Source organism: Pteronotus mesoamericanus, unplaced genomic scaffold, assembly GCF_021234165.1.
Source record: "Pteronotus mesoamericanus isolate MK-2021 breed Mesoamerican mustached bat unplaced genomic scaffold, CSHL_Meso_final contig_68, whole genome shotgun sequence".
Classification (NCBI taxonomy): domain Eukaryota; kingdom Metazoa; phylum Chordata; class Mammalia; order Chiroptera; family Mormoopidae; genus Pteronotus; species Pteronotus mesoamericanus.
This window is the reverse complement of record NW_026555234.1, coordinates 30,712,221-30,784,309: the sequence shown is the minus strand read 5'-3', so window position 1 is coordinate 30,784,309 and position 72,089 is coordinate 30,712,221. Positions and strand designations below refer to the sequence as shown.

At 40.9% G+C, this 72,089-nt stretch overlaps 1 protein-coding gene across 1 annotated transcript; it reads right to left on the bottom strand.

Moving 5' to 3' along the window:
* Nucleotides 1-32,921: 32,921 nt before the first annotated feature.
* On the bottom strand, nt 32,922-66,866 carry SPATA18 (spermatogenesis associated 18). Its single transcript, XM_054582273.1, has 14 exons — nt 66,764-66,866; nt 54,927-55,032; nt 54,711-54,826; nt 53,188-53,300; nt 48,657-48,752; nt 46,813-47,103; nt 45,165-45,229; nt 44,893-45,092; nt 42,532-42,690; nt 41,279-41,454; nt 37,648-37,771; nt 35,809-35,892; nt 33,313-33,358; nt 32,922-33,061 (listed from the first exon to the last, which is right to left on the bottom strand). Exons 1-14 carry the CDS (start codon nt 66,848-66,850, stop codon nt 33,054-33,056), a joined length of 1,671 nt encoding a protein of 556 aa, XP_054438248.1. The 5' UTR covers nt 66,851-66,866; the 3' UTR covers nt 32,922-33,053.
* Between the last annotated feature and the right edge of the window lie 5,223 nt (nt 66,867-72,089).

The following is a 72,089-nucleotide window of genomic DNA, read 5'->3' as shown; positions in this document are numbered from 1 at the left end:
GATTATATTTCCTAGTTTTTCAACAACAGATTTTATTTTTGTAATTAAAATCCAACAAGCATGAAAAAGAAAACAAGGAGAACTGGGGGAAAACAGTTCAAATCCTAAAACTGAGAATTTAAGTTTTATCCTATGTACCAGATTAAGGTTCATGAGTCTCCACTGTTGATAAACTCAGCCAAAATCTTATTAGTGTTATTTGCTAAGAACTTTAGAATTATAACGGACTCAAAGTTGTCCTGGAATCACCCCCTTACTTATGTGTTAGTATTCCTTTCAAAAAGATATTTAATAAGCTTGTCTCTATTTTTGTGTGAATTATGTTGGCTTGAGTGTCTTTCCATTCCATGGAGTTCCACTGAGGATTCCTGGAACCACTGTAAACACACATCAGTACATCTCCCCCTGGAGAAGTCTTCTTGCCATTTCTCACATAAATGTTGGAAGCTGGTGAAATTTGAACCTCACTTGTCTTCCATTCAAACTTTAGGAGCATCTTCACATAGAAAACTTTTCCTTTTCTCTTTTTCCCATCTTAATTCAAAGGCTGTAATCACTGACCAAAACTCATAAGTTTATGATGAAATATATTATATTTATAAATTCTCAACCTAAATTTGCCTCATTGTATGCAGAGACAAAGTCAGGATCCCTAGTAAACTGGTATTCTGTTCAAAAGGAAAATCTGAAATCAGTCTCTAATATTATGCAGCCTATAGAGTTTTCCGTGTGGTGCTCATTAGAGGGAGAGTGAAAAATCTGGAAGAACAAGTATCTGCAGAATGTGGGCATAAGACAAGGCGAGTCTTTTTCATAGTTTCCTTCAAGCAGCAAGAGCTAGCAATGGGAAGAGTCTGGTTAAGAGCTTGCCTTTGGCAATCATATAGCTCTGGGTGCAGACCCTAATCCCACCGTGTATTACTTAGCCTTATGATCTTGAAGAAACTACTTACTCTTTCTGTGTCCTGATTTCCTGATCTATAAAAAAGGAATTCTTTTTCTTTTTTCTTTTTTTTTTCTTCCTTTGGCTTTGTCCATGAGTCCTTGCTATATGTTCCTTAACTTGACCCTTCCCTTCCTTTTCCCTGCCCACCTAAAAAAGGAATTCTTATGGTATCCATTTCATAGTTCTTTCCTGTTTGCTTTTACATTTTTATTTTGTTTGCTTTTACATTTTTATTTTGTTTTATTTTCGAGGATTAACTAAGAAACAGCATGTAGAGTACCAAGCACCATGTCTGGAACATAGTTCTCAGTAAATGTTGGCCTTTCAAAGTCTGTCTGGGGAATACTTCCAGCCAACATGAACTAACAGGAACCAGATTTACCCTCCTGCCTGGACAACTTAAAAAACAGACAAAGTATATAAAGCAAAAATGTTCAAGGCATTGGACATCAGGCAGCGAAGGACAATGATCCCTCATTGATGAGAAACAAATGAACTGAGCCCTTTAATTTCCCTGGCTTAGTACCTGGGAAGAGTTTCCAGACCACAGAGCAGGGACAGAGAACCCAAGTACAACCTGGCAATCTCTCTGCGTTGAAAAGACAGAGTTGAGAGTCTGGGAGGCCAAGGAGTGTAGAGTTTCAAGGCAAAGTACTACGGAGAGGAAACTAGAGAGAGTGAGAATGCTGGAGGTCTGCAGAGGGTCCCCCAGAGTCTCCAGGTGAATATTGATCAGCACATGCATGTGAGGAAGCTGCCCAAAGCCAGGAAAAGAGCCGCCTTGGAAAGACAAGTGCAAACAAACCCCCAAAATCACATCAGGCCAGGAATGGCTCCTGTTCTTACCAGCCGGAGTGGAAAAGCCTCGTAATTCATAGGCATTAGGTAGAGTACGTTGAAGGGTTTTGCCTCAATGTGTGATAAAATTAGCTCCACTCTATATGCTGTTTTGCTGTCACCTAACAAAGCTTAAAAGCAAGCCCCAGAAGGATCAAACTGTTTACCAAGCAAGTTAATTAATGCATTAGTTTCCTATTGCTGCATTGAAAATTACTCCAAAACTTAATGGCTTAAAACAAAACCACTGTTATTCTTTCAGTTTCTGTGAGTCAGGAATCCAGGAGCAGCTGAGCTGGGCTAGCTCAGAAGTCCATAGCCAAGCTCTCAGCTTCAGCTAGGGTGGCGGGATCAGAAGGCCTCAGCGGATGTGGCGGATCTACCTGCAGGATGACTTATTTGCATGCCTCTCGTCCAGAGGCCTCACTGTCTTACTGGTGGTTAGTAAGAGGACTCAGTTCCTCACTATCTGAACCTCTCTAAGGTTCTTAGTGAACCTCACTAAGCTGGCTTGAGTGGCCTCATGATACAATAAACTTACCAGGCAGACTGATCAGGGATATAAAAGGAGGACAGGTGTCCATTATGAACAATGAGAAAGGTGACATCTCTAAAGATTCTGCAGCTATTCAAAGAATAATAAAGGAATATTATGAATAGCACTATGCCAGCAAATTCAACAGGTTAGATGGAATAGGCAAATTCCTTGAAACAAACTATAATGCTCCCCCAAGAAGAAATAAATTCAATGCTCATATCTATTAAAGAAATTGAATTTTTAGTTTAAGAAATCTTCTCATGAAGAAAATTCTAGAGCTAGATGACTTCACTGACGAATTCTACCAAACACTTAAGAAATAAATAATTCTAATTCTACACAAACTCTTCCTGAAAATTGAAGGGGAGAAAATATTTCACAACTCATTTTATAAGGGCAACATTCTATTAGCAAAACTAGAGATAAGATAAGGAAAAAATAAGGAACATAGATGCAAGATTTCAAGTAATCTAAACTAAAAATATGTAAAAAGAATAACATATAATGATCAAGTGGGATTTACTTCAGGAATAAAAATTGTTTTTGACATTCAAAATCAATCACCAATAGTTGTATATAGGTGTATATATGTAATCCACTGTTTTATAAACTGAAAATGAAAATGCATATAACCATTACAATAATGAAGAAAAAACATTTGCGGAAATCCAACACCAATCCTTGATAAAATATCTCAGCACACTATAAATACAAGGGAACCTCCTCAACCTGGAAAATGGCATCTACAGGTAACTACAGCTAACATTACACATAATGGCACAAGACTTACTATTTTCCCTCCAAGATCAGGAAAAAGATAAAGGTGTCCACTCTCACAACTTTCTATGCAGATAGAAAATGAAGAAGGAAAACTGTTTTTATTTACAGATGACATGATTATGATTATCTATGTAAAAAAAAGTTATGAAATATATCCCAAAAAGGTACTAAATTAATAAGTGGATTTTGCATGGTTGTAGGACTCAAAGTAAATATTCAAAAATAAATGTTATTTCTATATAGTAGAAAGAAATAATTGAAAATTGACATTTTAAAAGTAGCATTTATAATAATATCAATGACAATAATATACATAGTGATAATTCTGAAAAAATATATATAAAATCTGTGCACTGAAAACTATGTAACATTGCTGAGAAAAATCAAAGAAGACTAAATACATGGAAAGATATATCATCTTTGTGAATCAGGCACACATTACTAACATGTTAATCCTGCTGGAATTAACCAACAAATTCTAATCAAATCCTAGCTAGTGTTTTTATAAAAATTGACAAGCTGATTCTAAAATTCATATGGAAACAACTTTGAGTAATAAAAATAAATTTGGAAGACTTATACTATCTGACTTCAAAACTCATTAAAAACCTACAATAATTAAAACAGTATGTTATCAGTATCCAAGTAAACAAAGATCAATGGAATAAAACAAACTACAGAGGTAGACCCACACATGTATGATTAACTGATTTTTTGACAAATGTACAAGGGCAAATCAGTCAGGAAAAGATAGTATTTTCAGCAGATATTTTTGGAACAAAAGAATATCCACATGCAACAAAACAAAAACAAAAACAAAAAAACCCTAACTTGAATCCACACCTTATACCAAATACAAAAATTAACCCAAAATAAATCATGGTACTAAATGTAAAACCTAAAACCGTAAAATATCTAGAAAAATATACTGGAGAAAATATTTTTAGATATGGATTATGCAAGGATTTCTTAGATAACATCAAAAGCACGATCCTTAAAAGAATTAAAATTAATAACTTGATCTGCATCAAATTAGGAATCACTGTCCTTTGAAAGACACTGTTAAGAGAATTTTTTAAAAACTCACAGATTGAGAGAAAATATTTTCAAATTATATATGTGATAAAGAGCTTTCATCCACAATTTATTAATAACCCTCAAAACTAAATAGTAAGAAAACAGTTAAACTAAAAGTGAGTAAACATTTTGAACTAAAACTACACTGAAGAGGACATATGAATGAAAGAAAGGAAGGAAGAAGGACAGGCAGGGGAGGTCCTGGTTTTCCAATGTATCCTACTGAATTTTTAGTCTTGCAATATCTTCATAATATATTTTATAACTATTAATAAGTTTATAGTGTGTATTAAAATTATTTTTACTGGTGTATTACTAACAGATTATGATTAAACTATTTTAGGTATTTATCTGTTCTTCTCTTTCTCTGTCTTTCTCCCTATTCCCAGCCCCTGTCCTCTTTTCTTTAGGTCAAATAATAAATAATGAATGTGAAAAGTCACTGGAGGGCAATAAGGAAATAAAATTTGCTATTTTTTCAAAGAACAATTGTTTAGTACCAGAATCTGTATGAAAATGAGTAATTGACTGGGATTGATCTTATTAAGTGAAAAAAGAAAAGATACTGAAATCATCACACACACACACACACACACACACACACACACACAAAAGGAATTATTAAATTTCACTTATAGTATAGTGAAATCTACATAATCCAGCAGAAAAACATTTGCCTATGTGTGGTTACCTCACTGTGAGCAGATGCTACCTTTAAAGAGTTTTAGACCAACAGTGGGTGAAGAGCTACCTAAATATAATTTTTATATATAACATAGCAGATATATAAATATATAACATATGTAGGTACACATATATCTTTTTTTACATGTTATCCAATAGTTCAGTGGCATAAATCCATTTTTCAATCTGGATTCAATTCCCTCCTAATTGACTTGATCTGTCTAATAATATACAAGTAATTGTGACCTTCATTATATCCCTAAACTGAATGAATTTGGCAGGAAATAAATAGAATTTTGATTTTTCTCATCAAGGTTATTATGTTCGATTTGTTTGGTTCTTTGTTCCTCTGGCTCAAAATCTGTTTTACTAAAAAAAAATGTATGATATAGAGAAATTTAAGCCAGGATTATCTCCCAGCAATCGATGACCAAATGTGATTACTAAATGTGTCCGTTGTTGATGTCTTAAAGAGCATTTGAGAGAAGAACTTTTTTTTTTGTCTTACTTCATTTGCAATAGAAAATTGAAAAGTGGACCCTGGAAGAATCACCTCCTATTCACACTTATGTTTTTATTTTCTCTGCAAATCTAGTGAAGGTTACTGCATTTTTGCTGAGAGGACCAATATAAAAGGACAATTCTGATTTTCTTTCTTAAATAGGTTTATTCTTCATAAATAGCTCCCCTTCTTCTTTTAAGAGAACGAATTTCAGCCCTGGCCAGGTGGCTCAGTTGATTGGAGCATTGTCCCATACACCAAAAAAGGTTGCAGGTTCAATTCCCAGCCAGGGCACATACCTAGGTTTGGGGGTTGATCCCCTGTCAGGGCACGTATCTGGGAGGCAACTGATCAATGTTTCTCTCTCTCTCTCTCTCTCTCTCTCTCTCTCTCTCTCTCTCTCTCTCTCTCTCATCAATAAGCATATCCTAGGGTGAGGATTTTTTTTTTAAATGTTTTTAAAAGAAAATAAATTTCATTGGCTTCTTCAGATGAAAAAAAAAAAATGTGTCAACTTATCTTACACATGGATTCTTCCCAAAATCTTCTGGTTTTATAATTCAGTTCCAAGCCGGCTTCATGGGCGTGGGATCCGTGCAGTCTCACCGGCTCCGCCCCTCGGAAGGGCCCCCAATGCTCGGTTTAATGCTCTGCTGTCACTATTTGACATTCTTAGTAATTATTAAACACGGGACCCCACATTTTTATTTTGCCCTGGGCCCCCCAAATTATGTAGCAAGTCCTGCTCAGTTTATGTAATTGACCATCAAAGTTCAAGTGAAAGATTGGGCTTTATGGAGTATAATAATAATAATAGAGAACATTTGTTGAGCCCTATGTGTTGTTCTCAGAACTTTATTAGTATTAATTCATCGGAGCCTAGAGAAAACCACCACAAGGTAAGTGCTATTATTTGCCTCATTTTACAAATGCAGAAATTAAAACGCAGGGATTAATGAAATTAATCACTCACTCAGTTAATTGAGGGGCCAGAATTAGATCCCAGACAGCCTGACTCCAGAGCCTGCTATGTTACAAGTCATGAGAGCAGTTAAAGAAAACTTTGGAATCACGTGGCTTCCACAATACAGTCTCTACCCCCAGAAACTTCTACACCCAATCTTGTTTTGGGCTTCTATTCCCCCTGTTCCCAACCCCACAGTTTCAGACATTATCTGGGTAACTGGTATGCTGTGAACGTTTTATTTAGCAGATTTTATAGAATGCCCCCTTTTCTTTGATCCACAAAGCATCCCATCTGCAGTATATCTATGGACCAAAGGACACATTTTAATTCCTCTGGGAGCGTCCACATTGCCTCAATGCACCTGGGAGTTTTAAGGTTGATTCCCTAATTCATTGATTTGTTAACTCAGGAGACACTCTCACTTTTTACTTCTTATTTAAGGTGGACTCAGTTCTTTGGCTGAACTAAAAATGCATTTTGCCCCATAAAACTTGCTCCAGCAGACTTCTAATTGGTTTGCCTTCTGTCAGCAATGGGGAAACCAGCTCCTGGACGCTAATATTTTTCAGGCAGGGAAAGTAATAAAATCTGGCAGTCAGCATGTATGAATAAAAACAAAGAAAGCAGAAAGGAATTCCCATTTTGTGAGACACGGCAATAACTCAAGACCAAAACGTCTATGTGGTAAGTGATTTATTTAAAAGTATTTTTAAACATAGAAAATAAGGTATAGCATAAATACCTCATTGGAGGAAACATGACCAAAGGTGCTGGGAAGGTTTGCCAACACATGCCCAGCAAAGATGGCGAGAACAGTTTAGCCTGGTGGTTATGAGCTCTGTCAGCCAAAGACCTGGCTTTAAATCTGGACTAGAAAATGAAATCTTAGGCAAAGTTTTCTTATGTGCAAACTGAACACTTGCTCTGTGCCGAGTGTTTTGGCTAAACTCTGGATACAGAAGAGTGTCTGAAAAAAACAAACATGATGCCTACCTCCAAGGCACTTGTGGTCTAGTGAGATCCTAACCGATGCACATACACGGAATGTTGTAGAAGACATGCAGTGAGTTCCAGCACAACTCTAAATTCCTCTTCTCTGAGGAGCCAACTGTAATCCTTAACCGAAGGCTAACAGAAGTGCCTGTACTGGGCTGTGTATGTCTGCCTCCCGAGTTCTTACTCTCAATGACAGAGGCCACTCTTTGCTTAGGCGCTCCTCAGGGAGGAAGTCTTCATTTGTTTCCAATATGCTGTGTGGAGTATTGAGTAAGGATTTATGATGCTGCTGCTCAGTGCGCTTTGAACCTGTGTCATTGTGCCTGGGTTCCCGCTGCAGGGGAGCACCTCCAGCAACCTGTAGAAACAAGAAAGAGCCTTTAAATTCCTTTGCTGATGAGTCTCTGTCCACTGAGAGTCCAAGCTAAAAATGATGCCACTTGTGAAAACATATATCATTTCTAAACACCCCATCTATATGCACTGACCTTTAGCAACTGTATATATGATGCCCAGTAACAGGCAGATGCACACTCCCCGAGAATTTAAGGTACCATGAGCAGTGAAGTCTCAGTAAGACATCTCCCTGAAGCATCAATGTGCTCAAAGATCTGAGAGGAAATATGCATGTAGCACTTATATATCCATATGCATATGAGTCTGGATTATCAAAATCGGGCATCAAGAGAGGAGAAAAACAACCCAGTGCCGACCTAATGTGCAGTGTGGGTTCTCTGCCATTCAACCCAGTTACCCAAATTTGAACTTAATATAACATCTTATCCACCCACCAGCAGAACAAGTAGGAATTGTTCAGAGACTTTTAAGATAAAGCTGGAGCCCTCCAAGTTTCTTGCTTGTAAAAGTACATGGTAAAAGTACAACTTCAGCTACCTTTCCAGACTGAGCAGGCATGATATGGTAGGATCACATGTTAATTCACTCCTGTTACTTGATGATTCCATTGAAAAATATGAGAAGAGCAAGGATCCATGTTATCCTTGTGCACTTCAAGTGTTAATGATTCTCACAACACCAAAGAGGCTAAATATTAGAAACTTTGATCTACAGGAATCCTTAGAAACCACCTCATCCGGGGGTCTTACAGGCCATGGCAGAGGGTAAGAAGAGGCCAAAGGGGAACAGCTTGGTCCCCCCAACATCATCCCCTCTGCCACCACCATTGCCCATTTTCCTCATCAACCACATCAACAGGTTCCACTTTGATCCAGTTTTTCTATTTGCCTAGTGTTTCCAAGTAAGATTTCATTTAAGGAAAAAGTTCTAAAACAAAGTTTGAAGGTAGCTGATCTGATCCAACCCTCTTATTTTGTTTACTATTACCAGAGTGACTACAGGCCCCAACTTAGTCCCGCCCACCCTGACCGGAAGCCAGTAAGCAACTAACAACAGGGACCCAGAGCAAGCCCTGCTTCAGAGGCTGGCCAACAATCCCGTCTCTTTTATGTGACCGCCATGAGGATGCTTTGACTAAGCATCATGGGTTTCAAGTGGTGTGTAACTTCCCAGAATTAGGAAAAAGGAGATGTGATCTTTTCAGAAGAGGATACTCAGAAACTACTGTACAAAACCACCAGCACCTCCAATTTGGCCCTTCTTTCCTGTTGGGAGTAGCCAACACCTCCCTTCCCCTCCTCTGCTCCATCCCCCTTCAGCACCTGGACTCAGAAAGAGTGATAAACTGAGTGTTTCCCAGACTCTAGTCATTCATGTGCCGTTTTTACGATTTTCATTATATCTGCATACCAATCGCTCTTTCATTTACTTAATGTTTTTCTGTATATCAGCTCATGTTTTAACTTTAACCATGCCCTATGCAATAGCCATTAAATCATGAAAAAAATGTCTTTTTACTAAAACACCTTAAATACAAAATTATTAAGTGAAACGTTTTCACCTACAGCAAATCACCTCATGTGTTTTTTTTTTTTGGAAAACACTGATCTAATTCAGTCATTCAGCAAATAGTCACCGAATCCTTGCTCTCTGGCAGACACTGTACTAGGTGTTAGGTATACAGAAATTAGCAACGGGCTAAGGTGTGATTTTTCTGGCTGAGATGATGTCAGTGGAGCTGAGGTCCCAGGTGCCTGATGCAAATCATGTACCCCTGAGAGAATCAGTTGCAGCGATGAGTGAGTGCGAGTGTGAGTGTGTGTGTGCATTTTAACCAAGGCGTGTGACTATCATTCATAGAAAAGAATCATTGCACTGGAGACTCTGAGAAGAGGTGTTTTCCTCTCTGAAAGCACTTTCACAAAAGGACAGAGAATGCGCAAATCTCCATGAGACAGGAACCTAAGAGGTGGTCGAGGACTTAATATGTACCCCCCACAAGTCACATATTGAAATCTTACCGCCAATGTGATGGTATCAGGAGGGAGGCCTTTGGGAGGTGATCGGGTAATGAGGGTGGAAGCTTCATGAATAGAAGTCATGCCCTTAGAGGCCGCAGATCTCTCCCACTCCACCCATGTGAGGACACAGTAAGAAGGAGGTTGTCTGTGAACCAGGAAGCAGGCTTCCAGCAGACACGGAATCTTTCTGTGCCCTCATGTTGGACTTCCCAGCCTACACAGATGTGAGAAATAAATGTGTGTAGCAACCCACTTGATAGCATTTCTGTTGTAGTGGCCTGAATAGATGAAGCAAGTGGCTCAAATTTCCCCGCTAATCCCACTTTGCTGTACAATAGTATTTCCCAAACTCTTCAAATTTTAGGCAAAATAATAATTACAATAACTATTATTATTCTTAAAAAGATCCCCTGAGCAATTGGGAAACACTAGGTTATAATAAAATCTATATGTGTATCTTTACTGGGAAACTTCTCAGGGCTTTTATTTGCTAAAATGCCTTGCACCTTTGCAAGAGCAGAATATGGTTTGCCTTGTTTCTCAAAATTACCTGACCATGGAACACTTTTCTTGAGAATCATTTTATTAAACCTAAGTTCTGTGGAACACACTTCGGGAGATACTATTCTAGAAACATCCTGCAATGTCATATCAGCCAAGATGGAGAGACTTGGGAGGACAGAGGCACAACTTTGGCACTTTTCCCTTTGCCCTGGCCCGTGGCTGACAGAAAACCTTCCTAACATTGGCCCTGTGTGTTGGAGAACTTCCTGAGAGTTCACATCTCCATGACAGAATTGAAGGAGTGGGATAAGATAGGGAGAGAAATGCTGGCGTGTACAGCACACCCAGGTCCCCGAGGAGGTAGAAGGAGCTTCGCCACACTCGGAGGGGTCTCCCACAATCTGGGGGCCAAAGAGAGGACAAGCTGCACATGACATCAGCTACACACAGGGGCGGTGTCCACTTAACACTTGCCTTCAGCTGCTAATGGTGTTCAGGGTTCTTCCGTGGGAACATTTCAAGTACTGAGTCAGTGAAGATGACTCTAAATATTTTCTTAAGGCTAAAACTATAAATTCAACTACAAAACTGGAAAATTTCAACCCTATTTCTCCATAATGTGGGTGTATGGGGTTTTTCAAATACTTTTCCAGTAAATTGCACACTGCTTGTCCACAGAAGTAAACAGCAGCCCAAGGGCAGACGGTGAAAAACAGAGCCCTCAGAGGATGAGCTGTAAGAACATCTTTCCCTCAAATGTCACTGAACTTCGGCAGCCAAGTCAAGCACAGTGTGTGTGCCATATTTATTTCCAGGGCAACGCTTACTCTTATTCCCACCAGCACAGGTTATGCGTCATGTATGGGTGTCTTGGGGCTTCATAAATTGCGGTAAATGGAGTCAATATTCTTTTTCCAATGCCATTGAGCAACAAAAAATCATTGCCCTCAATAATACACAATTAGAGTTGTTGACATGGTCTCACCGGGCAGATGACAGGCTTATAAGCCCTTTCATGGTCCATGTTTGTCCAGTGCAGTCTTGGGGACCAATTTAAGTGATTTTTTTTTTATTTTGGTGGCCTCTCTGGATTAAAATACAAGTCTCTTATCAAGTTAAACTTTCCCATCCAAACTTCCAACTAGATTTTTTTCTTAATGTGCTTGTGATATGATCAAGCAAATCTGATTAAAAAAAAAAAGTCTCAGGGCATGATGAGGGGTGACCTAACAGGGAATGATAAGAAAAAACCTTCAGTGTCATCAGTTTTGTAGACTGATTGGAAAACTCAAGTCTGCAATTATTCCCCTCTGCAATACAATGTTCTAGCTTCTCCATCAACGGATGCAGCCAGTTTTCCCAGTCCTTAGACCTGGGCTGGCCTCATAACCTGCTTTGGCCAATGGAATGTGGAAGAAGTATCCATGTTGAAGGTCTTGCATATGTCCCCCTTCTTTGACCCTGGCCTCCACCATGTGAACGAGCATGAACTAGCCCACTGGAGAATGAGAGCACATGTGGTTCAATGTCAGCCTGCCTAATTGTACCAGCTGTAACCCCAGCTAGTACCTGGGGTACATGGTCCGAGAGCCCCATGTGAAAAAGTCTAGCCAAGGTGAACTTGTTGAAGTGCAGCTGACTATAGATGCATGAGCAAGCCCAACTGAGATCAGCCAACTCTGACCCAAATCCTCAAAACCACCAAGCTACCCATTGACTTATGAAGAGTAATTATAACTATTGTCTTTATTTACTGTGTTTACTTGCTTGTCACTAAGCTTTGGGGTGGCTTGGAATGTGGCAATAACTTATACAAGTATTACCATTTTCATCATCAGTAACCATCATTCTTTTTTTAAAGTCTAATGTATAATCTTTATTATATTTTTCATCACTATTTAGTCCTTTTATATCCCCCTTCCCCCATCATTCATTTTAACATTCTTTCCCACATACCCTCTCATCCAACCCCCAGTATCCCTTATTAATAACATCTTGCATTAGTGGGATACATTTTTTTACAATTATTAATGAGTTAATATTAAGACATTATTATTAACTAAAGTCCATAGTCTTGTTAAGGCTCATTAAGGAGCACATTCTACGGGTTTTGACAGATGTGTGATGACATGTACCCACTATTACAGTAACATAGAGAACAGTGTCGCTGCCCTAAAAATCGCCTGTGTTCCCCTCACTCATCCCTCCCCTCTCCCTGAACCCCTGGCAACTACAGACCTTTCTATTGTCGTCATAGCTTTTCTTCTTTTTCAGAATATCATACAGTTGGAATCATGATGTATGTATTCTTTTCAGATTGGCTTGTTTTAACATTTTCTATTTGCCTAGCACTTTGCTACTTTTCCTAAATTATCTTGTGTAACCCCATAGAGTGTTATTATGCTCCATTTACAGATGAGAAAACTGAACGCTGAGAAGTTAGTTGGCCCATGAACACAGAGCTAATATGTGCTATGGTTTGAGAAACTCAGGCTTATCAGAATTTAGCACCAAAACTCTTAGCTGGCACAGGAAAATCTGCAAAGTGGTGACCCAGAGGCCACATTCAGGCTACTGTTTTGTTTCATTTGCCTCACCTACTGCTTTAAATACCAGAAAATGTCAGCTTTCCTTTAAAAATTATAGAGCTTAGCAATTGTAGTCTTGCATTCTCACATGGCAATTATGTCAGTCAGCTCTGGCTGCTGTAACAAAATACCGTAGACTGGGTGGTTTAAACAACAAACATTTATTTCTCACAGCTCTGGAGGCTGGAAGTCTGAGGTCAAGGTGCTAGCCAATTCAATGCTTACTGAGAGCTCTTCTTGGCCTACAGAGGGCTGGCCACCTTCTCACTGTGTCCTCACATGGCCAAGACAGGGTGTTCTGGTCTCTTTTCATCTTTTTTTAATGATATTTGGTGTCTAATCACATCATGAGGTCTTCACCTTCATGACCTCATCTATACCTAATTACTCTCAAAGGCCCCTACTCCAAATATCATCATGTTGGAGGTTAGAGCATTAACATATGACTCTGTTGACAAAATATTCAGTTCATAACCACAATAATTGGTGAAAGCTAAATAGCAGCTGCCCATTAGAACATGAAATTTTCCTTCTCCAAAGTCTTCACCACCTCCCCCCCATTGTATTGGACCTGGTCCCATTTACTTATTTTAATTCTCTCCCAGCTCCTACTAGAAGTTGGGTTTTCACTGTGCCCTCCCCAAGAGATGCTACTGGCCCTGGGTGGGAACCTTACAGTGTGAATGTTAGGTTTAGTAGTAAGTATAAACAGCTCATTTGGGTCTCGGAATAAAAAGTGACTAACTTTTTTAAGGAAGCTCCATACTGTTTTCTATAGTGGCTGCACAACTCTGCACTCCCACCAACAGTGCAAAAGGGTTCCTTTTTCTCCACATCCTCACCAGTACTTGTTGTTTGTTGATTTATTGATGAGTCATTCTGACAGATGTGAGGTGATATCTCATTGTGGTTTTCATTTACATTTCTCTGATGATTCGTGATGTTGAGTATATTTTTATATGCTTATTGGCCATATGTATGTCCTCTTTGAAGAAATGTCTATTTAGGTCATTTGCCTATTTTTTAATTGGATTGTTTGGGTTTTTGGTTTTGAGTTTAATAAGTTCTTTATAAATGGATCTGTCTTTTGACCCAGTAATCCCACTTCTGAGAATATATCCAAAGGAACCCAAGACACTAATTTGAAAGAACATAAGCACCCCAATGTTCATCACAGCGTTATTTACAATCACCAAGACATGGAAGCAGACCAAATGTCCATCAGTAAATGAGTGGATAAAACAACTACAGGACATTTACACAATAGAATACTACTTGGCGATGAAAAAAGAATAAAATTTTACCCTTTGTGACAGCATGGATGGACTTGGAGAACATTAGGCTAAGTGAAATAAGCCAGTAAGAGAAAGACAAATACCATTTGATTTCACTCATATGTGGAATCTAATGAACAAACTGAACTGAAATCAAAATAGAGACAGACTCATAGATAAAGGGCAGGATGAAAGCTATGAGGGAGGGGGTTAAGGGGTGGAGAGATCAAGCAAAAAGGAAAAAAGACCCATGCACATGGACAACAGTATGGTGATTGCCCTGGGAGGGGGTATAAGAAAGATAAATGGGAATGGGAAAAAGTACGATTAAAAAAAGTGACTAACATATCTTGCTCCTTCAGGACAGTGCTGAACACATGTGACGTCCTGATCTGGAACATGGAGAGCTTTAAACACAATGATTCATAAGTTGCCCAGGCCGGTGCTCAGTTGGTTGGGCGTCATCCCACATACTAAAGGGTCACTTGTTCAATTCCCAGTCAGGGCACATGCCGGGGTTGCGGGTTCAGTCTCTGGTCAGGGCATGTATGGAAGACAGCCAAATGATGTTTTTCTCTCTCACATTGATGTTTCTCTTACTCTTTTTCTCACTTCCTTCCCGTCTCTCTAAAATGAAAAATAAAACTTAAAAAACTGATTGATAAGTTGGACTTCATTAAAATTATAAACTTCTGCTCTGCAAATAATATCAAAAGAATGAGAAGATAAACCACAGATTGAGAGAAAATACTTGCGAAAGGACACATATGATAAAGGACATAAAATATACAAAGAACTCTTAACATTCAACAATAAGAAAACAAACAGCCCAGTTCTTAAAATATGGCAAGACCTTAACAAACACGTCACTAAAAAAGATATACAGATGGCAAATAAGCATATGAAAAGATTTTTCACATCACATGTCATTAAGAAAGTATAAATTAAAACAACAGTGATATATCACTACATACCTGTTAGAATGGCCAAAATCAAGTACACCAAATGCTGGGGAAGATGTGGAGCAACAGGAACTCTCACTCATTGTCAGTGGGAATGAAAAATGGTAGAGACACTTTGGAGCAGGGCGTGTCAGTTTCTTAAAAAACTAAAGATACTTTACCGTACAATCCAGCTATCATGCTCCTTGGCATTTACCAAAAAAAAAAGTTGAAAAGTCATGTTTACACAAAAGCCTACACATGGATATTTATAACATCTTTATTCATAATTGCCAAAATTTGGAAGCAACCAAGATGTCATTCAGCGAGTGAATGGATAAATGAATTATGGTACATCCAGACAATGGAATATTAACCAGCACTACAAAAAAAGAGCTATCAAGCTACGAAAAATACATAGAGGAAACTCAAATGCATGTTGTAAGTGAAAGAAGCCAATCTGAAAAAGCTACATATTGTATGACATTCTGGAAAAGACAAAACTATGGAGCCCTTGCTGGTGTAGCTTAGTTGGTTAGAGCATTGTCCCAATATGCCAAGATTGTAGGCTCAATCTCCAGTCAGGGCACTTGCAAGAAGCAACCAATGAATGCATCAGTAAGTGAAACAACAAATCTCTCTCTCTCTCATCAATCAATAAGTTAAAAAAAATTTTTTTAAATAAAAACTATAGAGACCATAAAAATATCAGTTGTTACCAAGGGTGAGAGTTGGGGAGATGCATAGGCATAGAGGATTTTTAGGGCAGTGAAAACACTCTGTATAATATTATGATGATGATCATATGTCATTATACGCTTGTCCAAACTTAAGGAAACTATGTCAAGAGTGGACCCTAACATAAACTACCGACTTTAGATGTTTATTATTTGTCATCGTAGGTTAATCCTCGGTAAAAAAAATATATACCATTCTGGTGAGTGATATCGATAATGGAGGAGGTCGTGCGTGTGTAAGGCAGGGAAGAAATCCCACCATTTGCACGAGGTAGAGAACTTAGAAGACATGATGTTCAGTGAAATAAGCCAGTCACAGAAGAACAGATACTGCATGATACCACTTACCTGAAGTACCTAGAAATAGCCAGACTCATAAAAGCAGAGAATAGGATGACAGTTGTAATGGAGTGGGGGAGGGGGAAATGAAGACATCCTTCAATGGGTATAAAGTTTCTATTATGCAATATCAGTAAGTTCTAGAAATCAACTGTGCAACACAGTATCTATAGTTAACAATACAGTATTGTGCACTTTAAAATAAAATGGATCTCTGTTAAGTTTTCTTACCCTCCCCCCAAAAAAACCACTAAAGCAAATGAACATAAGGAAATTTTTGGAGATGATGGGTATGTTTAGCACTTTGGGCATGGTGATGATATCATGGTGTGTGCAGATGTCCAAATTCATCAAGATGTATATATTAAATGTGCGCAATTTTATACATCACTTATACCTCAATAAAGTTTCAAAAAGAACAAAATTACTTACTGTATAATTTTCCACTGATCGCTGTTCAATGTGATGGTGTGATGTTCCCCCATACCCATCCAGACACTTTACCCGTTCAGAACTTTAGTAAAAGTTCTACTACAGTCCACAGCTGTGTATTTACAATTGTTTTGGGGAGAAAGATCAAGAAGACCATAATTTTGGAGTAATGTGGGGCAGAGAAAATAGACACAGCACTAAGATACAAAGTACGAAACAAGACTTCAAAGGACACAGGAAATCAGGGCCAGAAGTGACAGTGAATTTCAGAATCTCGGGTGAGCATTGAACTTTATTTGATGTCTTTATTTGGGAGCCTAGGCCACTCTTACCTAGATCATAAGGGTCCAGAAAACCTCAGGTGATGCCCAAGTTACACAACCATTGTGTTTAATCAAGAATTTCCCACTAGGGGGTGGGGCGGTACAAGGGAACTAAATGGTAATGGAAAAAAATAAAATAAAGGTTTAAAAAAAAAGAATTTCCCACTGAAATCTCCCATCTGGTTCCGTTCTCCCTGCCCCCGGCCAATGCAAACCACAGGTATTCGACCTTAGTGAGGGGACAGGGTGTCCAGACAGAGTGAATGTGTGGGCCATCATGTGTGTATTTTCCCAGCAGCCTCTGCAGTTAGAGAAGTTTGTGATTCAAGATTTGCATAAGTAGTTGTTTAAGAGAAAATGGAATCTGTTTGAGGTTTTAAGTGAAGTATGAAAAACTAAATCCTCAACTTGCACTGAGATTTTACTTTTAAATGTATGTCTTCAGAGAGCAGGACCCTTTGCCATGGTTGACCTGGTGGAAAGTTTGATCTCAAGCTCTTGACACTGAGGACCATTTCACTAGACAGTTTCATCAGTGTGATATCAATATTGATGAATTTTATATGCCGTTTTTTCAGTACAAACTTGAGCCAGTATATCAGTGAGGAACTATATTCAGCTATGAATAAACTGAGACATGAAAAGAAATAGTTTTTTGATCGCAGTAGAAGGATCACGTAAAAGAAGTCTGGAGACAGGCCCTCCAGGAATGATGTTGTGACTCTGTGCGGCTCTCGGGACCCACGCCTCTCCCATCATCCTCCTGCTCCATCCTCAGCCTGCAGCTACTGCCTTTACGGTCACACTGTGGTCTGAGGGCTGCTGGAAACCCAGCTGCAACAGGAGGATGATGAAGGGCTTGTTTCTCCTTCTGATGAACCTCTACAGAAATCCTACCCACTGCCTCTGCTGATACATCAGTGGCCAGATTACAGACATATGGTGCCCCTAATAGCAAGGAGGACTGGGAAATGCAGTTTTCAGTAGGGCATCTTGCCCAGGCTCCCACTGAGAAAGTTGGGAAAGCAGATATTGAAGGCAACCTTAAATCTAATTACACCACTTTAATTCTTCACTTAATATTGCACTTTTAAATCTCAAGAAAATTTTATTCTACCCCAAGTAATATTGCAGAAAGACTAAAAATAGTGTTTCACATAACTTGGAAATTATTTGTAAACTGCCCAGAGTATATAAAACAAAAATAAAAATTCTCAACTGTGTTGCTTTCCTCAGAGGTTGCTGCTATTAAACATTTCTTGCATGTCCCTCCATAAAAAAGCTTAATGTCTATTACATTTATTTCTTTATTTCTTAACTAATCAAGAGAAAATAAAGAATAATTTGGTAAAAGAAAACCTTAGAGAAGCAAAGAGGAGAAGACTACAGGAGAAACCCACAAAAAGAGCTGTCAAAGGAGTTGTACAAGGAAGTCCAAGCAGAAGGAAAGAGCAAACAAAAGAAAAGCCTGCTCCATCAGCCTAGAAGGATTTTGAGGTGAGGCAGGTGAGACAGTGGCTGAGGAGACAGAAGGTCAGAAATGTGTCCCCTCCCCCTACTCCTGGTTGGATAGAAGGTGCAGTAGCTAAGTTAGAAGAACCTCTGGCCTTGTAGGCTGTTTGAGACGAGCTGGAGACCATTGTGCAACGTGATCCTGTATCTCAGGTGCCTGAAGGACAACAGAGTGCAATGCTCCAGCAGAGAGAAGATGCCGTTTTCCCTCCCGAGCCCCCCGGTCTCCAGTGTTTTCTGAAGCCAGCAGGTCTGCATGGCGCCCGCCTTCCTGAAAGAAACAAGTGCACCACAGCCCTACTGCAGGCTCCACAGTCGGGACCAGAAACAGGATGGATCATGGTGGGGCCTCAAAAAAAAAAGAGGGGGGTGGTGGAAAGGCAGGGAAAGGTCTCCAGACTCTGGGCTGCCTGAGAAAGACTGGACCACACATGCGGAACCCACAAACAGAAGGACACTCCGGGACAGGGCCAGGCCAGCCGCACTCCACGGGACACAAGTTCTGCAGGACAAAGAAGAAAGAAAACTGAAGCACTAAGAAATTTTTCCTTGAGACCCTGGGTTGAACATGAATAACTTGAAATCATGAAATCAGGCTGAGTTTTACATTCTATTGGCTAAATCAGTTCCCACTCCCTGCTTCCCACTTCCCGAAGGAATTGAGGATGAGAGGAGTTCTTATCAGTCTTGTATAAACACAGACGCCTTCTTTGCATATCAGATTAGGGAGAGGCCATTTGTGATTTTACCAGAACTGCTAACTCTAATAATCTAAGGGTCGAAATGTTCTGCTTCCTTCCTTAACTGCTGTCCCATGCAAGTCTCACTTGAGGTCACTGTGGAGACGGGACTACCTCTGCTGCACAGAGAACTGAAGGGCTGTGGGTCATAAACTAGGGACTGGCAGTATTGGGGGAAAGGATCCAGTTTCTCCAGCTAGTTCTTTCCACTGACCAAATGAACGTGAAGGACCCCAGATCCATCACAAAAGGCTGATAACACAGCTTTTCTAGGACAATAGACACTGCTCTCTGGGCACACTGAGGTTCCTCACGCCAGCCAAATAGGAAGTCTTTGGGCAAGAGAAGGCCTGGGAGAAACAGCCCAGCTGCCTCCCGTTTGTTCTGTTCTCCCCAAGCATCCACGAAACTCTGTGAAAGCTCCAGACCCCATTTCTCATTTCATTTTATGCCAAGGACAATTTATTTACAGCTTTCCCAGCTCCCACAAGTCTTCACTATAGCTCTATTGATCTGATTTAATTAAAATCCAGTCTTGAAAAAACTCACAATGTTCCATGTTCTTCCTTTCTAATTTATTGGAAAACCGTACCAGACCCAACCATATGATGATCCAAATATTTATTTCTCACTTCCTAAACTAGTTATATAGCCAGGAAGCCCCAGGATCTCATGCAACTTTTCCAGGGTCCAAAGATTTGGGCTGCGTTCCCTTTAAGATGGACGGGAAATCTAACATCGAAATGATGTTTCTAAATCAGATTCTCTCAGTCTGTGGGCTCCAGCTGCTCGGGTTTCACGAGGATGACTTCTCTGGGCCTTCGGATCTTATTTCACATCAGGCTAAGTCTGGTCTTGATTAAAGTTGCAGTGCGGAAAGCATATGGCCGTCAGAGAGGCAGAGGCTGGGTAACAGGCCCCTGCGGGCTCACACTAAAGAAAGTAAGAGCCCATAAACTGCCTGCCATGTATTGAACTTGGGCTCCCAATGAAACACGAGCTTTCACGTTCATCGTGTTTCTGTATTTGAGTTAATTGAGATTTTAATTATTAGAAGTGAGTAAAGCCAGGCAAGGGATTCAGTGAACTAAGTATTAAAATAACATATCATCAAGGCCAATGTTCTCCAAAGTCCCCCTATCACAATGTGTATGGGGACTCTTGGCTGTCACAGACATTCATGGAAGAGGAGGGGTGACGCTGAGCCTGTTCGCATGTTACTAAGCTTTTGCATCTGCAGAGAGGAAGGGATGATGCCTTTAGCGTTTGAATTCCATTAGGACAAGACAAAACACTTCTTCTAAGAAGCACTTTCATGTCCCATCAGCTAGAAGAACTAGCCATACAGAGAGGACAGGGATGCTCCCTTCCTGTCATCAAAGCCCCAGGTCAGACCAGACCAGACCAGACCAGAAACTACAGGAGTTACTTCGACAGAGAGTGTGGGGACAGTCTCTGCACAGAGGTCTCATTGCAGAAGGAACCGGTGCCTGGGTTTGTCTGAAATGAACAGGCGTTCTTCATGCTGTGGGAGGAAGGCTTTCCAACTAAAGTTCCCCAACTTCACACATGTTTTGCTTTTCTAATGCAACAGAGTAGAAGAGCGAGCTTCAACGTTTTCATCTCATGGCACACACAAACTATTTACTAAAATTCTGTAGCACACCAAAAAAGTAATTTTTTTCGCTGATTTGACCAAAGAAAAACTGGTATAATTTTTATTGATTTCCAAAAAAATTAAGAAGAATAATTACCTATTCTTTTTGCTCTAAAGTCACTTTTTAAAAATATCAGGTGCCTATACTTGTATATAAGGATTTCTGGCACCAAGAGTTAACCAATCAGATGCAGCCCTGTCATGCTGCTTCATGTTTTGTCCCCGTAGGTGATACTTTGCCTGCAAAGACCTTGAACCTTGAAGAAATTATGGTGCGCCACCCCTACGTCCGTTTATAATTCAACTTTTTTACTGTCTAAATTAAAAGCTTAAGGAAGTCCAACAAAATTTTGATTTTCTGTAAAGCTACTTTTGTTTAAGTAACAGACACTTGTTTTATTTTGGAGGTGACCTTGCTTTGCTGACACCCTGGTTCATGCTAAGTCTAACTAGTGGCAGCTCAGGAGTGGCCCTCGTCCTCTTCTTCCAACTTTCAAAATCAAAACAGAACAGCACTGCTGGAGAGAAGCATATGCAGATCGGCAGGTTCACGGGAAAAGGAAAAATAAGCTCCACTTTGTTTTCAAAATTCTATTATCACAATTAAGGCTATTTAAAAATTTTAAACTTCATTTAAATACATTAACAGCTCTTGGAAAGGGGATATTCGGAGCGGAGACTTAGTAGAACATCAGGGTTTTATCCAAATGGAATCTCTTTCTGAAGTTCCTTTATAAAGTTCTCATTGTTCCTCAAAGCCAAGGTCAATCAAGTGGTACTGTGCCATCCTGCAATTACTAAATTAACTCTTCCTAAACCAGCTGTCGAGTATGCAGAGACTAAAGTCAAACAAGATATTTTTCAGAAAACTCCATCCCAGAATGCAGGATGAGGATGGACTCGCAGCCAGTAATTAACAAACCCTCCTTATCTTCGGCTTTCCCAAGGAAACGTCTACCATACTGACATAAATGTTCTCTTTCAGTGTGAATGTCAGGGACACTCTTTTGCTCAAGTAAAACAGTTCTCGCACTTTGGATCTCTTTACATATTTATTCACAGTAACTTTGATTAGAAATGCCTTTTATGGCCCTGACCGATATAGCTCCGTTCGTTGAACATGGTCCGGCAAAGCTAAAGGTTGCTGGTTTGATTCTCAGGTTTCTGGCCTGTCCCTAGTTGGAGGTGTGTAAAAGACAACTGATCAATGTTTCTCTCCCTCTCTTTCTCCCTCCCTTCCCCCTCTCTAAAAATAAATAAATGAATAATCTGAGAGAGAGAAAGAAAGAAAGAGAGAGAAAGGAAGGAAGGAAGGAAGGAAGGAAGGAAGGAAGGAAGGAAGGAAGGAAGGAAGAAAGAAAGAAAGAAAGAAAGAAAGAAAGAAAGAAAGAAAGAAAGAAAGAAAGAAAGAAAGAAAGAAAGAAAGAAAGAAAGAAAGGAAGGAAGGAAATCCCTTGTATGCCCTCCAGAACTAAAGACCCAGCAATTCCATCCCATCATTCATATTGGCCTGAAACATCAGTATCCCATCTGATAAGGGAAGTGCCTTGATCAGATCTAAGCAATACCGTTCATGTGAACAGAAACTGAAATTGGGCAAATTCTCATTATTCCTCAGACCCAACACTTTTCACTTTTGTGGCTTCAGAGAAAAGTTGCTGATAAATGCAATTTCACTGATACCAGAAACTGCTACCTTGGATTCGGTTTTATTTCCCATCTCATTTGCTGAGAAGACACAGATCTCAAGGCAACTCATCAGAGCCCAGTGACACTAGCTACGTTGAGCGAGTCTGCAGAAAATTCAGAGCAGCCATTCGGAACCCAGGAGAATGTGTTATCATTATCATTCTGCCTTTATTTAAATTACTGACCCTTTGCTCATCAAGGATTTTTTCATTAATTTTGGTATCTTTTTAAATAATAGCATTAAAAGATTATTTTATTACTGAGGGTGTTTTTGTACCCAATGCAGTTGCATTATTACTTGCTTCACTGTAGTCTTCATTCTGGTCCATACTTCTCTTCCTAAAGAATCTCAGAAGAATGGCAGAAGCCTTGTTTGAAAAATATGGTTTAATACTCCCTCATCGGGGGAATAGTCAAAACGGTTCTGACAATTTCTTCTTATATGAGGCTGTCCAAGAACTTGGAAGATGCCATTAAACCAATACTAAAGGCTTCTCTTCGTACCCAGGTCCACTGCACTCCGCTGGGCAAGCGTCTTCTCGTCCTAGTCTGATCCGTGCTAATAGGACTACTGCCAGTCAACAAACTGCTGGTGATTGGGCCACTGAAGTAAAGAGCCTGCCTCAGAATTTAAATTCATTATGTCCCAAAGCATGCTGTTTGGTGCAGTTTGGGTTTTTTGTTTGTTGTTTGTTTTTCAGAGCAAGATTTGCTCCATGAAGGAAGCCATGCATTTATTTATACTCTGGTCCAAGCTCCTTGGAGACCGCCATTTTGAGTCACAGTGATCCAAAGGAGAGGCGCTCTCTGGGGCTCTGAAAACCGAAATCTGTACAACTGAACATGGACTTCTATCTTCACATCTCCTTCCCTTGACAGTGAGACACATCGCTACCAGCAAAACATCGAACTCCCCTTGACAACAGCCCCCCTTCAACCTCTCCTTTTACCTTCATCCTCTGTCCTTGTATTTTCAACATTTGAAATTTTTCCTTTCTGTTTCCTGGGTTGGCTCTGAGGCAAAGGTTCTGTTACACTATTCTGGCTGAAAGATACCTTCCCCAGGGTCCCTTCTGCACCACTGATGTCATGCACAACGTCTACTTGCTAAAAGTAAATACAAGTAAGATAGATGCTCACAACACCATTACAGCACTAGGCTTGCTGAACACCTATGGTATCAACAAACTCCTTCCTTGTTATTGGCAGTAAACCCACACCAAAGACATTTCCTTGCCTTCAGCCATCAGCTACAATATCCTAGAACTGCAGTATCTCTAAGGCTGCCACAAAAGTTGGGCCCTTTCAACAAAAGTCTGACCCAGATGGTGTAGACACGGAAGAGCTGGGGTTGAAGACTTGCTGAGGGAGGGGGAAGGAGAAAGACTTTGGTAAAGTTTCGCTTGAAGATTAGTATTTTAATTTAAACTTAGGTGCGTGGTCACTCACAAGAGGCATATTTAACTGATCAAGTCACGGACTGAAAAGACATCGATTTTAGAATCAATGTTCTCTGAAAAAAATTACCTTGTTAAAACATAAAGTAGGGAAAAAGCTGGCCTGCAGAAGTCAAATAGAAATCTGCATTTTTGACAGGAAACATTTGTTTCTGTAGAAAGTTTTTTTAAAGAAAGTAGGTTTTTTTATTAATGCAGTAAGCTTTTTTTCCTTTCATACAAAACTGTGGCTTTTCAAACACTCTAGCAATATTCTGCTGAATCCCTGAAATTTCTTGGAGAATTCCTTAGCAACAGTATTCCGTCTTCCAGATGAAAACTGAAATATTTATTTGAAATAACCCTAAGGCTCTTTAAAACCGAGCTCCCTGCCCAGGACCTGAGGAGTCTGGGCTGTGTGAAACACTAACAATTTGAAAAATCTTGGACATCTTAGAGGACCATTAAAGAAACCACCAGCTTCTCCTCTTCTATGTTTAAGAGCAAAGAGCTAAGTTGAAAACATTTAGTAACAAACTGAATTGTGCCTCAATAAGAACTCTTAAGTTAACAAGATGATGGTGTTAGGTTGCATGAACGAATTTTTTAATTAACACACACAAACATTTTGTTCTAGCAAAGGAATTGCTTTCTGAGTCTTGGAGATCAAATGCATAGCTCCCTTATTAGGTATAATAATATAGTTATTTAACACTTCATATTTTTTACCATACTCTTTGTATTTATGCCTGGCCATCCTCCATCAATTTAAATTATTCTCCAAATTTATGGAAAGCAATAAAACTATGTTATAGATTTTATCTGAGGTATTGCTATTTCTCTCTGTTTGTCTTGTGCCCCCTTATTTCTTAAGCAACATTGCCATCTGGTGGCTAAACCCATACATTTCCTGGGGAAACTCCAGGCTTAAAATGCACTAAAGAGACTGGATAGCGCCAAGATTGGAATTGATTTTTGTCCTAGAATTTTCTCCAATTGCGGACCTTGGTTAGAAAGGACGAGGTCATCCTAAGGTATTTTATAACTTTAGTGTCCAATAATCAATATTGTTTTGTTCCACATTACCACGTTTAGCTATTTAATGAAGAAAAGCTGAATTCAGACAAGGAAAGCATTAAGGAAAAAGTTTGTCGTCATTTCTATCCAAGCATCTCTATTAGAAATATTGGCCCGTATGTTTCAAATCCTGGCACATTCAAACTTGACAGTACACTTGGCCCTCCATATCAATATCTCTTTCCTGGAGTTTTTTTTAAACCTACTTTTCAACTTAAACACTGTAGTGATGAGAGATCCTACTGGGTTTTAAGGAGAAAAGAAGAAAAAGTGCTTACTTTTTTTTTTAATAGTTAGCGAAACAAGTTCATTTCCAATCTTTTCTTTGGGACATTTGGTACTTCGTAAAGTAAACGGAAAAAGCCAACTTCTCCCCTCTCTTCCATGTTTGGGAAAATCCCAGCTGAGGTAAGCCACCTGTGAGGTCTAATACTTGGATGTCAGGCTTTCTCACTCTATTTTAGATTTCTCTCTAGAGACTCGTATGAATATTCATAAAGATGTTCCTAACTCTGAATCATCCAGGTGACCAGTTCCATTTGGCAGACAACCACAACTAGGCAAGGCATGACCAATGGGGACTCATTATTCATTATTCTAACCGTGACTCTCTCAGTTATACACAGTAAACACAGACCTACAGGGTGGAAGAGAATGACTTATGAGTTTAGTAAGAAATACATATTCAGACAGATCAACAGACAGTCCAAATATGAAACATGAGAGGAAAATTTTAACCTTTAGGGAAGAAAAATAAAATTGCTATTTTTCTCATTCCTCTCTTTTATGGAAAATCTAATTGTAATAGCCCATGATAGGCCATATTTTTATACGTATGCATGCAGATAAAGAATGCATGCATTAAGTTTTCAGTAATTTACCTATTGCTGGAGTATAGCAAATAGTGTAATATTCTTAGAAGACTTTAAATAAGATATAACATATGCAATGTTACTTTTGCAATATTTTGTTTGTGGGTCATTGAAGCCAGATCCAGATGAGTGTTTTACAAACTTATCTGCTGATATTAACAGACGCCCCTGGGGATTCTGATGCAGCGCACTTGGCGCAAAGTCCAATAATCTCTCTCTGAAAAGCATGCCAAGTGAATTTCATCACCAAACAAATTTGGGAAATACAAGTCAACATGTATATTGAGGTGACACAATATGTAAATAAAACCATAGCTCTGACTTATTGGAAGTTTATAATTTAAGAATTGTCATTTTTTAATAACCCAAGTATTCAAACATTTAGAAAATAAGTAGTTGAAATTTTCATAAAATTAATGTATTCTATGAATCAGGATATGAGTGCATCTTTATATGGAATTCCATTCAGTGTGTTTTTGGTTTGAATAACATCCATTTGTCTCCTTCACTGATTCATAGTTACATTATTTAGGCGCGTATTTTTAAGAAGTGTAAGTGAATGTGCATTAGGGAAATTACTAGGGAAACAGAAACCCTGAACAAGAAGAAGTAGAAGGGAAATAGAGAAGTGAAGATGCAAAGGTATAACATGATATAAAATTTAAGGAAAAACACAAATGTCAGAAAAATAACACTGACAAATATTGGGCTCCAGGGAACTTTATTTTATGGTGCAAATGATAGAAGCATGAAGAAAATAAGACAAAAGGAAACAATGAGTAGAAGTATAAGGAACAGGGATAAATAAGCAATTTCTTACTTTGGCCTTTTATTAACTAACGTATTGGATGAAAATCCTCGTCATGTGATGAGTCAGGGTTCTTCCTTCCCTTGGAAAAATTGATAAAACCTAAATCCCAATGGTCAGCAGTGTCTGCCGTTCTAAAAAATTAAATAGGTCCTAAGGAAGTATTCCCTGAAATGGGTCTTCTAGACCAGTATCTCTGCAAGAGCCGCATAGGGAAAGTTCTATGGTGAAATGAATTTGGAAAGAGCTGCACATGGCATAGTCTTTGAAGTTGCCCATGAACGGGAGAAGACGGAGGCTCTGCAGAGTTCTGTGGAGTAGATTTGTTCAACTCGTTTTTTAACTTATTTTCCAGATCTGTATGACCACAGAATACTTTTTTTTTCACTCCACATCTTATTAACATCCTGTAGATTCAATGAAAAGAGTATAAGCTCAATGTAAGAAAACCTGGGTTTGAACTTTTTCGTGACCTAGGATAGGTTACTTAATAATGACCTTGAGCCTTAGCTTCTCCATCTGTAAGATGGGTTTACTAATATGAAGTACTCAACACAACATGAAGTACTGGTTATTAGTATTCTACAGAGGATACTCTGGGAAATTTAAAGTCATCTTAATCTTAAACTTTCTGTCAGATTATCAGGTATATGTATTAAATTATGCCATCACTCATAACACCCAGAAAATATTTATTTTTATAATCAGTGAAAATTTAAATTTTTTTTTTATTTTTTCCTCCTCCACCCCACCCCATTCCTTCTGATTTTCCATTAAGCAATTTCAAATCAAACCAAGAAAAGTTAAAGGTCAGTCACATCATGTCAAGGCCAGTGATTTGCAGCCAACAGGTGCATAAACAACAGAATATACATGAATACAAGTGGGTCTTAGATCAGAGCTAACCATTGTCTTTACCTTTTCTAGCTGCTATAACAGAAAGGCCATAGACTGGGTGGCTTAAGCAACAAACATTTCTTACAGTTCTGGAAGTTGGGAAGTCCAAGATCAAGTGCCGGTAGATTTGTTGCTCTGGTGAGGACTCACTTCCTACTTCATAAAGCATGGTCTTCTGCCCTGGCTGGTGTGGCCCAGTGGATTGAGCACCAGCCTGCAAACCAAAGGGTCGCCAGTTCAATTCCCAGTATAGGGCACATGCCTGGGTTGCAGACCAAGTCCTCAGTAGGGGTCACTTGAGATGCAACCACACATTGATGTTTCTCTCCCTCTTTCTCCCTCCCTTTCCGTCTCTAAAAAAATAGAAATGAAATCTTTAAAAACAAAAACACGGTCTTCTGCTGTCTCCTTAAATGGCAGAAAAGGCGGAAAACATGAGGGTCTCCTTTATAAGGACACTAATCTCATTCATGAGGGGTTCCACCCTCATGACATAGTCACTTGCCCAAAGTCCCATCTCCAAATACCATCCCATTGGGTTCAGCATAGGACAAATAGCTAGTCCACAGCAACCATTTCCAAGATGAAGCTACCTTTTGGGAAGACATAATTTTCACTGGCCAGTAAGACTGCATTCATGCCAAACAAAACAGTAAAATAGGTGAAAAAGCCTTTCTATGTCATGCCCTGCCGACCTGAATCACATTCTAAGGGTCCTAGGAGTTCCTCATCTCTCCCTTTAGCCATATGACTTTCAGAAAAGAATTTAAAACCTAATTCATACTGTGGGGTTACTGCTCTAAGTCATATACATTTGTATTCTAACATCTTTCAAAATCTTAAATCTGAGTATAGCTCAAAAAGTCAAAAGTTTGCTAAGAAAGTGTGAGCAGGGAAGCCTTCCTGGGAGGGCGCCTAAAATTACTTCTGCGGAATGTAGATTCTCTAGCCTTGACAATGTGTCTACCCTCGTTGTAATTAATGCCTCTTTTTCAAGGGTAAGAACAAAGTCCTTTATGCCCTCCTTGCCATGTCTAGCTCATTATTTAAGCTGCATCTGTATTCTCTCTCATCCTGATCATACATTACATTAAGCTGGGAAACCTCCCTGAATGAGTTATCACTCGGCGCTAGGTCCAGGCCTCCAGGAGACAGTGCTATGGAAGACCAGTTCGACTCACTCTCCACGTAATTGACCTAAGATCATCTCCCAAACAAGAGGCCAATACGTCATTGCCTGCCTTTCAGAGAGACCACAGACCCATCCCATAGGCATACACCGTCCAGGGGTGCTGAGCACATTCTCTCCACAGCTGAAAGTCTTGCTCACTATCATATCCCCAGGGCCTCATGCGGTGCCTGGAACATCATTTAACGAGTATCCAAATGCTTCTTAAAAGAATGAACGATGAAAAAACAAATAGTTTTTTCCATTCTCACTTCATATCGTGAGCCACAGAGCTGGGCCAATCCTAAATATGTTATGCTGACAGCATGGCTCTGATATGAGTTCTCTGGTCTAAGAAGACAGAAGAGAAAAATATAGCTTCCCCTCCCCAGCATCCCAGCACCAGAAATCAATGCAAAAGAGTCCCATCCATCAATGGCACTCAAGATAATTGTCCAATGACTAAAAACCTTTTCTAAAACACATTTCACATCACATTGCAATACATGATTTTGGTTGCAGCTCTAAAAGTGTGCCTTAAACTATATTGAAATAAAGCTATAACATAACCATGTATCATATTCTTTTGTTTCTCACCCAATGGGAAATAGAGTCAGCTGCCCAATTTTGGTATCTAATTGCCAGTGACACTATGGAAAGTATGATATTCATGCTGACACCCACGAGGTAGTTTTTCAAAGTGTGAAATTGTCCCATCTTTACATTTAAAAACATTAGTTCCTGCCTCAAGGCTCTTGTTGACTCGCTGTACAACAGCCAACAAACTTCATTACACTGGTATTAAAATGGCATGTACTGAATGTTGCCCGTGCAGTTCCTTAGCTCAAATTTCAATGACTTAATGTAGTTTTAATACAAGTTTCTTAAAAGCTCCACTTCACTTTACCTTTAATTATAGATACAATGCTATTCAAAATCATACTGCTAAGAAATCTTTCACTCAACCCAAACATTATAGAATGCTATTGGCAGTGATTTGCCTCATGAAGGATTTGTGGGATGCAAAATGAATTAGAATGGCCTGCAAATTGTCCTGTTACTTAGGAATATAGCCTTGAAGTACAGCTGCAATAATGAGAAGCCCTGGAACTGATCTTATGAGTTCTCCTCCCCATGCTCATTTTATTATTAAGGACCCTAGGATCATAGGTTCGGTAGATGTTTGTTAAAAGACTGAGTAGTTCACCTGCAGATGACATGACTGGGTCACAATGAGTTACACCCTTTGTGCAGCTCATCACACTTCTATTATTACCTGGTATAACTTTCTTATATTATAGGTATTTGCCTCCTCTTCCAAATTAATGTATTTAAATTCTTCAGTTGATTTGTGACATTTTCTGTTTTAAATTTGCTGTATGACTCCATTTTTCTTCTATCATATCTGCTTTCTATGACATGGAAATCACCTGGGAACGCAGGTGCACATGACATTATGCTCTGAATGAGCTGGAACCCTGTCCACAACTATATCCCTAGAATATATGCTGTATCTGACACACAGGAGGGCCCTCACCAGATGAATATTCCTGAGTGACTGAATAAATGAATGAATGAACCAAGCAACCAATAAATAAAAGAACTGGTGCTATGGGCCAGAGAGGACCACAAAAAAGGATAGAATATTATTCTGAAATAAAAGGCCTTGGGAGAAGATTGCATGGTGTATTGGATGAACAGTTTCCTTACCTATAACCCTGGAGACATCCGGATTTGTTTAGGAGAGCAACTGAAATAGTTTAGTGAAAGCTCCATGAAAATGGTACGATACTGCTCAGAGAGGGCACCTTGAACGTGATGACAATGCACTGTGAATAACAAACTAAATCTAGCAGTTAAGTTGCACCATGGAACTGTAGCGCTCACGGGGTCAACCCAGACAGGGGCGCAGTCGGTATCTACTGAGGGAATTCCTGGCCCTGCTTCAGATTTCACAGAATGGAGATGCTGCTGAACTTGGGAATCTGGAAGGAGAGCATTTTATTACAAAGAACCTACAGATACAGCAGCACTCTTTTTCTCAATTTTATTATTTGATAGTAAACCAATCATGCAGTAGCTATTATTTACCCAGACTATGAAGCAAGAGCTTTTCATTTTTCAAAGTCATTAAGGTTAAGGTGCATACCCCAGTGAAATGAGTACAGGTCAGACTCCTTTGGTTTTGTGGATTCTTTCCAAAAGTGATTCTAGACTACTTACCATTCCCTATTTTAGTTATAGTGCAAATCAGAGACTTGAGAAATAGCAAGTGGCCAGACAGGGTACAGAGTAAATAAACTGAATACAGGTGACCTTTTTCCATATTGGGGCATGCATTTCCACATTCAACTCCAAAAAAATTCTCATATGTAATCAGTCTCTTTACTTAGTGAGATTTTAGAAATGGCCTTTTAACATACAGTGCAAAGTAATTGCTGTGTGGTTTTAATACACACCAGCTATTCCAGGAATGCATTTACTGTGCAAATCAAGGCACAACTGTAAGATTTTGGTTCAAAACTTGACCAAGAGTTGCCCACCATCTCAGAAAATCATACCCAATGACAACACTGTGTGTGATGTTGCCAATACAACACACATTGATCTGCATCTGTCACTTGTGACTCAAAACACAGGTGAAAGCATCTGATGACTTAATTTTATCTTCTAGGATGTTTATACCCAAGCTTTCTTATTAAAATACATTTTATTTTATTAAAAAGTGACTTTCTTTTTTTCTGCTTCATATTACAGTTAGGGTACTATATTCATTGTTTAAACATATATATGTCATATACATCACATGAATTTTGAATTTCATTTCAGAAAAACCAGAATAAAACATTTGTTTAAGAAGGGGGCACCAACTCGGCAGGGTTGAGAGAACCACTAATCTCACCCAGTCTTCTTTCTCTACAGTGAACAAAGTCTCAGAGAGGTGAAATCATTTGCTCAAGGCCACCAAGCCAGCTAATGACCAGACTGAGACTGGAGTTACATGGGCACCACGTTCCCCTTACAGCGCACTGCATTGCCTCAGAGTGGTAACCACATACAGACGCAGAGAGGGGAAAGCTACCCTCGCATTTCAGAATGACTTGGTGACCGTTAGACCCAAGGGGCAGGGATGAGGTGGTCTCTCCCTTGTCTCTAGGGACAAGATGTTTTAGAGAAATTTGGGTTTTTTCCACCTGAAAAGCCTCAGGTGCTGGCTTTGGCACAGAGCTGATGCAAACCGAGCTGTGGCCACACAGAGCTTCTCTCTAGAAGGCACATGGGGAAAGCAGTCGTTTGTAAGGCTTATGTTTAAGGTGGCTTTAAAGTTTAAAAGAAAAAGGAAAAAGCTGAAAAGACTACTACTTATCTTGAGAATGCCACGTTCCATCATTAACTTGAACTTACAACAGTACTTCACAGTGAAGAAATTAAGCGCTATACATTCAATTTAAAAATCAATAAATGGTGTCCTTAGTTTCAAGCCTTGAATTTATGTATTTTTACTCAGAATTCATAGGAGACCTGAGTCTGTAAATGAGTTAGGTGGAGTAGATAAAGGGCAAATCCCAGGTAACTTTTATATTTGACACATACATTAACACTGTATGAAATATTCTCAAGAGATAAACTCAAGGTAATTAACCTTTATCTCAATGCTGGCTCCAAATCACTGCTCCACATTTATGAAGCAAGAAAACTCTCTCAACTCAGTAACTTCAACATACAGTACTCGGCTAAACCAACTGGGCACTCAAAGTAGGCAAATAGAAGCAAAAGCCTGTGACCTATAGTCTCTTAAATCACCATCATCTCTATCCAGCCTGAAGTCACTGTTACTGCTACAAGTTGGCCAAGCTGAGATTAGCGCTGTCCTCCAAACCATGAAAGCAAATTAGAACACCCAATATTGTTTTCCAATTAAAGCTAATGCCATCGATTATAATATTTATAATCAGTTTGTAAACCGAACCTTATTGTCGTGTCTTTTGGACTCAGCATGGTAAAGGTTTTCGATCTTTGTTCTTACAGTTGCCCTAAAAGGGCCTGGCACTTCAGGATGAGAATCCTGCACCTGGGTATGGACTCTGCTCCGAAGGAATACGATCCTAAACACCTAGGCAATAGCTTTTATCAAATTAATAGAATTTGTATCTATAAAATAAAACAAAATGCAATATATCTGAAGTTACAAATGCGTTAAGCCAAAGCATTTAACTCTCTGTGCGGAGTGGTACACAGAATTGCCCTTTCACATTATCTTAAGCAAGGTGAGAGGCGGGCGCGGCGGGCGGACAGCGCGCTGGGAGGCTGGCTGCGGCAGATGCGCTGTGGCCAGGGAACCTGTCTGGTGGTTTTAGAACCCTAAGGAGAAAAAAAAACAACTCATTGTTATGGTCCCTTTCTTAAGGGTTTCTTTGGATAGGAATGAAAGCAGCATGCTTAATCTGGGTTTTACATCGATAAAATCTCTCAATTGGAGCCTCCTCTTACATCACCCATGGGACCTGCTCAGGTACCACCCAACCAGAAATGAAAGGTGTCAGAAGGGAGCATTAATTGAAAAAAATTTTTGTTTAAGACAGAAGTTGTTCCATCTACACCACCCCACTTACTTGGCAATCCACATCGTATGGGAGAAGGGCTCCGACTTCGAGGCAGCTGGAAGACATGAAGGTAGAATGGGCGTTACACAGCAGACAGAGCTCAACAAATGAGTCCTTTTGACTTCTGTTTTTCCTGAAACATCAGCGAAGTAGCTGCTCTACACACTTTAAAATTTAGATTTCTCCCACTAAGGTTGGCAACTGCGCTTCCTTGTTTACTTCCTGAAGTAAATGGGCACTCAATTTAGTTTAAATTCTATTATCAATTAAAAGCTGGCCTCAGTGGCCTAGTTTTTGTTGCCTTTTGTTGTTGCTGTTTAACAGTTGCTAAACACTTTGAGATTAGGTGTTCAGTGGCCATACTGAATTCGAAGCGTCGCAGAAAATTATTATGAACCAAGTAAAGCTCAAACAGTTAAATGCTGTTTGGCAGATCCTTTATATGAATTGTCTCATATGTCCAAAACACTGCCCTATTAAGGAGAGTCACTAGGCAGCCAGAAGGAAAAATTGTTTCTCAAACCTCACCTTTGTTTTAACTAACCAAAAGCCACCTGTTACGTTTCTGAAATAGCTGACCACAAGCATCGCCCTTGCCCGGAGCTTTCAATCACTTCAGCTCAACACTCGCAAAGATGGAGCTGCTCTGGAGGCAAGACCTCAAATAAGCCAAAGACCAGACTAACCAAAAATATTTGTATTTTATTTTGCAAGTCTGCCAGTCTGGCTGTAAGGAGAGGAGAGTGGAAAGGGACAGAATTTTGGGAGCAGGTTCACCTTCGAGGATGTATTTTATTCTCCTCTGAAGTTTAAATTACTTTGTTCTCCTTGGACACAAGGTGGAAAGGCGAGAGGGGTGGGTCAAACACAGATGTGGGCATATTAAAGAGGGGCGGTGCCCACGGACGCCTGCCTTCCAGGGTGTGTCTGAAGGTACAAGTTGCGGCGGATGTCAGCAGAGTAAGAAAGAGTAATTTGCTCTTTCTTCTGATGAGCCACTTCCTCTTAGACTAAGGAGCACTGTGATAGGGTTTCCAGTATAAACCAGTATATCCAGTATACTGTGTTTCCAGTATAAAACCCAAGGTTTCCTTTCTGCTGATCAGTCTACTGAATACCCTATCCTTCTGCTGACTTACTGTAAATACTTATCTGCTATCTTTTACTTACTGTAAATACTTATTCCTGAACAAGGACAATTAAGTTATATTAAAGTCTCCGAAAGCGAAAGAACTGTGTCAGACACGTGCCTTTTCCATTCCCAGGCTATTCTCTTCATTTGGATTTTTTCTCCCCAATTGTCATGCTTGCTGAAAGTCTGCCAGATCCAATGTCAACTCCTCCAGGCATCCCTTCCTTACCACCGAACCCAGAAGGCATCTTACCTCCTCTGATAGCTCCAGAACTTTCTGCCTCTTTTATGAACCTAATCATATACTGTATTCAATTGCTTTGTTTAAATCATATTGGTCTACCTATATTGAAACCCAGCCAAGGAAGAGACCATGTTTTGGTTATTTTTATGTCCCATCCCCCACCCCGGTCTAGCATCCATGAGATGCAGAAGGAAGGTTTGATAAGGACATTATCAAATATAATGAGTGGGTGGAGTAACACTAGACACTCACTAAGCTCAGTAAGAAAGGTGGGTCCTATCACCGCAGGGGTTTTCATTTTGTTTTGCTGGGGGAAGGCAGGTAGAAGTTTGGGGCTAGAGCTGCATTGCTAGAGACAATCTCAGAGAAGTGGACTGTTACCAGATGCATTTCTCCTTCTCCACCATTCTCTCTAAAACACTGTTTTAACTTTTTTTTTTTTTTATTTAAAGGAACAGCACATTATTAGCCTGTCTGGTGTCCACATGTCTCATAGTCCAGTCGTGTATTCAAAAGGCATTGACTAAATACTTTTTGAGTAAATCAACAATGGTGAATCATAACAATATTTTTAGTTTTCAGAAATGTTACTGCTATTATTGTTTTTTCCTTTGACAGAAGTATTAATGATCCTCCCAAGAACTGATAGAAAAAGAGACTAACCTTATCCTTCCTACTCTGAAAATGGGAGGAAAATTAATACCTGCTATGCCCTTTATACAGGATTGAAATCCAGACCATTTGAGCAATTTCTCCAAAGCATACAGTAAGTCCCAGAGATAGTGGGGACCTGTGCTGACATCAGTTGACCAAGGTGTCCCATTTTCTGTTCAGAAGGCTTACTGATATCTAATAGCCCATTTTCTTTCAAAGATAAAAATAAAACTACGAAATAACTAGAGTCTATTAGTCTTTCAACTAATGCAGAAAAAAATTACCTCGACTTCTTTCTAGATGATCAATTCCTTGGTCCAAGATAGTATAAAAAAAAATCAGTTTGGGGTTACTACAACAGGTTCTCTTTCTACCTACAGATTTATAATCACCTGCTTTACAGGCTACTGTTGAATTTTAAAATGTCAACCGTGCTCTTCCGGTTGATATTGTGTAAAAATGATTAGATACGTACCATGCTTAAACCAATATGGCTACGGGGGTAGATGGGACTCAAACTCCTGCTTCGACATCGGCTTACAGATCGCACCGAATTCCACTAAAGTGAGAGAGAAAGAAAACAGGCAATAGCGCGCATGAATGCTCACATGGCTTAAAACAGTATGCATATCCTACAAATAAAGAGTTTTGTTGATATGATTGCATTTGCCCATTACTGGTCATCAGCATGAAGTATGCTCCTTTCATGTACTATAGCTGCCCAATATGTGACATAACTTTAGGGTATTTCTCAAATAAAATCCCATTACAATGAACTTTGGGATATTCACACTCTCGGTGTTAGTAGAACTTTGTTTGGTGAATAAATTGTTACCAACTACGTTGTTTGCCAGTGTTGGAAAATGTAAACTCCCTGTGGGCAGGGATTTGAGTGTTTTGTTCACTGATGAACCTCCAGCCCCTCGGTCATACATAACTGCAGAATAACTATTGTTGAAAGAAGTGAATTGAATGACTGAGTGAATCACCATTGTTGCCCATCAAGTCTTTAAATTAATGAGTAAGAAGAAAACTATATTCACTATAATGAGATTTCACTAGTGTTGTAAAAGTCCTTAAAAATTTCCTTTCATTTAACCCTTTCCTTTTCCAAGTTCTTCCTTTTAGGGTATTCTTACTTGGTATTAAGAGTTTAAACTTGAGTAAATGTTAGTGATATGCTTGTTGAAGAGAGAAGGAAATTAAAAGGCAATTGCTATTTGATGTAAAACATAATAATGGCTATTTCTACAATAAGAGTTTCTTAACAAAGAGTAACTATTGTAGGGGCAAGAAGCATGTGTAATGAGCTCATTCGCTGTACAGGATTTGTGGCTGTCAGATCAACACAGCCCAATTTCTATGGGCTCAACTTTCAGTGCACAAAGTATTCTATTGAGATGCTATGAGCTAAAGTGGGCTGCTTAAGCTGCAAGAACCCTTGTCTTAAGTTCTTTTAAAAGACATGGCTTCCCTTCTCCCCTATATGCGTGAAAAGCTGCATGAAGCACATCCCCTATTCTTCTGCTCAAAGAGCGTGGGACCTGAAACCACCCCGATGGTGGCTTTGATCAGGACTGAGGAGCTTCACTTCAGAATTTACTTAACTCTTTCTAGGAAGGGCAGGGTACAAACTCTATAATGTTCCCTCTAAAGAATGCCCAAGCACTCCTGGCCACCAGTTCTAATACCCAGTCCCGACCACAACACACACACACACTCACACTCAGATACTTGCATATCTAACACTGTTTTGAAGGTTATCCAATTATTTCACATATTCAAAGCATTCTACAACCAATGTACACAGGAAGTAACCTTCCAACTGATTGGCTCCTCTCTCCCCGCCTCCTCTGCCCTCTTCTCCTCCATCCCTCCCCTCTCTACATGTCATACTAAGGAGAGAAAAACTGGGCACATTCATTATTTCCCCAAATGTAGAATTGACAGTAAAAATTTGACAAACTATTTCCTGAAAGTTAATCACCTTTAAATGCTTAGAGTTTACAGATGGCCTCCCATAGGTGAGGTCAAAGGTTTTTACCCTTATAATAGCTTAATATTATAAGATAGGGGAGGCAGGTAGGACTAGTTCCATCTTACAGATAAAGAAAAAAGGCATAGAAATTACTGCCAGGAAATTATGAACAATGATGGACAAGTCAAAAGAATCTGCTCTTTCCTCTCCTTTGTATGAAATCTTATCAAGCAACTCTTTAAGAACTTCTTTTATAGAATCTCTGGGTTTATAAATGTTCTCGAACTTGTGAATCAAACACTTGGGATGAATTGTCACTATGCAAGGCCACCGTACAAAAGCCCCTCTCCTGGTGACAGCTTCTCCCTTCATAATGACAACGTCATTCTCCATGAGGGCAGGCCACACGTGATAGAAGACCAAGGGAGCAGTGAAATCAGAGTCATAGCTGCGACGGTACCTGTTTTAAACACACAAAGGAAGGAGAGAGAGAAGTTAAGCAATTAAGTAGCATAACTGGAGGGAGCATCAGTGTAAATTTCCATTGTGATTATACTCAGATCTACATAAATACAGATCCTGATGCTGTAATTAAAGAGATGGCTGTGGGCTCTTAGAATAGGAACCAGTAATAATGAGGACCTGCATGGACTCACAAAGAACAAGTTGCCTCAGACTAATCTCGTTCTCTTCTCTGGATTACAAGATTTGCAATTCAGGGAATACTAGAGACCATGTGACATCCCATAGGCTTCCTATAAGATTTCTCATGGTCTCTTTGTGGACAAAATGAGATAAATAAATATAAGTGGATGATTAACTTAAGTAGGTAAGTTGGAAACTGGTTCAATGATCCTATGAAAAAGAGGTACTTAATGGGTCGATGAGCAGATGAATGAAGGGGCAAAGGGCTCTCTCTCAAAGCTGTGATAAACCAACATGGTCATCAACGATTTGCATGGAATGTAGATTAACTGTTTAAAGGTGGGGAGGGGATCAGGAAAAAAGCAGATGACAGTATCAAAAAATAGCTCAACTGGCTGGAAAAGTAAGCTGAATCTGACACCATGTAATGTGGGTGCCTATGGGCTCTTGCCATTGAATAAAAAGGTTTTAACTACACAGGGGTAATAAATGGCTTAATCACGGCCCACGTAAAAATGTAATAACAGATTTCAGTTGAACTCAAAATGAGTGAACAGTGTTATATGTCTGGGGAAAATACTTTAAAAATTAGCTGAATTAATAGAGAATAGGAATGGAAAGGGTGTTAGTCCCTCTAGACTGGTCAGTTCAAACCAGGGCGCTACTTTTGGTGCGGACATTTTCTTAAAAAGGAATGCTTGAAAGAGCACGGAGCCCAGGCCACAGAAACAGTTCTGTGTCTCAAGAAGTCTCAAAGCCCCCCACCCCACTTCATATGGAAAAAACCTGAAGGCATGAGGCCAGAAGGAGAATTTGATTAATTGCTTTTAAATGTGTGAAAGGCTGCCAGAGTTTTAAAAAAAAAAAGAAAAGAAAAGAAAAGGATTAGACTTGTGCTGTGAAGTCCTAGAAGTAAGACCAAACCCAATCATTACTAGGAACTCCAGTTTCCACTCCACAGCCAAGCAGAAGTACAGTCCACAGAGTGCCCCAGGAGGCTGCATGTTCCCTCTGATTAAAGGCATGCAGGCAGGAGGCCCGCCAGAGGTCTGCAAAATGTGCAGATTCCACAAACCAAAGCAGATGAGTATTTGAGTGGGACCATACATTCTCTAAAGGAAAAAGGAATTTTTAAAAAGAGGATGCAGATATGTTCTGTAAAAGAACCAAAAATATCCAACTGCCGTGCTGTGTTCTACTATATAGCTCTTCCTTGAGTGGATGTATGCAGGGAGCAGTGATCTGAAAGAAACTAGAAGCAAGGCAATAGCAAGAAAATATGACAGATTATATGGCGATCAGAGACACCATCACTGTGGTTTCCATAAGCCAAAGAGACGTGCATGGTCTCTATCATCCACAAGGGTGCAGGAATGTGGGGCTGCCACATACCCATCACTCCACAGCCTGAAAGACAACCCAGAGCCAACGTGTCCTGAGCTTACACTACGCCAAGCACTGTCCCGAAGTACTTTATCTGAATGGTCTCAATGACCTTTCTACAGCCCTAAGAAGTAGGGATTATTATTTTCCCCATTTGACAGAGAAGAAACTAAGGAACAGAAAAATGAAGTAACAAGCCCAGATTGTATAGCTAATTCATGGCGGAGCCAGGATTGGAACCCAGGCAGCTTGACACAGGAGCCTCTGTTCTTAACCTCTTGGCCTCCTCCCAGATAATCTCCAGCTATAGCATAAGATCTCACAAAATTTCAGCAAAATGTTCTAAATTAATTTAATTTCTTCTTATCTGTAAAGGAAATATTTACCAGATAACACTTGGTAGAAATCTAATGGTCCTAGATAAGAGTCGCGGAAGGTCATTTTCAAATGGTATGCATAAAGAATACTTTAGCGCTTCTTAAATTAGATTCCTAAGCCCCACCTCAGAGTGACTGCATAAAATATCACAGAGTGCGATCCAGGAATCTGCCTTTTAATAAATATCCTGAGCATTTCTGATACAAGTAATCTATATGTTATACTTTGAGAAACCTGGCCTAAATAATGTAATACAAATCAATATAAAAGCAAAAAAAAAAATTGATTTTAAAATGGGCAGAGAATCTACACAGACATTTTTCCAAAGAAGACATCCAGATGACCAACAGGTATATTAAAAGATGCAAATCAAAACCACAATTAGATACTACCTCATGCATATTAGAATGGCTATTAGCAAAAAGACAAGAAATAAGTTTTGGTGAGGATGTAAAGAAAAGAAAGCCCATGTGCACTGTTGGGGGGAACATAAATTGGTGCACCACTACAGAAAACAGTATGGAGTTTCCTCAAAAATTTAAAAATAGAACTAGCATATGATCCAGCAATTCCACTTCTGGGTATTTATCTGAAGAAAACAAAAACACGAATTTGAAAAGATATGTGCACCCCCATGTTTATTGCAGCATTATTTACAATAGCCAAGATATGGAAACGACCTAAGTGTCCATGGATAAAGAAGACACGAAACATATATACGATGGAATATTGCTCAACCATAAAAAAAGAATGAAATCCTGCCATTTGCAACAACATGGATGGATCTTAAGGGTATTATGCTAAGAGATATAAGACAGAGAGAGACAAACACCATATAATCCCACATATATGCAGAATTTTTTAAAAAAGCAAACAAAATCTAAGTTCATAAACACAAAAAACAGAACGGTGGTTGCCAGAGGCATGGGGGTAGGCAAAATGGGTTAAGGTGGCCAAAAGACACAAACTTTCCATTATAAAATACATCAGGAGATTTAATGTACAGCATGGTGACTATAGTTAAAATACTGTGCCACATATTTAAAAGTTGCTATAAAAAAGTAGATCTTAAAAGTTCTCAGCACAAGAAAAAAAATTTGTAACTATGCATGGTGACAGGTATTAACTAGACTTATTGTGGTAATCATTTTGCAATATACACAAATATCACACCATTGTGTTGTACACTTGAAGGTAATATAAAGTTATATGTCAGTTATACATCACTAAAAAGTTTTTAAACAATAAAAAGTAACATTTATTTGTATTTATATAGAACTTTTCTTTTAAAATGTTCCAGAAGTGTTCCAGGTACTTTATTAGTTCTCCCCAAGACCAATGTGATCAATGAAAATCATATCGTCCCCTTTGAAACACATTTGACTGGGAAGGAAAAGGACCCCGGGAGAGGGCTCTGTCCCGTAGTAACAGAGAAGGGCCTAGAAGTCAGATCATGTCTGTTGATTTCCTTACCCAGTGTTCTTTTCCCTAAACTGTTCCCAGGAAATAGAGACAAGATCACTTATTTATGTCCCTTAGCTTTTGCACTTATGTCTCTTACTTGGAATCATTAAAAATTTCTCCATCAGCCCCAAATGCAGTATCTAGGGGTGGCTCTAAAGTCTGCATCGCAAAGGCAATGCAACATATCTCCTGAATGAAGTTACTGAGGAGGCAAAAGTCAACTTCCGGGGGGAATGAAATCTTGGGGTTGACATTCATGGCTCGGATCACATCCTGAAAAACAAAAAGACGGCATCGCCTTGTTACCAACCTGTAACTGACAACTCTGACAATCCCAAGGACATTAGGACTGTTGGAAGCGGGAAAAGAAAATGGGAGTAAAAGGGGTTACACTAGGGAGGGAGGACGTGTGCTGAAAGGAGGGAGCCTCATTAATCAGGAAGGAGAGATGGCAGGGTACAAATGACAAACCAAAGGCCGAGAGAGTCGTAAAAAAAAATTAAAGAAAAAACCCTCAGTAGCTTTTATTTACTCTTTTTTTCTTAAATTCTGGACAAGTTATATGATATGCCAACAACAGAACTCTGACTTGTTCATAATTTATAATAATAATTGTTATAATAGCTCGCTTTTATTGAGAGTTCACTATGTGCCAAGTCTTGTGCTAAGCTAACAATCTTCTTTCTTTCATTTAATCCTCTCAAAAATGCTATAGGGTCGTGATTATTGCTGTTCCCATTTAAAAATTAGAAAACTAAAGCACAGAGGGGTTAAGTAAATGCGTAAGGTCACACAGCTAGTAAGTAGCAGAGCCAGGATGCAAATCCACACTTATCTTTCCCAAAGTCTTAGGCACTATGATGTTCTACCTTCTGATCTTAAGGGCCCATGTAAAGCACTGATTTTCAACGCTTTCCATCTCATGCCACACATAAACTAATTACTAAAATTCTGCAGCACCCCAAAAAATATTTTTTTACCTATCTGACAAAAAAATAGGTATAGTTTTGACTCATTCACACCAGACAGCTATTGTGTTGGCTGTTTTCACTTTTCTTTTAATCTGACAATCTAAGGGGAAAGAGTTTAGTGCCCCTGACTAAACAGTCAGGTATTGCATGTTTTAAAAATTCTTGGTTGAAAATCACTGATCTAAAGAATAGAACTATAAAGCTTGGAATGTTTCCCCCCCTACAATGTCTAAGAAAGAAACAGCCAATATTGACTGGTTCTGCAAAGTAAATTGGATGCTACTCGTTTCTGCTCTTCCATTACATACACGAAGCACTGAATGGGTTTCTGGGTTATCAGTATTCAGCAAACCAGCCCAACACGAGACCCAACACTTACGTTGACACTGCTTTGGGAATCATATAGATCGAGATGACAAATGATATAATCTGCAACAGCATCATCAAAGTCATTCGACCCCACATAAGATGGTGACAAAGATTTCCTCACACGGATCTTGAAATGTCTGAATGCCATTTTAGCTACATGGAAGGCCTCCTGCACATAAAAATCGCAGCAGATTTGTTTGGTGAGAGGAGAGGAGCAAAGAAGTCCAAAGCAAGAAATGAAGAAAGGGCACCCATCAAAAATTCAACATCTGTCTTCAATGTTAAACACAGTTGGTCAAAACTATTTTTAATCTGGGAGAAAATGTCTACCTCAATTTTGAAAAGTACATAATTAGATATACATTATGTTCACTAATTTAAAGATAGTGGACCATTGTTCTGGTAATATGGAGTGCAGGACAGAACAGAAGATCAAGGAAGTAAATCATCTATGGTTACATAAATCCTGGAAAAATGCTAGCCTATGCTATGATTCCACAGCAACACCATATTACTGGTCCAGAAATAAGAGAAAATTATCCACCTAGTGTTTGTTAATTTTGTTAGTGTTTGTTAATTTTTGTAGTGTTTGTTAATTTTGTAGTGTTTGTTAACAGAAACACATATCAAGCGTTGGGCTTGTTTCCTGAAATATTAATTCAACAAATATTTATTAAATGGTTGTTATGTAGTCAACACTGGGAAAACTTAGTTATACAGGAAAGACATGGCCTCTATGCTTCCAGAATTTTAACCAACTCAGTAAGGGATTCTCAAACCAGAGACTGGTAAACTTTTTTCTTTAATGAGCCAGACAGTATATATAGGGTTGGCCAAAAAGTTTGTTCGTTTTTTTTCCATCAGAAGGCTCTAGTAGCGCTCAGTTGTCTTTAACTTCATTCCAAACAATTTTGTTAGGTTGTATTATGACAGTTGTCATATCAGCATTTTTTAAAAACTTATCAAAATTGATGAATTTTTATGTAGCTATTTTAATATTGAAGATAGAACAAAATAAGCAATATTTTCAACATATTATGCCTTATTATTGCAAGAAAGGTAAAAATGCGACTGAAGTGCAAAAACGATTTGTGCGGTGTATGGAGAAGGTGCTGTGACTGATCGAATGTGTCAAAAGTGGTTTGCCAACATTCATGCTGGGGATTTCTTGCTGGACAATGCTCCACGGTTGGGTAGACCAGTTAAAGTTGATAGCAATCAAATTGGGACATTAATTCAGAACAATCAATGTTCTACCATGCAGGAGATAGCCAACACACTCAAAATATCAAAATCAATAAAGTTACTCCTGAAAATGAAAAATGTCTTGCATTTTACCGGAAAAAAACCATACGGACTTTTTGGCCAACCCAATATTTTAATCTTTTCTGGTCACTTTTTTTTTTTACAACCCTTTAAAATGTAAAACTCTTCTTAAAATCTTAGCTCTCAGGTGGTATGTTTCTTAGAAATAAAGGTCACAGCCAGTTATGGCCCACAGGTCCTAGTTTGCTGACCCTTGACATGAATTTAAAAATATAGGATAAAGTGCCATAGACTCTGATAATTCTACTCTCATATCAATGTTCTGTTTTATTTACTATTTAATTGCTCTCATAATGGACCCATTATCTCAATATGGTACCAACGGAACAAACCCATTTCCTTTGGGATTTAGGATTATACCAGATCCAGCAGAAGTAACACCTGCTTGAATGTGGTTGGTATGGTAATAATTTGGGTGTAATAATTTAGTTTTAATTTGAACATTTCACCTAAAATGTCATATGATCTGCTTGAGTATGATATTGTTATGTTACCGAATTATATGCTTATGATTTTGTAATTAAAAAAGGGCATTATGTGTGCCGGACCTTGTACATGAGCACTTTTTAAACTGCCATACTCAAGTAGCTGATATGTTAGCAGTTTTGGTAACTACTTTTCTGATTTTCCTAAGAATGGAAGGAAATCAATCAAACGATAGCCATCAGCAATAATATACCCACTAGTGTATCTATCTATTCCCATTTAGAAGATTCCAGGCAAATCAACTAAGTATAAACCCATTCCAGATTGTCCCACAGTTATAAATAGTTCACCAAATGTCTAATCAATAGCAATAATAATACATATGAACAGTTATTGATCCTGAAAAATGATTCATCCCGAAAAATGATTCATCCCAAATATTTGCAGTGGAAGAAGGAAGACAGGGTGAGAGGGAGGAAGGGGAAAGCATAGAAATCCCACCCTCCTGCAGGGACCTCGGGATCTGCCGGCCTCTTTAAGCTGTACTGTTCAGTGTACCGAACTGCGTTCTCCCTGCTGCACCCAAGGGCCGCTGGGGCGCGGCCAGAATGTCACCTACCACTGTGGCGATGTAGATGATCCGCTGCACGGTCTCGGCCTTGTCGATGCATTGCCGCAGCAGGCACTGCGCGTCCAGGCGGGCCTGGGAGTAGGCATTGCTGAACCGCGACAAGAGGGCAGCCTTGCGCGCCGCGCTGGACAGTTTGGCGGGATTCGGAGACGGGGTCCTGACCTTCACCACTGCGGTGGAGGGGCTGCCTGACCTGCTGCGGCTGCGGCTGTCGCTGCGGCTGCGGCTGCCACTGCGGCTGCGGCTGTGGTTGCGGCTGCGGGTGCGGCTGCGGCTGCGGCTGCGGCTGCGAGGGGCAGGGCTTGAAGACCCGCTCCCGGTGGACCTGTTGGTAAGCAAGAATCAGCAGGGAAGCCCAGTGACTCACTTCTCTGTCCTTCCAGGACTCTGCTTCTCCTCCATCAACTGCAAATGATACTCGAGCCCTGGGCCCTGCAGGCCCAGAAAGCAGGGGCTCCAGGACGCCCCCACCAGGCCTGTGGGAGCACAACCATAAAACAGACTGTTTGCACGGTGCACTAGAATTGCTGAAGCGCTCACTGAGCATCTCCATTTATACTTCATACAGCCCTGTGAGGCCGGCATTGATCGTTGGCCATTTTACAGATGAAGAACCTGAAGCTCAGAAAAGTTAATTGGCTGTCCTGGAGTAACATAGCTAGTAAGAGCCGGAATTAAAGAAGTCAGATCTTCTTTATTTCATACCCCTACCTTGGTGAGCCTTATGGTATAAAATGAAATGAACAATGAACCATGAGAAAGACGATGTGTTGTGGCTGCCGCTGGACAGCGTCACAGCAGCGGGAGCGATTGCCATCGGGTCTCCTCTCCAGAGCCTCAGTTCTCACCTACTTCATTTTCGCTGTTTTTCCGCAGTGGGGCTGGGGATTGGAAGATCAAGTGAGCTAATACTTGGTAGAACTTGGTGAATGGGAAAGCATTGTATCTGTAAAACGTTTATGGCTACCAAGTACAGCAGAAATTATCACACTAGCTAGCCCAAAGGCAACACCCACCCCCTGCCCCCCAAAAAAGGAAATGTTGTAGAAGAAACTGGGGTGAAATGTAGTGCAAAGAGGACTCTAAAGGGGTGGGGGAAGCCCTCGTTAATCATATTTGTCAATTCCCGTGGGGTGAAAAAGACGCCAACCATGGCCGATCTCAAGCAGGAAGGCACAGAATTCATTTTTAGGAGCCAGTGCAAGCCAGCAGCAGCACAACACTGCAGGAGGAGTGATTCCCAAAAATGAAGGACTAAGGTGACATTTAGAGGAACGGGGACCTGGCATGGGGGTGGCTTTAATAACTTGAACCAGGACATGTTATCAGGCTCGGGGAACAGGGTTAGAAAGAACAAGGGAAACGCAATGACTCCAAAGACAAACATCCTGCTTTGTCTTTACCCAGCACTGCCTGAATGGCGTGTCTTAACACCTGTCCATCAGCAGAAAGGGGTTTCACAAGAACACCTACCCACACCTTCCTCAAACAAAGCTATAAAAAGGAAATAGCCTACAGTAAAATGACAGTTGCTCATCTAAGACTCTTAGGCCTTAAGAGAACAGGACCTTCATATCATGGAACATTCTTTCAATATGAGTACTACCTGTTGTCTTGCAGGCCCACTCAAATCTAGTTTCAAGCTAAACAACTGCCCTTTCTCATACCTCTCGGTTTCATTCTTTAAAACTTCAAGGACAACCCCAGATCAATTAGTGCCTAAGTACTGGCAACCCCCGGGGTGGTTTCTCTCTCTGGAAAGGTGAGAAAACACTTCACAATTCAAAGCTTCCCATGTTGTTGGGGTTTGGATTCAAGGATGTCATTTTACTTTGTTTTCCCCCAAGCCAGACTTTTATCACAAACAAAAAGAACTTGAATGAAAAGCTCTGTGAGAATGTGTCGGACCTTCCTTGGAGCACAGATTTTTCAGAAGACAGAACGGCGATCTCGTCCTTCAGCTTCCGAAGCTGTTTCTCATAATCAGATATCACTTCTGCGTCAGACTTGTCAGAGCTGGAGGCGCGCTTGTCCGAGCTGCGCCTGTCCGAGCTGCGATCCTTCGGTTCCCTCTGCTCAGAGGTCCTCGGCTCTGAGCTTCGAGACTCCACGCCACGCTGTGCTGCGCTCCTGTGCACAGAGCTTCTGTGTGCTGAGTTTCTGTGGCGGGACTCCTCCTGGGCTTGAAGAGATTTAAGCCTGAACAGAAAAAAAGATTAGGAAAGAAAAGAGAAGGAGGGACAGAAGAAGGAAAGGTAAGAAGCAACAGTTGCATACTTAAAACAGAGGCTACTCTACCTCAACATGCCATTATTGCATTGGAAAACTCTAATGGAAATGCATCGGCACAAATATAAATTAGCAAAGAGTAGACTTGCCGGGGTCAGGGGTCACTCCATGCCTGCAGCTTGCATTGGAAAAGTCTCCTGAAGAAGAGATAGGCACACAGATCCTCTAGCAAAAGCAGAGCGGGCCTGTGGGCATGTTTGTCTAGAATGGACTGATATTAACTGCACAAACTTCTAGAAACATTTGACCTCCAAAACCTAGCCCCAAAGCCAGGCAAAGATATTTACCTCTGAAGACGGACTCTGAGGGAAAACTACCATGGAAACTGAACATCATCCACAATATTAGGTGGAAGTGTAACCAATGCAAATAATGTATTACAGAAACAAACCAACAAAGCTTCAGAAATAAAAGTGGCATCTTTGTAAAGAAACAGAGGGATGGCTATCACAAAACAGGACCAAAAGCCATAAGAGGAGGACATGCTGTGATGAAGATGAGAATGGTGTAAGATGAAACGGTAAGGGGTAAGAATGAGAAGGATGCAGAGAAGCTAAAGAATGCAACTGCAGGATTAAAAGCTGTGCTAGAAACAGGAAAGAGCAGAATCACTGAGTAATCTGATCAATGCATTTGAGAAGGTGTATCAAATAGGGATAAGCGATTAAAATGATGAGAGGAGAGATAGAAATGGAGAGCAGAACAGTGCGCCAAGCTAAATTTAGGGGTGTTCCTGAAGAAATCAAAAACTGGAATAATGTGCGAAGGCAATAGAATAGTATTCATGTATAAATATATGTATTTACATATATGGATTTTAATACAATTTCCACTTGCTCTTTTCTGGGGGCGGGGGAGGAAGTATCAAAATGAAAATCAAGGAAGGATCAGTATTTATTTTTCCCTTCTAGGAATTTATCTTTAGAAAATAATCTGAAATTTAAACTAAGATTTGCCACAGAAATCATCACAATCTTATTTCCAATGTCGAAAATTGGTGTCACAGTAAATAATATTAGGGAACTACCCGAAGGATGGAACACAATGCACCTATCCAAAACTAAGTTCTGCCGGAGGGGGCGGGGGGTTCATTAGTAATAGAGAAAAACAATGTGAGGTGAAAAAATGGGGTTCAAAATTGTAAACTTATATTTATTTTGTAGTCTTAACTCTATTTCTAACATATGAATTGGAAAGAATGTCAAATGGTAACAGTAACAAGTTCTGAAATTAAGAGAAGGATTTTAGTTTCCTTATATTATATTGCACTTTGAAAATTCTCTCCAGTAGACAGGTAATGTTTTTATAGTAAGAAAAATATATAGAACATTAATAAAAATATTGTTCCCTTTCCTCTTTGATTGTGAACAGATTCTTTCATATTGTAATGGAACACCAAAATAGCTAAATTCAAAGATTAATCAGCAGGCTGCAATAATCCTGTCATTTTTTTTTTTCCTTACTGCTTTCTTAGCTGATTTATTTCCTCCTCTGCAGCCAAAATGGATATGGACGATCTGTTCTTGGTTGCTTCAAGAGTCTTTGCAGTTTCAGCCAGACTGTAAGAGAAATCAGTAACTAAAGACAGATTTTTCCAAAATTGGCAGACTTTCTAAATCAAGGCATAGGGTCTTTCTCGGGAACTTTTGGCATATGATACAAATTCGACATAAACAAGATCAAATTATGAGACATCTGCATTTAATCAGATGATATTGCAAACATTATGGTGCACTTATATGCAAAAACACGCTAGCATCTTTTCTCAGTGTCAAACACAAAGAAATTGTAAAACTACAACCTCCTAAAAGACTATGTAGTAATTATTAATATTAAAATGTAAAGGACAAAGAAACTTGTTCCATTCCTCTTTCTCACCTTCCTAATTTATCTGTTCTAATTACACCAAGTCCCTAGGTTGCCTCGTTCTATAAAATCTTCATTTTCCATACTATACTACTACCTCTTCTGATTGCTTTGCATGATAAAGCTGAATTTGACTTAATTTTCCCAGACTTCCAAAATATGAAAAAAATATTATTTGCCTACCTATAAAGTCCTCCACAATTACACCTGACTACCATCTATCTATTCCATGCCTTCCCGCCTCTGACTTCCATCACTTATTAAGCATGAGTTTCCTGAGTTTTCCACATAACTTATCACTCTTTGTCTTAAAGACTCTCCCCATTGCAGACAAATCATAGTAAATGACACTATTCTCTAAGTCTATCTAAATTTAAAAGGAAATTGGAATGTGCTGGATGACAATGGATGAAGACCAATGGCTTTCGGTTAGGTTGTCCTCACGCAGTGCGAGTCGGCATGGGTTGGCAAAGGGTTCTTGACTTAGCTGACCCTCCTTCCCTGGAATATCCAGGCTCTTCCATCACCGTGGTCCTGAGGCTAAGAGAGCAACTGCCGCCTGGACTCGCACAACGGTCCTCATCCTTTGAGCGCCACTCCGCCGGCCGCCCTTGATGCTCTCCCCTTCTCCTGAGCTCCTACAATGCTCAGGTCACATTTCCAATCTCATTACAGACACACTGCAAACTACTTGAGGAAGAAGGCTTTATTTTAGTCATCTTTCTGTCTCCAGCACCTAAAACATTGCCTGTCACATAGTAGATATATTTTTTTAAAATCCTGAAAACGAATGAACAAAATGTCTAAAGTCTAAAACAAAGCCACAGAAGCAATAACTTCACAATAGGCCTACTGGAGGTTGAAAGAAAATTGTAATCTAATTCAAATGTGAGTATGTTATGGGATTTTTAAAGTATACATGGGGAAATGAACATTTTTTAAGAGAAAATGGTAGAAAAATTAAATGAACAAAATGGACTAAGAAATGAAAGTATGAAACAGGAATAAAGTAGATTTTTTCCCTCTCAAAACATGGCATACATGCATGAACACATATACATATAAGCAAACATACATGCTAATTTGGTACCATGGATGACATAGGGAGAGAAGAGAGGGAGGTACACTCATGTGCCAAGAATTTTTTTAAGCAGATGAATATTTAAATTTTTTGTTATGGACTTATTCGTTCATTAAGGAAAATATTGAAAATTTACTATGTGCCAGGCATGTGGCTGGATGCTGAAGATGCAACAGTGTCAAAATATCAATACAACATAGTAACCCTTTGGAGTTTCCAGTCTTCCGGGTCACAAATAGGCAAGCAATTGTTTAAAGGTTCCAAATGGTGGAAAGTGTTATCCTTCAATCATTGTGAAAGAGTAAGGAGAGGAAGAGGAAAGACCTTTTGATGTATAGTGGTCACAAACAGATTCTAAGAAAGTCACATTTAAGCTGAGGCCTGAAGGGCAGTTAGGAGCCAACCAAGCAAGGAGCCCGCGGAAGGCTTCCACTTTTCTGAGGGGCACAGGCAAAGGCCTCGCAGTGAAGGGCAGCAGACAGCAGACTGGGTGAGGAGTGTCTGGCATGAGGGTGACGTGAGAGGTAGGGGCAGGTCGTGCAGGGCTCTGAGAGCCCCAGGAAGGCAACTCACAGCTTTTAAGCAGGGCGATGACATAATACAGTAAAAATATATCTATATTTTCTGTATGAGAAAGGGCTTGTAGTAGAGCAAGAATGGAAACAGGGAGACCAGTTGGAAAGCAATGAGTTGAGCCAAGAGGTATCAGAAGCCTGAACCAGGGCAATGGTAGTACAATAGGAAAAAAGGGACAAGTGTGCGAGATGTTTAGGAAGCAGATTCCAAGGGGTATTCTAACTGAGTGGATATAGGAAATGAAGAAAAGTCAGATTCCTAACCAGAGTCCAGGCACGAAATTGAACAGACTTCACTTGTCTAGCGTTCATCAGACCTGGGCAGACCTGGCCCGTTCAGCACTGTAGTGGAATAATGCGCACCTTTGAACTGAGTCGCAACCAAGCTGGTCTCCACAAGGGTACACACAGGAACCTCCTTGGCTGGGTTACTCATTCCCCAGCAGGTAGCACCCTGGCTTCAGAGACAGGTACACAGAGTAAGAGAGGGAGGAGAGGGAAGGCACGATACCTTAAATAAAAGTAGGATATGAACAACAGGTGGGTTCGTAACACAGCAAAACAAAACTAGGAAATTCAGACAAAAGCAACAAGCACTTTCCTCTGTGCAACTTTCTAACGGACAGTGCGGGGTGGGGGTGTATATATAGTTAAAGAGAACACACAGGCAAATGATCAAGCAAACAGGGGAAATGTATATGAAAGAGTATATGGGTGTTCTTAGTACTATTCTTGCAGATTTTCTGTATTTCGTATTCCTTCCAAATAAAAGCTTTAAAAAATGCATGCAGTCATAGTGTCTCAATTCATGGTGCCCCTTATAGTTAACTTCAGAACTATTAGTGGCAAGAGAGGGGGGTAGGAATTCCTGGCTCCTATGGGTGCTGATAAAAGAGAGAACCAGCAAAATCTCAAAGCCATGAGAGGCAAATGCAGGCACCTAGTCAGCAACAGCAGTGGCCAGTCAACACCACAGGAGACTTAACCACACAAGACACAACTCAGCACTCATCAGCACAAGACATTTGCACCCAGATGGAACTGTCTTGTGCAAGAACCCAGCAGGCAACACAGGACCAAAGCCCCTCTCCCCCAGCACCAGGAGGGCAGGCAAGCACCCCTCTGCCCCTAGACGTCAGTCAAAGGAAGGAAGAGGGCAATGAGACCCCTGGAGAGGGCACACAGTGCCCTTAATGGAAGTCTGGACTTGCAATTAACTGAATATTTACGCAAAAGGAACTACAATACACCAGAAAAGAAGTGGTAAATCTAAGAATCTTCCTCAACCCCATTCCAAATCCACTGACGGTTAGTTGAAATAAGTTGTAGAAATGCAGAGGAATTCTGCTTTTGGTACTTTACATTTGTAAACTCTGACTGTTGCAGCTATGAAACTGCCCGTGGGAGAAGGTTCCGATCAGAACAACGAACGGGGATGAGTAGAGGGGAGCGCAAGGCACGCGTCCAGGAAAAGGTCGGGAGTAAAATCTACCAGAATATTCACAGCGATGAGATAACAGGTGACTTTCATCTTTATACTCTTTTTTGTTGAGTGCATTTTGAGAAAGAAATCTGTATTTTCTAATCAGGCAAAACTAAATCAGTGCAGATGTTTGCCTTAGGAAGAGATCTCCTCAGAGGACACAGCAGCAAGGCCACACCCTATTCCATCACAGGCCTGACCTGTTAAAAAAGAATCCCTTGCTGTCCCATACGTGTCAACAGAGGGTCCATGCTGGGGGAAGAGGAAACACCTCATTGATTGATGGGGTTTTGTTATACGTGGTAAATGCAATTTCACACACAAGTGTCTATTTTCTCAAGTGCAACCCAAAGTTAGCAATTTTCTTCAAAGTGAGTCCTTGAGCTTGCTACCCTGGTTTTGAACATAGCATGAATCTGATATCTGTTGCTGCCTGGCACTGCTTAACTTTTTAAAACACATTTCTATCTAATAGTTATTCCAGACTCTTACATTGTTCATCATTTAAAGAGTCTGATCACTCAGTCTCACCCCCGCAAATGAGTACAACTGACAAATAAATGCAGCGTGCTTCACCTTGCTTTCTCTCTTAATTTTTCTATTTATGCTCCTTAACCCTTTCCCTCTGCCTCTTTTCTTATTTTTCTCCCTAAAACAATAGATTTTCCATATAACAATCTTCCTCTGTTTATAAACATGGGTTAATCACGGGTCTATGGAAAGGAAGAAGCTCCTGGAAGGGAGCTAAGGGAATCTGGGCCTTAGGGATCATAATGTACCAGGGAAATCCTGGCCCCAAATCCAAAGACACTGACTCCCAACACACACACACACACACACACACACACACACACACACACGCATGCATGCACACACACCCCATATTTCTTATTAACAAATAATTTTACATCACTGTCCTTTCAAACTAAAAAATTAAAATGAAGAACAAGCAACTCTTTTTGGAAAAAGATAACTTGCATTCCTCTTACTCGTCTTGAACCTGGTTGAGTTGATTACGAGTTGAGCTCAGCTCCGAGTCTAATTGCTGCATGTCTCGATCCCGAACCCCAAACTCTTTCTGTCTCTCCTTATCAAACGTGTCCTGGAAAGATACAGGCATCAAAAAATAGTCTAAATAAATGAAGCAACATAGACAGATTGCACGAATATGATCCTGAGCAAAGGAAGCCAAGCACAAAAGACCATATAATATATGGTTCCATTTACACGAGGTCCTAGTGCAGACAAAATCAATCTGGAGTGAGAGAGATCAGAGCAGTGGTTGCCTGGGGGTGCAGGGACGTGCCTGGGAAGTGCCCCAGGAATGCTCTTGTGAGAGGGAAATGTTTTACATATTCACAGAAGTGTGGGTTATATGGATATACATATGTATTTGTCAAAATTCATCAACCTATGGATGTCACTGCAGGGAAATTACATCTTAATTTTTAAAAAGACATTTAAATATCTTCCTGTATCTCTATACCCAGAATAACATACATAATGGGTAAAAATCTAAGAAGCATATGAAAATCCCCAGGGGAAAAAAATTGCTTAAAGACAACTGATGTCTATAGAAAATTTACCACATGTAAGTTGTCTCTCACACTTATCACATTCAATTCTCACAATGACCCTAGTAGGCCAGCAAAAATACTGTCCCCATTTAGCACACGAAGGCACTAAGATATAAAAGGTTAGACAGGACCATAGGAGAGGGGTGAGAATTCTATCCAGTGATCCCTAACAAGAATCCTTCAGCCATTACTTCGTAAGGCCCTGTTGCTTAGAACATCCTGCTCGACGTGCCTCAATTTTAGAAAGAAATTCATGGAGACCCATATAATCATTTAAACTCAAGGTCACTAATGTTTTGCTTACCCAGACACAATAATGCCAATGCCTTAAGCAAGGTATATGTGTTGTCTCCAGTCTGATCTTCAACTGTTAAAACACCGCCACTGTCCATGGAAGCCACCAAGATCAGCCACAAATTATGATACCCTTTGTCAGCTGACCAGAATTGAGCTTTCTTCTTATCTTGAATTTTCCAATTAATTTTATTTTACTCTTACAGAATACTGAGACTTCCCCATTTCATAATCTCTTTCTCTTCTGAGCCTCTATGGGACCCTAACTGTCTGGGTGACTATTTTGTCTTTTAAAGGTTACTACTTAATGCCTAGTGTGGGCCAAGCAACATACCACCAGGGAAGAGATCATCACCAGGCCCTTTTTACAGCTGAGGAAGCTGAGGCTCGTTGATTTGCCTGGTCACAGCACTAGTAAATAGGCCCAGCTGAGAGTTTTGAGTCCAGGTCCGTCTTAATAGAAAACTCAATCCAATATGCCCCATACTACTGTACACAGAAACTTACCTTTTATGGCTGTGTCCCAATTTCCTAAGCAGAGTTGAGCCTCTCTCTAGGTCAAAACCGTATCTTACCTATGTTTGAGTTCCCAGAGCCTGACCAGGGAGCTGAAAGTCAAGGGGAACCTTTAGCATCCTTACCTGCAGAGAGGGGACCTTGCTGTCAACAGGTTTTCCCAGGGAAGCAGCAGTGAAGGAGGCTTCCAACCAAGGCAAAAGACGTGATTTAATTACTTGCACACCATCATAATGTCCTCCTGAAATAACCCACAAATCAGGTCAGCAAAGGAAACCCTGCCATGCCAACTCAGAGAGCACAAAGATAGAAAGGTGGGGGGAAGCACTGGCTATTCTCACCTTCTTGAGCTGTTACAGTGAGGATTCCAAAGAGTTGTCCCTGCACCTTGGCAACTTGTTCAATGAATTCGAGGCAAACACTTAGATTTTGATCACACGAGTTTGTCTGCAAAGCCAAAACAGTCAACATCAGTTCAATTCTTCACTCCCACCGCCGGGAGCCAAGGGCCTCGCTTTACAGCAGGGCTGCCCGGCTCTGTGGGCTCCCAGGGCAGACACGGCTGTGCGTTCACCAAAGCAGGTCCCTTTTCTCCTGGACACATAGCAAGGATGCTTTCTCCAACTTCCCCAGCAGCCTGTGGGGCCATGCAGCTGAGCGTGGGTCTGAGGGATGGGAGGTGATGTGTGCCACTTTTCGGGGTGGCGCGGAAGAAACCCTCTTGAGGGATTCTCTTCTTTTTCTCTCTTTCCCTGTCTGCTAGCCAACGGCAGAAGACCCCAATGACATAAAGGATGGTGGAGCCGCAAGATTTGGGAGGCTGCTAATTAAACACTTACAATAACTGTTACATAATCGAGAAAGTTTATTTGTGGGCGTTAAACCACTGTGGTTTGGGGGTCATTTTAATATAATAGCCCTGACTCCTTATTCAATGGAATCCTGCAAAAAAAAGTCGTTTTGTAAAGTGAATAGACCCTTCATAACACAGTACAAATCATTGCTTCCTATTTTACTGGCTTTACTGTTTCTTGTCCTCTAAGTTCAATATTTATATAAAGAATACTACTTGTTAACAGTAAAAAGGTGTTGCTGAGTTAAGGATACAATGGAGGATAAGACAAAAAAGATGGGCCAGGCCGCATGGCACATGCAGACAAGTAGGGGGGACAGGAGAGCAGACAGTCATCCTGTAGCAGAATGCCAAGCCTTACCGTAGTGGTGAGCACAAGGTCCACTCCAGGGCCTATTGTTTTGGAAAGTCAGGGACTTCCTTCTGAGAGGAAGTGAAGTCTAGGCAAGAAGAAGTTAGGCAGACTTGGGGAAAGGGGTGGTTCAAGTGCCTGTGGAACATTCTAAGCAATAAGAGCAGAACAGGGAGAAGCCAAGAGGTAGGTCTTTTAGTTATTGTCCTGGTTTTGTCGTCTCCTTGGTGAATTTCTACTGTTTCCTCATTAGCTAAACCTCTAATTGAGTCTAACACTAAAGGAAGGGATGCAACAGTAAGTAATCAACAAATCATAGGGTATGAAAATGTATGGATTGATGTGTCATCTGAAGCCATAATAAGGCACTAGCAGTGAGCACTATGAATCCCGAGAGAGGAAGTGGGTTAGAAGACAGATAGAAACTAGAATGAATAGGAAGAGTTTAGGTGACTTCTAGGCAAAAGTTTACAACAAAAATGTGTACCTGTGTTAATAAGAGAAGTGGTTCCAACAAGTAGTGAGCTCCCTGTGGACAGAGGCTGTGCCTGCCCTGTTCATTCACTGTCGTATTTCTAGCCCTGCATTCTAGCATCTCCACATATTCAAATACAGTAAGTACTGGATGGATGAATATGAGGTGATTCACTCATCCTGGATTTATTACATAACTCAAGTGCCAGGCACTATTCATGCCTTACATATATATACTCAGTTAATCTCTACAACAGTACACTATAAAAGAGGAGTATCATTCTTATTCTCCCCATCTTCAAATGAGAAAACTGAGATGCATAGAGGTTAAATAACTTGCCCAAGATAACTAATAAAATGTCAGGACTGAGATCAGAACCCAAGTTTGCTAGTTCCAGATTCCATGCTCTTCGCCGCTAACCTGTACTGACCTTTAGACGGTGATTAGCGCTGGGAGTAGAGGGAGGACGAGAAGATGTGACAAACAGTGAGTGGGGAGGACAGCCGGGGAAGGCCTCTCTGAGGGGGAGACACTGAGCTAAGGCCTGAGTGGAGAGGCTTGAGAAGGGGCACATCGGGCTGGGGGAACAGCAGGGGCAAAGGCCCTAGGGCAGAAAGGAATTTGACAACCTTGAGAACCAAAGTAGGCACATGGGGCTGCTGCAGAGAAAGTCAGAGAGGCTGGCAGGACAGAGCCTGGGGGGGCCGTGCAGGTCTGGCAAGAAATTGGATGGAATGGACTCATCCTAACCCAGGGGGAGCTGCTGGTTTACTTTCCATGCCTGGTAAATAGTACCTGGTGACAAGCTCTATGTGTGTGTGTGTTTGTTTGTTTTAATGATTTTGCCTTTTTCATGTTTGTATCAATTGCCTCTAGTATCCATAGCTAATTGAGGGGCCCGACAACATTTGATGGATGAATGAACAAATGAGTGAGTGACAGCAGAATTTGGAGCGCACAGCTGAGAGCAGCTATTCCCATTCCTTTCTTGCTGAACCGGCAGCTCCTCGCTCTTGCTGTTTACTCCTGCAGTCATCACCGCAGCCTTCACTTCCCCTTACAGCCTTTTGCCCCCTGGCTAGGCCATGCCGTGGGCTGAGTGGACACAGAGTGGGCGTGGGGGTCAACTGAAGGAGTGCCTCAGCTCTGCCACTTGTCACAAGGCCTGTGTGATGCTGCACAGGTTCCCTCTCTGAGCCCATTTCCCCTCCAGAAATGAGGACAGATAATGTCTTGCAGAGTATTAGGAGAATTAAATCAGAATAATGCATATTTGGCACCTCAGAGACAGAAGGCGTTCAACAATTTGTACCTATGAGGTAGCACTCAGTAGTGAAAGGAGCAATGGGTTTAGGAATCAACAGACCTTGGTTCAAATCTGGTTCTTCACGTATTAGCTGCATTCCCTTAGAAAAGAAATTTCTCATACAAGGCTCTGTTTGCTCTATTTAGGAGGAAGTTGATCTCACGAGCTAACCTAGGTGCGGAATACAGGAGATAGATAATAATTAGAAGTATTTTTGTGGCATTATTACTATATGCTCCTACGCCTTGCCCAGTGCCTGGTACAAAGTAGGTGCCCAAAGAAATGTTTGTAAAGTGTTTGTATGCACAACTTAAATAACAGAAGAGATATACTGTTCCCAAGACATGTCACAACATGCTGCAACTTCTAACACAAAGCATGGCACAAGATACTCAAGTTTCAGTAGGGTCACATTACCAAACACATACTCACACAAGAGAAACAAAGATATGAACTGATTATACTGTTTCCTAATTCCAAAGAACAGACTTTCAAAGTTTCTTCATTCATTAATCACTGCGTTCCTATTATATACAAGGTCTTTGGCTGGTGGAGAACACAAAGTCACATTTTAAAAAAATAATAATAATAATAATAAACGTTGCCTGGTGTCAAGGAGCTCACCAGCTGGGGAAGAGGGATGGAGAACAGGAAACATACAGGGGTTAAATAGTTACCTGAGAGTTTATTAAGGGTACCAGGTGGGTAGTGAGCTGTCAAAGGGCCAAAACTCACAGTGGTGTCAGGTGAGGGGTAAGGAGTTAGGGCATTTCAAAAGGAAGAACAGCAGGTAACAAGACAAGAGACAGCAAGGTATATAACAGGGGAAAGTGGAACACAAGGTCCAGGGACCAAATAACAAAGGACTTTATTCGTCACGTGGCCTCTGGGCCATGTGGATTTAACAGGGCCAGTGAAGGGGCATGACATGGTCAGAGCTGCTTTGCGTTTTACAAAGGTCAAACTGGCAGAAGCAGACCTGACAGGGGTTGGATTAGAGAGACTGCCAGGCAGGAAGGTAGGGAGTTTTAATCACCTGGCTAAGAGAGGCCAAGGGCTGCGCAGACACCAAAGGTCCCCTGAAGGTCCTTCCCAGCCCCATACCACACCTGTGTCTGCCAAGGTCCCACTGATGCCAGCACTACCTGAGGAAGAAGTTGGGAGGTCTGGAAACAGGTAAGAGGTACACACAGGGATGATGCTGTATTGGGGACAGTTCGGGGAGTCTGCAGGACCTTCAGGTGAAGATGTCCAGTCACAGTGCCTAACACTAATTGGGCACCGACTCTATGCCATGCTCTAGGCACTATGCTAAGAGCTTTAAATATACTGTTTCATTGAATCCTCAGAACAACCCTACATATTGCGTACCATCCATCATCCCAAATTCATCAATTCATCCATCATCCCCAAAACCTGAGGACAACACAGATTTTAAATTTGGAAGAGACAGTGTGTGGGCTGGAACCTAAACCCGTTCTTGCAGCTTCTAGCACTGGAGCCGAGATCTCAGCCATAAGGCTTTACCCCAAACAGTTGGAAAATCAGTCTAAATCTAAGAAGGGAGCTGGGGTTGGAGGCGTGGATTTGGAAGCTGTCAGCGGTCGGAGTGGAGGCCACATGCATAGATGAGGTCACCAGGGAGAGGATAGAGTGGGAGGAGGGCTGAGGGCAATTTTGCTAATTTAGAAGTAGGCTAAGGAAGAAGGACCAGTGCATGAAAAACAAAACAAGAGCATTAAGAAATAAGAAGACAACCAGGAAGAAAAATGAAGAATAATCAGGAAGGCAAAGAAGGAGATGGTTTATTCTCTGCCTTGCTCGTGCATTTATGCTCAAAACAAATCTTAAGGGTTGGAGTTACTGTGTGCTGGATGCTCGGGACTCGATGATGAGGGAAATAGTCTAATGCCGTCAAGGAACTTATAGTCTAAGATAAATATGTCAATAAATGCAAAGCTCTGGTACTACTTGCTATAAAAAAGGTAGGACCAGATTTCAGTGGTGAGGCTCAAAGGAGGAAGTGGTAAGAAGCCAAGAAGATTCAGGAAAGCCTTCACCCAAGGAGCTTTGTGTGCTCCTACTCCAAGGAATTCTGACTGCCCCAGAGTGGGGCCTGGGCACTGAAAGTTTTATAAGCCTCCCAGATGATTTTTTCTGTGCAAACAACATTGAGAACCACAGACTTAGTGGGAAGTGAGATCGATTTAGAAAGCCTCAACCAGTCCCCCTACCTAAGAAAAATTAAGAGAAAAGAGTATCACAATTACTAAGGATTTGTGAAACTTTTGCTTTCAGTATATATTAATAAAGGTATGTGTGCTATGTTGTGAAGAAAAATGCATTGATTTTTGTGCGTAAGTTTTAAAAACTCTGCCCTAGGGGATAGTGTTTTGCCTCATGTTGAGAATCACTGATCTGGGCAATGAGGAGCCACAAAAACAACCCCTCAGGCAGTTGTATCAAAGTTGGATGGGAGGTGGGCACAGAGGAAGGCAGGGAGATCAACAGGCATAAGGTGAGCAGCCCATCTCTGGGGGTTTCCTTTTTGTTAATATTGCTGGTGGTTATATTCTTGGACATCCTAACATGGGCCACAGGCAGAGGTTGTGACGCCATTGCCCAACCAGAGGCAACACATAGACAGCAAGAGAGACTGGAGAGGAGATAACTGGTTCCATGTGATTTGTGTTGGGTTGGAGAATGTGCAGTTTCCACATGGAGCTGCCTGGAAGGCAGATGGACACTCAGGTCAGGAGCCCTGGAGAAAGGCCCATGCCAGGGATAAATCTGAGAGTCACCGGCATCTAGGAAGCGGCTAAATCCATAACATTTGATGAGATGTGTCCATTTCTGCAGGAAAAAGTCAAGGAGATAAAGGCCAGGAAAAAAGAGATTGGACTTGACTGACCACCAGGTGTCTTCTAGCGACTGTAATGAGAACTGTTACATCAGAATGAAGGGGGAAGGTGGTCCCGATGTCCTTTCCCGGTGGAGGAACAAACAGGAGTTGAAGAAGTAAAGGCAATGAGGACAGAAGGACAGGGTATTCTTTGAAGAAGTGTCCAAGTATGAGGAAGGAGAACAACAGAACAGTAGCTTTGTTCCCATCCCTTCAGTGTCTCCACTCTCTGACCCAAACAGAAGCTCCTGAGCCTAAATGTTGCCCCATTTCCAAGGTCCTTCATAAAATGGCTCCACACAACTTATCCAGCCTGGATTCCCTCCAACGACTCTCGCCACTCCAGACACTTCTGTGCTTTGCCATCGCACACATCATGTGTACACCAGCATGACCACCCATCCTTCGATGCCTTTCACTTCCTTCTGAGCGGCTTTGACCTTATTAACGCTTCTCGCCATGAGAGCCTGGTCGCCCGTGCCTCTCTACCAATGGTTCTCGCCTACCTGCGGTTCTATTCCTAACCTCCAATCACCTCCACAGCATGAGAGAGAGAGAGAAAAATTTTCATCACTAAATCATACAATTTGTCACTAAATATTTGTGATCAACTGGCAAACTTTGGCTTAAAAAGCTATTTAAATCCATCAGTTTCAGTACAAAATACAGTTTTTTCCACTTTAAGAAACTTTAGACTCACACAACAAAATATGCTTCGTATATAAGAATTAAATAGTACATCCCTTTAAACTATGAATGCTATTACATTAAAGGATTCACTTGACATTCTTATTTTTTAAATGCTTTTATTTTTTAAATTATTTTACATACAACAAGAATACCATTTCAAAATGCCAGTTGGAGGATTTGTGGAGGGCAAGGAAAAGAGACTGTCATCGGTGTGTGGAACTAGTCAGGGGGGCAGCCAGCCGCTCCTTGCAGGCGGTCATGGAGATTCACCGTAGAAAACAAAAGCTCTAATACCTACTTTCTCTGTTTCCCACTGTCCAGGGTACATATGCTGGGGGCAGGGGTGGGGTGGGGTGGCAGGAAATGAATTTCCTTACACCTTCCCTTCCTCTGCAGGAGATAAAACTATGGACTTAGCAAGCAAAAGACCTAGTTTTGAATCCAAGTTCCACCCTTTCTAGTGGAGTGGCCTTGGGCAAGCAAGCTGCCATCATAAGGTTTGGTTTTCTCCTCTGTAAAATGTGGAAAAGAAAACCTGCTATTTCATAGGTTCTTATAAGGTTTAAAGGCAGTAGTGCATGAAGAGTGCTTTGAACGCTTCTAAGCGCTCTTTCTACGCAGCTAGGACAGGCTCCAGCTGCTCCCCTAAGGCAGCTTCCAAGTGCCTATTCCCAAAACAGTCCTTTATTCTACACCGTGGCTGGCTTTGCATACCACCACGACCTCCTCAGCAAAGTTTTAAAACCAAAACACTGAATTTTAGCTATAAGAAAAAGTAGGTTTATATGTAGTCCAACAATTTAATAAAAGCTTCTATGTAGGCTTCTCCACTGGATTTTAGTGTCTTGACCCCTACTTAATATTCTCATTAGATGTCTTCCATTATTTATTCTTCTTAAATATTAAACAATTATCTTTACATTAACAAGTTTGTCCAAGATGAAAATAAGAAAGTCAAATTACAAAGTTGATAGCCCCCCTGCCAAAAACAAAATAATCTGCCCTCATCCCTTGTCAGTATCTTCCGAGCCATGAGCTCACCGTCAGGAACTGTGGCAGAAACAGTAGCATCCATCACCTATTTCATGCTCTTCCCATCTCCCAGGCCCCCTTACAATTAGACTGGAGCCACATAAGTAGTCCTGGCCAAGGGACAATGAGTGGAAGTGATGTGTGTGATGTAAAAGCAGCGTAAGTTCCTTGTTCTCTCTCTTCCCCTGCAGACCTTCACGGTCCTATAGTCAGATGGCTGCTGCCCCATAGGGGGAGCCCCCAAACCTGAGCCAGTGATGGATAGAGCTGCCATCAGAGTTCGCATGGATGAGAAATCAGTCTCTGTATGTTGAGACACTAAAATTTGGGGTTTTATCCATTACTGCAGCATAGTCCATCTAGTAAAGAGATAAAGGTCCCGAAGGGAAGAAAAGTATTCTCCATAAATGTAGTAATTAGAATGAATCCTCAAGAATGTGGAAGTATGTTGGCTAAGGGAGAGGAGTGAATGCAGGCAGGGAGTCTGTTTGAAGACACCATAGCAACTGCAATGACCTTCTGTACTAAGAATCAGGCATATTTTGGCAGAGAGGCAGCCTCTAGTTCAACCACAACATGATTCTAAAGCAAACAGAGGAGACAGCTCTTCAAGAGCTCCTTTTATGTCCTGATATTTAATATTCTATTTTCACTTGTTAGTGAATATTTCTATAACACAAGAGGGGGGTAATGCAAGAGGAAGCATTACCCAGCTGGCCTTACCATCCCCACTTACAAAGTTTCCAGATTGTAATGTCTTGGGGTCTATTATTTCACTTTAAGAAATGTAACCCTTTCTTAGGGATGAGGTTATCAAGGATATAGTAAATTCTTAGCAATTGCTACTCTAATTACATAGAGCATATTTGTTTAAAGTAATAAATCTCAGAGCATCTGACCAAAGTTAACTCCCTAGTCCACAGGACTCTGAGTGGAAATAATAGCATCTCATGGAGAAGAGAGTTTCAGCCCAGAACTGACCTTCTCCAGGTACTGCTAACATTGTCAGGCGGCTAATTTCTCTTCTCATCTTAACATCCCTATGGAGTAATGACAGGGATATTTGACCCTTTCACAGAGCTGACCAACAACAGCAGACAGATGTTGCACACACTTTACAGGCACTGGGGGGCAGCATCCATCCTCTCACCTGATCCTTAAGGACTATTCTCAGAGTCTTTGACCTTGTTTACTGAACTTGCCAGTGTAGTCTACAAGAGGCTGATTCATATCATCTCTTGCCTAAAGTATTTCCCAGTCGTGTCTGTTCTCAGAATTTCCAATTCCCCATTATGCAACGGCTGGAGCAAGCGTTCCAAAACGTAATCTAAACACAGGTCCTCCCTGCACAATGCTTTTAGTTTCTCCCCATTACCCTCAGGATCAAGTCCAAACCCCTTAACACACCACTCGAGGCCTTCCACCCTCTTCCCGCCCCCCACCCCACCTCCGCAGCCTCATCTCACTTCCACTCCATCTTGAGCTATTATTCGCAGCCTCCTCAGCATGCCAGCTTTTTCACAACTCCTTTTTGCACACACTGTTCCTCTAGGCTTCGTTTTTTTTCCAATTAGAAGTTCATCATTAAGATGCACTTGACATTTCTATTCCCAGCACCTAGCACAGACACATCTTAAGCACTGAAAACATATTTGTTGAATGAATAAATTAATATATGCACACTGCAAAAAGTTAAAGTATTGAGTGTCTCACCCAAACCTTTACACATAACAGAAGTTCAATAACTACGTGTTGAATGAACTATTAAACTCTTTATAACTGACTCAGTTTATAAGGGATTCTCTGTGGTTCTTTCACCAACATTCTCAAAAACCACAAAGGAGGAAAACAATTCTGAAAGTCATGTGTTCACACCAAGCTGTCCCTGAATATGCAGTGGAATCCAAGTTTTAAAGGTTAAGTAATACAATAATCCAGCATCTCTTTCATAACTAAAAGAAAAGGAGTCAGCAATGTTCTATCATTGTTTTTATGATTTGTTTCAATGACCATCATATGGGACAGCATAGATATAAAACGTGCCTGCCATCAGAGAAAGTTCTATTGGACAGCTTTGCTCTAGAAAGAACAGGCAGGCTAGTATTGCTGGGGTGGATTGAGCAAGGATGAGAGTAACAGATGAGGTCACAGAGTTTAAAGGAGCACAGTTGTGCAGGAGCTTGATGGCCTTTGCTGAAACTTGGGATCTTATTTCGAGTAAGACAGGAACTCTAAAGAGTTTTGCCAGAGAAGTAACTTGATCTGAGTTGACATTTAGAAGAATCCCTTTAGGTTCTTAATTGTGCGATGATCCAGATAAAAAAGTGATCGAAGGCGGACAAGGGTGGTAGCAATGGAAGTGGTGAAAAAATGCTCAGGTTCTGTGTGAATTTAAAAAGTGGTACCAACAGATTATGCTGGTGAAAGGGATGCAATATGTGTAATGATAAAGATGATTAAGTTAGGAAAGAGGTCAGTGTTTGGGGCATGGGAGAGGCTAAGGTCGGTTATAGACTGCTTCGACTTTGAGACAACAACAACACAACTGAGAATGTTCAATGGATGACCAGAGAAGTGAGAGCTCAGATGGGAACAGACCCTGAATATAGATGAGCTTCGTCAGCAACCATGTAAGAGATGACACAGGAATGGAGGTCAAAAAGAAGAGTTCCAAAGTCTGGCCCTTGAAGAACAGCCACTAGAGGGGAGTGGGTAAGGCAAGGAGACAAATAACAAATGATCAAAGCCTTAGAAGAATGGGGGTGCCAACAGTCACATGCAGCAGACATGCCCAAGAGTGGAAGAGAAATGGTGTTGCCCGGGAAATGGACACAATTCAGAAGGCATTGCCCTCTAACAGCGCGATCTCTGTTATGTGGGCGGTGGCGGTGGACGGAATAGGGGACAATCAGAGAAGGGAAGCTAGGTTGAAATGGTTTCAGTGAGAACAGAAGAATGGCAAAGGCTATTGTTAATGAGAAAGGAAAGGACAGTAAACTTTTCTTACTACTTACAGGTAGTTTCTGAAACAGTCATTTAATTTGGCCCAGCTAAATGTTAGAGTCATTTGGGTTAAACGTCTTCTGAAAAACTTAATATACTTTTTAACATTCAGAGTTCATTTAGGCCACAGGACAATAAATTTTGTTTTGTAAGAGGTCATGTTAAAAAGGGTAAATACATGTATTAAGATTTGTTATTCTCAACCTTCTGAGACTAGGTAGCAAACAGGCGCTTTTAAAGATGGGGGAGGGGAGGCCCAAGGCTTTTGTGATAAGGAGGTAAATTTTAATTTCCTGCAATCTTGGAGAAGGAAAGGTCAGAAGTGGCCCTTTAAAAGTCAACAAAGAGGGTAAACACTAAACACTAGGAAGCAAGGCTATAGAGAAAGCTGTTGCCGTTGAGTTTCCATGCACCCCAGGAGCTCCGGTGGCAGGGTGAATGGGAAAGCCCAAGGGACTCAAGGCAGCAGCCAGCTGCATTTTTCCTGGTGGGATGTTAGAAACAATCCCACCAGGACTGTTGGTGAAGCCGATGTAGACTCAAAAAACTGAGATCCGAAAAAGAACTTTGTGTGTGCTCTAGTCCAGCCTCTCCCACTTCACAGGCGAGGTCCTGGGACCCAGAGAGGTTAGATCAATGGCTCCAGGTCATTCGGCTAGTTCTTTGTAGAACCGGACCTAGCACCTAGGCGTTCTGCTTCCAGGTCCCCAGATCTGTCTTCCTTGCCGGTCTACTTGCTGGTAAGAGTAAAACTGTCCCATTTAAGACGGACAGACCAAATGCAAAGCAGATTCTGCACTGGAGTTCTACCTTCTGTGCGAGGTCTGAGAGTAATGGGAGCCTGCGCAGGGAGGTGGGGATTAAAGAGACTTGAAGAGCGCTCTGGGTCTGATGACAGAACATTGCCTTCTTGCAAATAAATGCCCTGGCAACAGGCCTTCTGAAATCTGCCCTGGTGTGGAAACTGCCTACATGCCATGCGGGCCAGTGAAACCGGCAAACGTTGACAAGTGACTGTTTTCACTCACTTCTGGGTAATAAACACTGGGGGTATTTTTAATAAAAGTCTATTCTGATACAACCCCTGGGTATCCGCATAGTGGAAGACTTGCGGAGAAGCAGCAGGAGGGGTGTAGTAAAAAAAATAATTCTAGATGGCGACACGGGGGTGGATTGCTGGCCGAAGGAATGGGAGGGAGAGTGGCGTGCTGGACCGCCAGACCGGAGGATGTGTGGTCTTTCCCGTTGCTAGGGCCTCCAGCGTCCTTGGTTACCAATAAACGGAAGGGGGTGCGCTCTCTACGGCTCCGCCGGGAGTCCCGAGCTCCTCAGGCTGCGCATCCCCAGCGCCGCCTCGTGTCGCGGGAAGAAAAGGGCTCCGGCAGACACGTGCCCTTCCTTCCTTCCCGCGCTCCCGATAGAAGGCTGGGTCCCAGTTAGAAATCTCAACCGCCTGGGCTTTGCAAAGCGGCCACCCCGCTACCAGGCCTAAGAAACCCCCGCCGCGGGCTGTGCAAGGAGCTAGAGGAAGAGCGAGCCCCCGGGGGTCTCCGACCCTGACTCACGTTGTACTCCCTCAGCCAGCGCTCTAGGTTGTCGTGCATCAATCGTAAAGATTCGTTGGAGACCAATTTCCTCAGGTTTTCCGCCATTGCTCGCTTTTCCGCTCGGCCCGGCTGTGGGAGATGGAGACGTGGAGGGGACGAGACGGTGGCCTCCGCAGGACCGCGGGGGGATTAGGCGGGAAGGGTGTTTTATTTCTGCGGGGCTCAGAGCGCTGTCGATGTTTCCATCCTCCCCCTCGGGTCGGACCGGGCAGGGTTCGGGAAGCCGGGGGGAGGTGCCCTGGGCCACAGCCGCCGCGCCTCACCCGCTGCCCCGCGCGGACTCCTGGCTCCCCCGCGGCCACCTAGGAGTCCAGGCCATAAACATCCAGGCGATTATTAAACAAACTTTGACGTGGGCGGGCGGCTGCTACGGACGCGCGCCGCGGGCGCCATGGCAACACCTGGGGCGCTCGGGGCCCCCACTGCGCCCTCCCTCCGCCTCCGGACCCGCAGGCCTCTCGCTTTCCTCTGCGGTCCGGGACCCCCGCCGGGGCGCGCAATGTTGCTGCTCCTGCTCCTGCTGCTGCTCTTCCTCCTCCTGCTGCTGCTGCTGCTGCTGGCCGAAGGCGAGCGCGCCCCTTGCCACTGAGACTCCGGGGTGCGCCAGGGCCCGGAGGAAGGCCGCGACCACACCCCGATGGCTGCCGTGCGGGCCGGCCCCCAGCGCGGGATGGAGGGGAGCGGAGCCAGCGGAAGGCCTCCTGTCTAGGAAAAGCAAAGGTTATTTCTCTGGAGAAGTTTTAGGTTACGAAAGCGCATGTGGCCCTTTTGTTCTTTCACTTCCCAGTCCTTTAATTATTCATTTATAACACCTAGGGCTTACCTGTATGAAACCTGCTTTTAACTACAGTTTCCGTTCTTCCTGCTTCTATCTTTTGCAACGTTCAGGGCCCACAGGGAGGGTACCAAGTCTATAGATTTTAGTTCCTGGGTGTTCACAAGTTAAAGTAAATCCCTCAGAATTGGACAAGAATTGGTGGTGTAATTGTAAAACCACTGAGCACTTTTAAGTTTCATTTAGTAATTCTGAATTCTCTAATTGAGATTTTGTAAAAGTTCAGACTTGGTGTGACACTGTTTCAAAAGGATATAGTCAACCATAGCAATAGTTTGAACAACTTAAGAAATTAAACCATTTCAACCATCATTAAGCACTTTAGAAGCCCGTATCTTATACACCACCAAATGATGTACTGATTGCAAATCATCCTTTTCTATTAATTAAAACAATAGGAGTGAAGCGGGGCCCCAGCTTGCTAAATATTTCAATTCAGTTCCATTTCCTTAGGTACTTGAAATTCTATTAACATTGCATATGTTCAAGTACCATAAAATTCAGAACTTTCACCACCTCTTGTTTTTATTTCTCTCAATTACAATGGTTTTAGTGTCCTCTAATTAAAAAGAGGTGCTCATTTCTGGGACCTGTGTTCCTAAGATTTTCCATAGGCCACAAAATAAGAACTATAAGGATATATAACACATGTTATTTTATCATAGTAGAATAATTACTAAAGTAAAAATGCACACAAAAATTCCATGAGATATTTATTAGACTCTCTTGTCCCTTAAAAATATACAAAGAAGGAGAAAGGGAAAGGAGAAAAAACTCACAAATTTCTAAAATTAGAGCCAATTATTTCATATTTCAATAGACACTTGGAATTTTGAACAGCCCTATTTACATATTCATAAAAAACAAGTTAGAATATTATGTAAGATTAGGGATTAAATCTTCTTCCTTGCTGCGTGCACTTTAGCCTCTAATCCTTGGTTTCATCATCTTCAAGAAGGAGTAATAGTTCTTACTTCACAGAATTATTATAAAACAAAATAATTAATGTGAAGTACTTAGCACAGTGCTTGATATATAATGTAGGTGCTTCATAAATGCTATGATCACTATTACTACAAATGTAGATCGCAGTATTATATTTAGTAGAGAAAATTAAATTGGAAACATTCTAAGTCTTCAACAATAGAGTGATGGTTGAGCAAATCACTTAATGAAATGTTCCAAAGTAAAAATCTTATAATTGAAGGATATCTAGAATCTAGGCATTCTTACAATATTGACTTGGCCAAAAAGTTGTTTTTTTCTGTAAGATGGCTCTAGTAGCACTTAGTTGACTTTAACTTCATTTGAAACAATTTTGTTAGATTGCACTGTGACAGCTGTCATATCAGAGTGCATTTTTTTAAAAACTTATGAAAACTGGTGAATTTTTCTGTAGTTATTTTAATATTGAAGATGGAAGAAACTATACAACATTTTAGGCATATTATGCTTTATTATTTCCAGAAAGGTAAAAACGCAACTGAAACACAAAAAAAGATTTGTGCAGTGTATGGAAAAGGAACTATGACTGATCAGATATGTCAAAAGTGGTTCATGCTGGAGATTTCTTGCGGGTTGATGCTCCATGGTCAGTTACACCAGTTGAAGTTGATAGCAATCAAATCTAGACATTAATTGAGCACAATCATCATTCTACCATGTGGGAGATAGCAAACATACTCAAAATATCCAAATCAATAAAGCTGTTGGTGAAAATGAAAAATATGTCTTAGTTTAAGGAAAAAAACTAAATGGACTTTTTGGCCCACCCTATATCTTGGAGAAGTTGAAAGAACAACTATTGAGTAACTTGAAACATGGGCACTCTTGCTTTACCTCTGCCTGCCAACAGTGGTTTTTCATGACTTCCCATAACTCTTTAATCACTCTGAGCCTCAGTTTTTTTCTATTTACATAATAGAAACATCGACTAAATGAGTTTTAAGATCTCTTGGAGTTGTGACATTCTTTAATGTTAGTGTTGTTTTTTAACATGCTGGTTAAGGTTCAGATTGAGCGAATCTTGCCCTTTGTTTCGATTTTGGGTTCATAGTTCAGTTCAAGTCAAGCCTTGATTCTGGGAGCATTAGCTAATCATCAAAAGTTGAGCATCTGTCTTGCATACAATTTATTCTGCAGGCTTGCTGTAATAAACAAGGTATTTCCTCCACAGTTGCACTTTAAGTCAGTTTAAACCCAACTCAAACTGACAAAAATCTTCCCAACTCCCCCAGCTCCTCAGAGCTCATCATTCTCCTCTTTATGTTTTGTATATTTTATATTTCAGACATGTTAATACTGCTGCAATTACTACCAAATATTGCACTTATTTCTCTGCCTCCAACATAAGCTCATGAGCTTCTAGAAGAAAAGAGGCTTATTAGCTTTATATCTTCAGCACAGCAACTAAGCCCTCTATATAAGTTTGTGGAACTGAATTGTTAACAAAAAAGGGGAATAAAGGAAGGGAGGGAGGAGATGATTGGCTCCTTGTGTCTGAGGTCACAACCCCTTTGAGTTTGAAGAAAGCAAATTTAATAGACAATTGATGTTCTATGGCATCATAATCCTATCACCTGGCCGGAAGCCATTTGTTCTAGAGTAGTGTGATGTGTCAAACATCTGGATGGACTAGGCTTTCTGAACGTCCTTAGTTTTGTCTGCTCTAAATTTTATCTGCCTTGGTCCACTGGTTTGGGATTTCAAGAAGCCAATAAAAGAGTAACGGGATCCACTCAACAAAGTGAGAGCTGTGAATGTAGTTTCATGCTAGCTACACCAAACATAAATATATGCAATAAGCTACAAGGATATATGGTGGGATCCTTAGCAGAATACCCAGTTCCTCCTCACTAACGACAGGGTGGCTGAAGAATGATCTGTTCCGCCCCGTGGGATGCTTTTTAGGAGCCCTGATGATCTTCTGTGTGTGCCGCGCTACTCTCGTCTGTATTAGGAGCTGGTTTCTTTGGCTCAGGGCCTATATCACTATTTGAAGAAAATTTTTCAGCTTTGCTGGCCCCCTCGCATGAAGTTTCCTTTAAATTCAGTTTTTATTTGTGGTATTGCTAAGGCACTTTCTCTCCTTGTAGGAAGCAAAACACTAATTTGTCCATTTACTCAGTTTTTGGTAGCCTGACTGCTCTGTGTTTTTCAACTTGCCAGCTTCATTTGGTCCTTTTTGTTCTTTGCCACACTGGAAGGGAGAGATTTTTTAAAAACACACCACTGGAGAAAGAACTACGTTGACCCTTGAACAAAATGAGGGTTAGGCGTGCCGACCCCTGAAAAATTGAAAATTTACGTATAACTTTTGACTCCCCCAAAAACCTAACTACCATTAGCTTACTATTGACCAGTGCCTTGCCAATAACATAAACAGTTGATGAACATATTTGTATGTTACATGTATTACATACTGTATTATTACAATAAAGTAAGCTAAAGAAAATGTTAAGAAAATCATAAAGCAGAGAAAATACATTTATAGTACTATATGTACTTATTGAAAAAAAATCTGCATATAAGTGGACCCGCCCAGTTCAAATCCATGTTCAAGGCCAACTGTAATGGGTAGGGATCAGGGCTGAAGGCAGCTTCTCCCACTGGGCCGAAGCAGGGATGTTGTTTTCCATGTAATAACAGTGAGCATTCCCTGCTCAGAGTAACAGTTCAGAATTTTTCTGGAAAACTACATCATACCCTCTATTGATTAAACCACAAAAACAAGAGGAAATTTTTACTGTATCGCAACTGTATCACTAGCATCTAAACAAACCATAGAACATTTGTAGCGAACACAGATTAGAAGAAAAAAAAATAGGTGTAGTGGAATTTTTAGGGCTAGAAGATAGCCCTCCTGTTTCATACCAAGTTTCCATGATTACAGTTAGTTCAGAAAAGAAGGCGTCTTTGCCCTCATTTTTCTCATCTCTGCTGGCCAAAGGCAAGGCCCTTGGCTCTGGAGAAGTAAAAACTGAAAGGGTGAGCTTAGGATACATTGAACTATTGCAAAGGTGCAGTGGGCATGATTTATATTGTAAGATACCTTTAAACACCCCAGGAGAGGGACATGGGACAGCATGAGGGCAGTCCTAGGATGAAGGATGTTGAAATAGATCTTTTCAGCACATTTCATCAACATTTTCTAAATTCTCAGTGTGACAGAAATGTCTGTCTTAATCATAAGACAAAATTGGACTCAGACCCTAGGTCTCACAATCCATCCAGGAGAGAGACACACAACCTGCTCAGTGCAACAAATGATATTAGAGTGAATACAAAATTCTGTGGAAACACTGAGCCTCCCTTTACCCCCTCCTCCATCCCCAGAAGAAAGGATCAGGGCAAGTGATAGAAGAAAGTGGCACAGAGAGCCAGCCCTGGAAGGATGGCATGTAGTTCACCGGGAAGAGAAGAGAAAATGGAACAGGATGGACAGTAGCA

Bases quoted from the DNA above. Each gene is read 5' to 3' on its own strand.
- SPATA18 (XM_054582273.1), bottom strand. From the start codon at position 66,850: ATGGCGGAAAACCTGAGGAAATTGGTCTCCAACGAATCTTTACGATTG. The intron at 53,301-54,710 runs GTAAGGATGCTA...GTATCTTTCCAG, and splicing joins GCAAGGTCCCCTCTCTGCAG to GACACGTTTGATAAGGAGAG. The intron at 48,753-53,187 runs GTAAGAGGAATG...TTTCTCTTACAG, and splicing joins CTCAACCAGGTTCAAGACGA to TCTGGCTGAAACTGCAAAGA.